Raw genomic sequence first — 72,089 nt, forward strand, 5'->3', positions numbered from 1 at the left:
TTGGGAGAAAAATTTCATCAGACCAAGATTTTGACTCTAGGAGATAAATCGTCAGACTAGGTCCATTTTGTTGTGATCTTAGGAGAAAGATTCATCCGACTAAGATTTTATCTTGGGAGAAAAATTTCATCAGACCAAGATTTTGACTCTAGGAGATAAATCGTCAGACTAGGTCCATTTGTTGTGATCTTAGGAGAAAGATTCATCCGACTAAGATTTTATCTTGGGAGAAAAATTTCATCAGACCAAGATTTTGACTCTAGGAGATAAATCGTCAGACTAGGTCCATTTTGTTGTGATCTTAGGAGAAAGATTCATCCGACTAAGATTTTATCTTGGGAGAACAATTTCATCAGACCAAGATTTTGACTCGGGAGGGAAATTCATCATACTAGGACTTTTTATCCTAGGAGAAAAATGTAAAGATCAATGATTTGAGAAACTTACCTTTGCAATCTCTTCTTTTCTTTTCTTTTTCCTTTGCGCTGCTTTGTTCTTGCTTGCTGGGGATAATACCACTGCGGGAGTCTTCTTTCTTCCCCTCCTTCAAATTCAATTTTTTTTAACACTGTTGGGGATATAAGTGTTATCTTTTTGGGATAACGTTGTTGAGGATAACGCTGCTGGGGAATTTTATCCCTTCAAATCGATGCTTCATTCTTCTGGAAGCTGTTGGGGATGACAATGGCTTTTGCTTTTTCTATACACCAATTTCATCTCTTTGGTTCTGTCTGCTGGGGATCAATTTCCTCCATTGGAAACTTATTATGTTGGGGGAAACCCTGGTTCAAAGACCACTTCCTTGGTGCTATCTTTATTCTTCCCCAAATGGGTACCTGATTTTCCAGAAAATTTTCTAACTGAAAAGAAAATTTTTTGCCCCAGTTTGACAATCTTTCTTGCGGCATGCATTTCCGACATCAATGCCATTTCCTTTACCTGTTTTAACTCAAACAAAATTTGTTAGCTTAAAGCGTGGTAGTTGGTTGTGATACTCCACTGGGATGACTTTTCCCTTTCTCCTTCCTTGCTCTGCATTCCACCAGGGACGATATTATTTGCTGGGGATAATCCTTTTCTGCTAGGGATATCCCTCTTCTTTCGTGACATGGCTTGGAGACTTGCATTTTTCCGACCTTTTAGTCTCGCATGAATTTTCCAAGTCATGCTTATTGCTCTCTTTGTTTGTCCACGGGCCTTGGCCTTGAGGTTTTAATAACCTCTGATTTTGGCAAGGATATCCCTCTTGACACTCGTTGATCTTTTTGTCAATTCCCTTTTGCTGGGGATATCTTTTTTTATTAAACACTGGCCTCGCGCTTGTTCCTTGCTGACTATACCATTTGTATGTACTAGTCAGATCTTATCTTGGAAAGCTGATGGCCTATTTTGAAGTCATTTCCCACTGGTTCTGACCAAACAGACTCTACTGGGGAAATTTCTATGAAAGGAAAAGATAAAAGGAAACAGAATAAAAGACAACGGAAAAAGATGACTCTTTAACAAAAGAAACTATAAATAAAAACCTATCAAACGCAAATACCAACTCTAATGGTCATGACATGCACATGTGGCCTATCCTTCGTCATCAATCGTCTTTCGAGATCTTCCCTTGACTTGGCGATTCCCCATCTGATTCCCAATCTTATTCGACTTGTAGTGCCCGAAGGGTTTTCACTATCAAGCCTCTCTCATTTTGGTTTTTCTCTCAGCTTGCGTCGCCTTATGGTGTCCGTAAAGATTTTCACCGATAAGACTCTCTCATTTGTATCACTTTCCAGCTGGGGATTTGGAGTGTTGCCGGTATGACTCTCTCTGCCGGAGATTAGAGTCCTTTCTGCTGTGGAACAGAATGTTATGTTCGCCGGTAAGACTCTCATTTGTCTGACTTGGCATCTTTTGCAGACTGATCAGAAGGTCTTTCTTTGGACCGTAATGTGGGTTTTTTGGATAGGCTTAGAAAGAAAGGGTATTAAAGGCTCAAAAATAAATCAATTTGGGGTTCAAAATTACAACCTTCGAAATCATATTTGTTTATAACAAGCGCAACTCTTGCCCCAGTTTCTTGCTTGGGGATTATTTATTTATTATTTTTATATTTTTTTTTAATTTTTTGTTACACTATGCACACCATGCACATTATGCACACTATGCACCCTATGACCGAGCCGTGAAGCGCCTACGTATCCTCTTTGAGGAATCAGGTCAAACGTAGTTCCCAATTCCTCTTTTTTTATTTGACTTTTTTTTGTTATCATTTTTCTCTTCTTTTTTTCGTTTTTTTTTGTTGATTTTTTTTCTTTACCTTCCAGGCTCGTATTCCCTAGTCGTTGCTATTGATTCCGAACGAGGGGTATGAAAGAAAATATAAATAAGGCTCAAAAGGGGTAACGAAGGATAAAGTGTTTAGGTAGCAGAACAAAATGCCTTCGTCATTCCAGTCTTCAAAACATGCCAAGTGCAAACAACACAATTGATCATAGATTTATAGTCTCTTCCGATGGTGCTGGACTTGACAATTATGTTAAACACTTGCTTTTTCATTTGTCATTTCTAAAGCACCGTTGGGCGACACTCTCATTCTCATGAACGACCCTCATGCCAATTTGGCGAATCTTGCATTTAACGGTTTTCTTTAAGTTTTACTTGCCCCAGTTCCACATGACTCGGGCTTCAAATAATCTCAAACTGTTCTTATTTCCCTTAAATGCTTTGATCACCTCTCCAGGGTTTTATGATTAACTTTAAAGACCAGGCCCAAACTGTGTGCACATGTCATGTCACTAGAATCGGCGTTGAATAAAAATGATAAAAGTACTAAACAAAAAGATGACTGGAAACAATAAAAGACCGGCTTTTGTATTAGACTACCGGCGAAATGGTTTGAATAATAAAACAAACAAAACAACCAGAATAAAATCCTAACACAGCCTTGACAAAACTTAAACAAATTGATATGACAAACTGGAAAGATAAGAAGGTTTGACACAAGACAATATTCGGATTACAACCCTAAGAATAATCCGGACAACAGAAATGACAACAAAATAAGACGCCACCAGCTTCTCTTTTGCTAACCAAGGAACGGAGCATCCTCCTACTTTATCAAAATTGGCATCTTAGCCACTTGAGCGTTCGCATCAATACTGCCAAGACCATTATCAGCTTTAATATCATCAACCTTAGTCAACAAGTCCCAATAGGATTCGAGTGCTTCTATTATCAAGCCCGATCCCTGCAAAGTGTGCTTCTGGGTATTGTATTTCCGGCTTACCACAAACCAACCACCTTAACTTTCTTTGTGATTCAAAGCGAAACAGGTTAGAATGGACTCCGTTGGTCCCCATTATTAACAACATTTTTTTTTCTTTTTCTTTTTTTTATTTTTTTTTTCTTCATTTTTTTCTTCCCTTTTTTCGATTTTTTTTTCATTTTTTCTCATTTTTTGTTGTGGTCGAATCTTATGGAGATTGCCTACGTATCATGACCTCGCATGAATCAGACCTTGCGTAGTTCTGACCAATAACAGATAAACAATACTAAACATTTTTTTTCAATTTAAAACAAACTGGGTTTCAAAGGTTTGAAGATGACCTACAAACTCGAAAATTAAACAACCCACATATTCTAATTAAAGATTTATAACCTCGAAATAAAAAGGCCAACTTCCTTTCCCCGTTTGACAAATGCAACCAAACGACTATTTTTTTCAAATGTGGCCCCTTCCAAATCTCACATGAATTTTGAGGCCGGGGAGGATTATTTTGACACTTCACAAACTTGTCCGTTCTTTTACGAAAATAGTCTTTCGACAACTGAAAGATAATCTAAGGCTATTTCGGCAAGAACGGTTTAAGACGCGGCCGAAGCTGGCTCGGCTTATTTTTGACAAAAAAAATCCAAACGGTATTCACCTGACCGTTGACTCTTTATTTTTTTTTATTTTTTTTTAAATTACAATAAAAATCGGGTGTTGCAAACATGGCCCTTCAGCGCCTCGGGGACGAAGATTTTTTAAGGCTGTGTGGGTCAACTGGACCAAATCTTAAAAATAACCCAAATGTGGCTGTTTATGCAAAGTCAGCCTTCCGTCGTCCCTTTCGGGAACATTCGGCTATGTCTTGATAAAACAGCGTCACCCGACTTCTTTATGACAAAATTAAAATTTGACATTTTTTTTATTGGCTATTTTTTGCAAAAGGGGAGGTTGGACATCACCCGACTTATTTATGAAAAAAAATTAAAATTTTGACATGTTTTTTTTGTATTTATTTGTTTTTGGCTATTTTAGCAAAAAGGGGGGTTGGACCCGATGAGGGTTGCCTACGTATCTCACATCCGGTGAGAATCAAATCCGCGTAGTTCGGGCCATTAACCGAACTATTTTAAAACAGGATTTTTTTTTCAGAAACAAATAACAAAACCACTTTCAAAGCACGACTATTTTCATTTTCTTATTTTGAATTTTTCAGAAACGAATAAAAAAAACTATTTTAAAAGTAAGACTCTTTTTCATTGTCATTTTCAGGGGAAGACAAACTATTTTCCTTTATATATATATATATATATATATATATATATATATATATATATTTTATTTTTTATTTTTTTGAAAAATAAGACAGAACAACGATTTTTTTTCTTTCTATTTTTTCTTTGGTTTTAATAAAACAAACTAATAAAACATTTTTTTTTCATTTTCTCAAAATTTCGGCAGAGTTTTGACAGTATTTGGGCATTGGTTTTTTTTTCAAAAATAAACAGTCAATTGCCTAACCGCTATTTCTTCTTTTTCAATTTTAAAATATTATTCATGATATTCAAAAGTCAGTCAACACACAAATCCGGATCAAATAAATGCGCAAGTAGCAACAAGTAAGATGCATCAGGATGGTCATTTTTTTTGGTACACCTGTCCTAGACAGACCCAACCCTTGTGTTGAGTCTCCAAAGTCAAATGCACGTGATGCAAACAATCGCTCCTACTAGGGATCCGGCATGAAGCTGAGTTATTCTAAGTGAAAAAACCTGAGGCATATTGATCTAGCCCTGGCTTACCCAAACGGACAGTTTGAGCCGAAGCGGGGGCAACGTACCGGGAGCACGAAAGTCTACCCGGCCTAGTTACTTGTCCCAACTTCGTCTTATTTGGTATGACTTTAACAGAAAGGTGGGCCACGCGCACGTGTGCACCATAAATTTAGAAGACTCAGAAAGAAGGGGGTTTCGTAGCAGTTGTATATATTCATAATTCAAATAATATTAAAGCGGTAAAAGTGTCATTTAGCACATTGGGCATATATAAAAAAAATCAGATAATAAATAAAGCCAACTATAACAGTTATTTTAAGCTCGAATTCTTAAACCCTGAACCAGTGGTTCTGGGTGTTAGTCCCCAGCGGGGTCGCCAGAGCTGTCACACCTCCTTTTTCCGCCCCCGCGAGGGTGCGTAGGGAGTTTTCTCCAATTAAAGGACAGTCGAAACGGGATTTGTTTGTTTGTTTCAGAGTCGCCACCTGGGAATTTTAAGGCGTCCCAAGTCACCGGTTTTAATCCCTGAATCGAGGAGAATATGACTCTGTCTATTTAACAGTCTGCGCACCAGAAATCCGGATAAGGAATTCTGTTAACCCGGGAGAAGGTGTTAGGCATTCCCGAGTTCCGTGGTTCTAGCACGGTCGCTCAACTGTTATATTCGGCTTGATTATTTTGATTTGCTAAATACATTTTTATTGCATGATTTTATTGTTACCGCTTCTATTTAGATTTAAAGACCCTTCTTTGAATCGAATCACGCGTACGTGTATCCGTTTTATATATTATATATATTTTAACGTGAAAAATCGTGTCATGCGTACGTATACACAATGATATTGATAATATAATAATTATTTTTTTTCGAAATTGTTTATTATAAGAAAAAAAAGACTAGTTCGAAATTGTGCTTAAAATAAAATTAAGAACGTTCGTCGCTCTTGTATAATTAAATATTGAACCGCACATCTCGAGTTATATGAAATTAATATTGATATTCTCCGAAGAGCCCCCTTTTTATTAAATGTTCGTTCGAAGTTGCGCGAACGCATAATCCGAATTGCTTTTAGAAATATAATCAGGTTACGCGAACGCATCCCTAATCACGCAAAATATTCTTAATAGTAGTATAGATTTTCCATAAATTGTTGAATGTTGACCGCAAATTATATTTTTTGCGTAAGAATTATATTTCTCCAAGCCATTCAAATTTAAAAGGGTAAAAATAAACGTGAGATTAATAATACCATTTTTCCGTAAATACAATATATGCATACCCAAAAAGTGAATTGCATATAAAACTAGGAAAAAGAATTAATTTGATAAACAAACTAATAGTTTTCGAAGAAATTATATCTCCTTCTCATCTACTTGTTTTTAGTCCAAAGTTATAATTATTCGGTTAATTTGCTTATGATGACAGATAAAATCAAACCAATTTTTATTCTCGGCCTACGCATGCTATTTATAGTCACTAAATGTACCTTTGGTAAGAATTATTGACATTATTTTTTATACATTATTTTTAAGAAGTGAATTAAAATAGGAGGACCCTTTGTTGGTAAGAAAGAGAATTATTCTACAAGTTGATTCAATAAAATGACATCACATGCAACGTAGTGGAACGTCCGAACCATTCATCATATTCCAAAATCATAAACGAGACGGATTATATCAATTCACATTTCTACCATGGTATTTCACATAACCGTTATTATGCCATATCTGATCGAAATACCATTAACATTATCTAGCCTTAAACAAAATCTGATATTTGACAAAATAGGCTAATAATATAATTTTTGATATTTCTACACTATTCTTTACTTAGCTAATGACATCCCAAGATAAAATTAATGGCCAACGTTCTGCCATGTTCCCTATTTTGACAATTCAAATATAATTATACTAATGAGATTTCGAAATGGATAACATTATTACAAAGCTTTTATACGAATTTCAAAATAAGACAATTAACTTATAGCCATCGTGTCGGACTCACTACTAGTTAACCAACATGAAACAAAGCTGAAATTTAAACTAACGAACTTAAATGAATAAAAGACAAAATTACAATTCGAGCTTCATTTATTTGTCATGTAGAAAGCTTTGCATGACATGAGTTTACAGATATATACCTGATATTGGAAGCAAAAGAAAATGAAGATGAGAATCAACAGCAGTAATAACAATACAGCAACAACAACCGCCCAGCAACAGTAACAACCCAGTACAGACCGGTGGAGTAGTAATCCCAAAAACAAAAGCTTTAAGCTTTAAATGAAACAACAACCATTAATATTAATTTCAAACAAAGAAAGAAAGCAGTAGATTTTTTAGCTTTTATTTTTATTTTGAAAGCTTAAATATTTTTTCGAAATTTTTCTCTCTTCTATTCTCTGTCCGTTTTTTTTTCTCTATCTGTGTGTGTATTTTTTCTCGTATCTTTTCTGTTCTCTTCTCTCTGTATATCTTATGTCTTGTGTTCAAGACTTCACATATATAACTCATCCCATAAACCTTTCAATTAATTAAAATCCATACTTTTTCTCTACCCAACCCATTATCTTTCCACTCATCCCCATTACATTAAATAAACATATCACACCACCCCATTTCATTTTGTCCCCCATGCTTCATTTAAAATAATGCAAGATTCCCCCTTTAAATTAAATCTTGTCCCCCCTTTATATTAAATAATCATATCACAACCCACCCCATTTTATTTTGTCCCCCGTGCTTCAAATAAACAATTACAAAATGTACAATTCCTAAACTACCCCTTCCGACCTTACTGAAATTACCAAACTACCCCTAAACGTACTACAAATTTACCAAACTACCCATCAGCTATAACACATCAATTAATCAAACTTAACCAAAATATAGACAATATGATCAATTTCTAACAATGTTCAAACAACAATATGAACACGGATGAACATCATAACAACAATATCACATGAACACGATTTTAACAACATTTCAACAACAAATCACATGAACACGAATTGAACAACAAAGAACAACTAAAATTTGATTGAACAATATTTTAGCAATAAACAATCCTATTTTCTGATTCAACAACAACAACAAACAAAGTATGAAGATTTCTAAATTCAATCATATTGAACTTAAAATCAACTCTAACAACATTACAACAAACAATTCTTATATTAAACTTTAAACAAGATTATGAGAACAATTCAAAAAATAATCATAAATGGTAAACAAGAAATCAAACTATACAAAATTCGGATTCAAGATCATCCAAACAAAGTATGAACATGAATGAATCTATTTTAACACAACAAACATGACGGATTAAACGATTAAATCAATATATTCCTTTAACACAACTAAATTCTTTTTAGACAAATAACAAGATCGACGAATAAACAATTATGAACTTAAGCTTGAACTTAACAATATTAACAATTTCTAACAATACATAAACACATGAAACAAATTGAAGAAATAGTTAATTAAATTTCAATTTGAATCTAACAAACATCAAACTAACAAATATTCATTTAAACAATAATACAAACATGAAATGAATATGAAAACAACTAATTAAACTTCTATTTTGAAATCTGAAAATTAATTTAACAAACAACATGAACACACTAGAAAATTATTTCAACGATGAACAACGAACAAAACAAGGATTAAATCATTTAACGATTTTGGATCCGAAAATAACGAACAAAAATTACGGACAATAAATGAGATTCAAAAACCAACTAACCGGAAATGAAATCAACGACGAACTTCAATTGTAAACAAATCTGTCCAAGCCTCGACCAAAGCTCGAACGAAGGACGACGAAGACGAAGAAGAAGTAGAAGCAGTCATGCAACTACTGCCGCGACGAGCAGCAGCAGCAGTCCGTCCAACACCTGCTGTAACGAGCAGCAGCAGCACTACGTAGGAAGAAGAAGCAACGACGGAGGAAGGAGGAGAAGCAACGGCGATAGGCGTGTTTGGATGACGGCGTGTTTGCTGAAACGCAGCTGCGCGAGCAGCAGCAGTTCGGTCATGTTTGGTTAAAACAGAAGTAGCAACAACATGGATGACGACGAAAACACGAAGAAGAAGAAGCAGCTGAACGCAACAAGGAGGAGAAGCAGCTGAACGCAGTAGGGGAAGCCATGGATGAGCTCAAACTCGACGATGACGAAGCTTGACGGAGGAGGGCAACTATGGAGTTGTTGGTGCGTGTGTGCGTGAGTGACGGGGTGAGGGGGCGTTCGTGGGGGAGGCTGGTCGATGTTGCAGGCTGGGGTTTGTGGGGGGGGGGCAGCCATGGGAGCTTGAGAAACTTGGAGAAGAAGAAGAAGATAGGAAAGGGGGGGGGTGGCGGATTGGTTAGGTTTTTTTAGGGTTTTCTTCTCTTTTTTTTTTGTTTTGTGTTGTTTGTAAGATAATAGGATGTTGGGTTATGGACTGGGTCGACCCAGTTCGAAATGGACTGGGTCGTAGGGAAGATTGGGCCATTTTTTGGGCCTATGGCTTGAAATCGAAGAAGAGGCCCAATTCCGACTTTCTTTATATTTTCGCTCTCTTTTCTTCTTTTATTTCTCTAAAACTAAATTATAAAAATACTTAAACTATTATTAAGAACTAAATTAAGTTATAAAAGTGCAAATTAACTCCAAATAACAATTAACGCACAATTAAGTAATAATTAAGCATAAAATTGTATATTTGGACATTAAATGCTAAAAATGCAAAAGATGCCTATTTTTGTAATTTTCATTTTTTGTAAACAAATTTAATTAGTACCAATTATAGAATTAAATCCTACATGCAAAATGTGACATATTTTTGTATTTTTTATTAATTTAGCAAATAAACACGCACAGACAAATACAAATAATTATTCAAAATATCACAAAATATTACAAAATTGCATACCAAAGAAAAATCATTTTATTTTTGAATTTTTTGGGAGTAATTCTCATATTGGGCAAAAATCACGTGCTTACATGCCTAATACAAATCATGTCCATAGGATTTCACTTTTAAGTTCGTTTGCTCATCAAGTAGAAACTATGTCTATAAGGTTTTACATTCTGTCATGTTTAGAAACCATGCTTATAGGTTCCAAACAATCATGTCTTAAAATTAGTTCAATAATAGATGCCATGCCTATAGGGCCTAATCCAGATTCAGTTATAACAAGTGTCATGTATATTTCCAGGCCTGCAAATTGTTAAAACCAGTATTACGCCTAGATATCATGCCTATAGGGAGGTCTACTCGTAATTTTGTTCGTAATCTGATTTAGTCTAATAAATCAACTTGATTACGCCTAGTTCATTTCTGAATTGGTTTTATTAAGTATTAAGTCTGAAACAAGTTCCTTCAAACTGTCTCCATCTTATTAGATATCATGCCTATAGGTATCCATTTCAAAACCTGTTTTGTTTCTGTATGAATATAGACATCAGTATTTTGCGTATAGGCAATCCTTTAGGGCATTTTCAAAATTGCATTCTCTGAAACTGCCTCTATAGCTTAACGTTTTCTGACCCTCACAGGCTTATAAAAAAAGAGTCCCTAGGAAACTACTAGGGTGTAACTTCTGAGTCTAAAAAAGGGTTTGTATGTTTCTACATATTCACTTAGATATCCTGCTTTAGGACATTGACTAATAAAAGACCTTAATTGTGCTTGAGTCGTGCTGCTTATGTGTTTGTTTGAGGAGGAAACTCTGAGCCTCTTAATTGCTCCCATTATGTGTGAAAGTCCTAAATGCTTTTGACTGTCGCCTTAGAATTTTTGCCTTTTAAAACCTTAGGGATACGTCTATAACCACATATAGGTAGAGGTCCTAACTCCCTCCAGGACCATTAAAAAGGGACAGGTAGCAGCACGCAATAGGAATCGTTGACTGAACACTCACTTTGCATGACCAATAAGGGGATGGGAAGGGTAGACATGGGATATGATGACTACGCGCTAATGTCACATGTAGCCCCTTATGGAGGAGTGTTTACTGGACATTGCATGTGGTGATCCTATAGGATAACCAACCTAGGATCCCTCTTTACCAAATCCTTTCTTTATCTAAACCTTTGTTTTACAACTTGTTCAAACTTTTATCTTACTATTTGAGTTATCCAACATGCTTTACTTGCAACTTATTTGATTCAACTGTTTATATGGACTAATTTGTAAATATAAGTTCGGTCGGGACCCATAGTTGTGGACCAAGAGGGTGTCATACCTCCTTTTTCCGCACCCGAGAGGGTGCAAGGGAGTTTTTTCCAATTAAAGGACAATCGAAACGGGATTGGTTTATTTATTTCAGAGTCGCCACTTGGGAGATTTAGGGTGTCCCAAGTCACCAATTTTAATCCCGAATCGAGGAAAATAATGACTCTATATTACAGTCTGCGTACCAGAAATCCGGATAAGGAATTCTGTTAACCCGGGAGAAGGTGTTAGGCATTCCCGAGTTCCGTGGTTCTAGCACGGTCGCTCAACTGTTATATTTGGCTTATTTATCTGATTTTAAATACAATATGAACTTATGTGCAAATTTTATCTTTCAACCGCTTTTATCATTTACTGTTATTTTTATCAAGAATTGCAACGTTATAAAAATATATCTCGAACCACGTTACAATCAATGTACCCGTGGTCGTCGACACACTTTGACTCCGTTGAGATTTGGATTTGGGTCACATCAATGTGCACCCGAGTTTAAGGAAATTAAATTATTAAAGGCGCGCCTAAAGCGACTAGCGTATTTATTTTGGGTAGGACCGTGGAATTTTACTAAACGGTCCATCCCGAAGTCTAAACAATTTTTAAAGCAAATATTTACTGAGGGCCCCGCAATTTGTATTTTATTTGGCGAGGCTCATCTCATTCTTATTTTTTAAAATGAATTTGCAACGTCATGGACACGCATCTCGAACCACGTCACAATCAATGTACCCGTGATTAGAAACACATTTCGACTCCGTTGAGAATTGGATTTGGGTCACATAAATGTGCACCCGAGTTTAAGAAGGTAAGATTTATTAAGGCGCGTCCTAAAGAGTCTAACGTATTGTTATTTTAGGAAGAGGCCGTGAAGGTTCATTAAACGGCCAAATCCAAAGTCTAGTCAATGGTTATGTATTTTATTGAGGGCCCCGGCGGTTTGTGATTTATTTGGCGAGGCTCGTCTCATTTTTATTTTAAAAGGATAAACCTATAGCGACTACATTTTTCTATTAAGTTCGTCTCTAAAATAAAAGAAAAATCTCCTAATTATTTACATGCTGAAAAACGCAACTTATTAGTTATTAAGTTACGGCTAATGTGAACGGAAAATTGCGATCGCGTTTGTACAAGGAAAAACTGCTTTCATTCCACATTTTATTATTTGCTAGAACATGAGATAAATACACAATAATATCAAAACAGATTAACTATTCTTCGATTAATGTAAACTAACATTATTAGATGAAGAAGTTATACATATGCGACATCATTGCTCATTTAATCAATCAACTACATTTTTATACCAAGAGAGGGAAATTAATATTCAAACACAAATCCAACAGGAGGAATTCAACAGGAACAAAGCCTGATTAATATTTCATTTTTCTCTTCAAGCCGAGAGTGTACAAACCTGGAAACAGCAGTACAAGAACAAAAGAAGTAGGAGTCAGCAACAGTAATAACGCGGCAACAGCAGGTTCAGCAACACCGCAAAACCAGTAACAACCAGTAGAATGACCCAGTAACAGATTGAAAACTCAGCAGTGCAAAAGTACAATCACAATCAAAGCAGAAGAGAGAACAGATGCAAGAGGCAGTAGTTTCGGATTTTGAATAACACTCGAGAAAAGCAAACGGAAATTATTCGAGTGAAAATTCAAATTGCATTTCTCTTTTACTCTCAAAATATTTCAAGTATGTCCGCTCTCAAAATGTAGAAAAATGTTTTATGTTCTACCTCACGTATTAAAACTCTCTCCCCAAAAATCCTCTCAATAATATTCAAGTTCTCAAAACTCTCTCAAAAAATCCTCCCTATTTCAAGTCAAGAATGACTCTATATATAGCAAGACAAGTCTTCCATTCCCTACCCCAAAATTATTCCCCCAATGGCATGCTTTATCCCACTACTTAATGTTTTCTTTATTTTAAACTTTGTTCCCCATGCCTACATTAAATAAGTACATCCACACAATCCCATTATAATTTGTCTCCCATGCTTATATTAAATAAGTACAAGATTCCTCCCCATTATGTTTTGTCTTGTCCCCCATTATATTAAACAAGTACATCAAAAACCCCACCCCATTATATTTGTCCCCCATGCTTAACATAAAGAATCAAAATAATGTTCAATTACCAAACTACCCTTCCGACCTTATTGCAATTACACATCTACCCCCGAATGCAATGCAATTTACCGAATTACCCCTCTGCTCTAAACAATCAATTAATCATAACTCAACCAAAATATAGTCAAGATGACCAATTTCTCAACAATCTTCAACAACAATTTACATGATCATGATGAACAACACAAACTCCAAATTAATGGAAATAAATCAACCATATCGGGAACCAATCCTGGTTAATTTAGACCATTAATGGATGAACAAAGAGACAATAATACCAACAACAATATGCATGATTCAAATTAAATCAACAAATCACAAACAAACATAAACTCACATTAAATCACTGGATTTAAACATGAACTTCAAACAAAGATGAGCATGAATTAAATCTGTTTTTTAAGCAACAAACATGACGGATTCTAACGATTCAAACAACATTAACATTTTCTGAAAAATTCATAACAACATGAAACAAATTGAAGAAATGATTAATTAAATTTCAATTTGAATCTAACAAGCATTAAACTAACAAATATTCACTTAAACAACAATACAAACATGAAATAAACATGAAAAATAACTAATTAACTTCCATTTGAAATCTGAAAATTAATTCAACAAAAACACATGAACATGAACAAAACAAAAAATCAAATACCTAACCATAGACATAAACAAAACAAACATTTGCCGATTTTAGATTCGAAAATATCAAAACAAAATACGGACAAAAATAAAACTCAAGAACTACTAACCAGAGATGAACAACGACGAACTCGATTGTATGGACTGTTTCGATGACCAAAGCTTAGAACAAATGACGATGAACTTGGATGAAAAACAATCTGTCCGGAAACGAGTATCGCACCAAGATAACTTCACGCCGACCACGAACGGACGACAAACGAGAAGGCTGTTCTGTGCAGCCCTTTTCTTCTTCTTTTTTTTTCCATTGGTGAAGAAGGCAACGGGGTCGACAAAATAGAAGCAAAAAAGCGTGGTCTGGGGGTCGTCCATGGCGATGCTTTGGCTGGTCGACGAAGCAGTATCTATGGGGGTTTGGTTTGGACTCAAGCTGAAAGCAGAAGAAACAGCTACGGAGCAACTCGGACATGGCGAGCTCAAGCTTTGAAGAAGATGAAGTGCAAACAGCAATGCGACAACAACCAACGACGAAGAACTCCACAGCAGCAGCCCGCAACACGTTTGGAACGGGAAGACGAAGCAGCAGCAACTGAGAGATGAAGCAGACGAACTAACGAACACGAGCAGGCGATAGTAGCAGCAGCTCGATGGGTCTGCTTGGCTTAAGGACGTCGAGCAGCTGCTCGGAGGTGACACAGAAACTGTGCACGCGTGGGGGACTGGAGGTTGACGGTCAGTAACAGCTGGAGGTCGGAGGGTTGTTTGGACGTGATGGTGGTTGACGACGACGCAGCAGTGGCATTTGCTCGTCAATGGCAGACGCGAGGGGGAAGTTGGTTTTTCCGGCGACTGGAGAGGTCATTTGGAGGTGAGGAAGAAGATGAAGGCGTGGGGGTCGTTTGGTGTAGCTAAGGAGGGGTCGTTTGGTGTAGCTAAGGAGGGGTCGTTTGGTGTAGCTAGGGAGGGGAAGCTGGGTAGCCATGGATGCTTGGTTGGAGCTTTGGAGGAGTTTTTTGAGTTTGGGGAAGAAGAAGATATGGAAGGGGCAGATGGGTTAGTTTTAGGTTTTTAGGGTTTTTGTTTTGTTTTTTGAATGAAGAGGGGTGTTGGGTTAATGGGTTAATGGGGCGGACCGGGTCGACCCGTGTGAAGTGGACTGGGTCGTGGGCAATTGTTTGGGCCTGAGGTTGAAAATTGAAGAAGTGGCCCAATCCGATTTTTATTTGTATTTTTGTTATCTTTTCTTCTTTTATTTTCTAAAACTAAATTATAAAAATACTTAAATTATTATTAAGAACTAAATTAAGTTATAAAAGCGCAAATTAACTACCAATAACAATTAACGCACAATTAAGTAATAATTAAGCATAAAATTGTTCATTTGGACATTAAATGCTAAAAATGCAAAAGATGCATATTTTTTGTAATTTTTAATTTTTGTAAAACTAATTTAATTATTAACAATTGTAGAATTAAATCCTACATGCAAAATGAGACATATTTTTATATTTTTTATTAATTTAACAAATAAGCAAACACAAACAAATACAAATAATTATCCAAAAATATCACAAAAATACTCAAAAATTGCACACCAAGGAAAATCATTTTATTTTGCATTTTTTGGGAGTATTTCTCATATAGGGCAAAAATCACGTGCTTACAGCTGCCCCTCTTTGCCCGAAGACACGAAGGGTTTTCGTGCAAAGATAAAGCGAGCGATTTTTGCCTATCCGAGTACTCCGTGTGAAGCATTTTTTGAAAAAGATTTAACCGAACCTTTGCTTCAAAGGTTTCCTACATATCCCTGGCTAAAGGGGAATCAGGTTAATGTAGTTCGGGAAATTTTGGTAGCTGGGACTACCGTGGGATTGCAATGTTACTGCTGTTGCATGTTGTTATCACTGCTTACCGATCTCCTTATTACACCGTGCTTAAAATAAAAACAAGAAGCTAGGCTAGACTGAAATTTGTTCTTGTTGCCTTGCTTTCTTGTCGGCTTGTGTTTCCTCTGGTGCTTTTCTTTCTTGAATTTGGGCATGATACTGGCCTTTTGCTTTTCTGAATACCAGTTTTCATCATTTTGCTCGGTCCGCTAGGGACATGGCTTTCTTCATCAAGCTTTTTGGCGGTTCCTTTGGTGGGTACGACTCTCTTCATCAGACTTGTTATGCTGGGCATGATTTAATGTTCACCAGCTGCTTCTTTCAAGACGCCTCTTTTCTTCCTTTTGACTCATGCGCCTGAATTTGTGCTGGGACCTCTTGTTGCAACCTTCTGTTTCCGGTGCTGAGATTTTATTGTTTCCTGCTGGAGATTCTTGTTGTAACCCTCTGTTTTATTGTCTTCTGACTTGATCTTGAAATGTATGCCTCTGTTATTATGGGCGGGCTCCCAACTTCAACACTTGAAAAGTAAAGACTGGAATGTATTCTTCTGTTATTATGGGCGGGCGCCTGGCTTCATTATCTTGAATTTAACAACCTCTATTCTCCAGGTGGGATCCTACAACCAAAACAAACAAAACAAACGAGAATTTCCTAACCCAGTTTGCACTGGGAAGATTTGTGAGTCGTTAGCAAAATTGTAACCTATTTATACTACTGATGCAATGATGAGAGTAAACTAAAGACTAGGCTAGGATGTGCATCTCCTACGAGTAAAACCAAAACTCTTGCTAGCAAATGTGTCTGCTAAAAAAACCTCAATGACTCAAACTAGAAAGTGCTTCTTCTATGGTTGAATCGGAATGAGCTAAACTAGGAAGTGCGTCTCCTAAGGGTGAAAACTTCAAAGAACTAGACTAGGAATTGTGTTTCCTATGGTCGAACTCAAAATGAATCAAACTACGAAGTGCATCTCCTAAGGGTGAAATCTCAATTCCGGAAGTGCGTCTCCTGAAATAAAGTATAACCTGAAAAAGCCAAACTAGGAAGTGCATCTCCTAAAGTAAAAGTATAACCTGAAAAAGCCAAACTAGGAAGTGCGTCTCCTAAAGTAAACTTAATTCAGGAAGTGCGTTTCCTATGCACGAAATTAAACTTAGGAAGTGCGTCTCCTAGGGGTTAAATAGTCTTAGGAAGTGCGTCTCCTATGGGTGAAACCTTAATGATTTTGAACTAGGAAGTGCGTCTCCTATGAATGAAAATAATTTAGGAAATGCGTCTCCTATGCGTGAAATCTTAATTTAGGAAGTGCGTCTCCTATGGGATAAAAGTAAACTTAGGAAGTGCGTCTCCTATGGGCAAAACTAAACTTTAAGGAAGTGCGTCTCCTATTGGGTACAATAAACTTAGGAAGTGCGTCTCCTGTGGGTACAATAAACTTAGGAAGTGCGTCTCCTATTGGTAGAACTGAACTTGGGAAGTGCGTCTCCTATGGTAAAACTGAACTTAGGAAGTGCGTCTCCTATTGGTAGAACTGAACTTAGGAAGTGCGTCTCCTATGGTAAAACTGAACTTTAGGAAGTGCGTCTCCTATGGTAAAACTGAACTTAGGAAGTGCGTCTCCTATTGGGTACAATAAACTTAGGAAGTGCGTCTCCTATTGGTGAAACTATTCTTAGGAAGTGCGTCTCCTATTGGTAAAACTTGGCTTAGGAAGTGCGTCTCCTACTGGTGAAACTATTCTTAGGAAGTGCGTCTCCTATAGGTGAAACTATTCTTAGGAAGTGCGTCTCCTCTTGGTGAAACTTATCTTAGGACTAACTTAGGATGTGCGTCTCCTCTTGGTGAAACTATTCTTAGGAAGTGCGTCTCCTCTTGGTGAAACTATTCTTAGGAAGTGCGTCTCCTTAGGATGTGCGTCTCCTATTGGTGAAACTTAGCTTAGGAAGTGCGTCTCCTATTGGTGAAACTTAGCTTAGGAAGTGCGTCTCCTATTGGTGAAACTATTCTTAGGAAGTGCGTCTCCTATTGATGAAACTATTCTTAGGATGTGCGTCTCCTATTGGTGAAACTGACTTAGGATGTGCGTCTCCTCTTGGTGAAACTTACTTAGGAAGTGCGTCTCCTCTTGGTGAAACTTAACTTAGGATGTGCGTCTCCTGTTGGTGAAACTAACTTAGGATGTGCGTCTCCTGTTGGTGAAACTAACTTAGGATGTGCGTCTCCTCTTGGTGAAACTATTTTTAGGAAGTGCGTCTCCTTAGGACGTGCGTCTCCTATTGGTGAAATATTCCCTTGTTATACAGGTGGGCGCCTAATGGTAAAGACATGAAATGTATTCCCTTGTTATACAGGTGGGTGCCTGAAATATGAAATGCACAGACAAAAAGTATTCCTCTCGTTATTCAGGTGGGCGCCTGTCTATACTAAGACATAAAAGTATTCCTCTCGTTATTCAGGTGGGCGCCTGTCTTCGAGAAAATTTTCACAATGAGAAAATTTTCTGCCCCGGTTTGATGATTTTCTTTATGGCCTGTCTTTCCGCCATCAATAACGTTCATTTTCCCTGTTTCTAAATCAAAGAAAAATTTGTTAGTTTAAAAACATGGTAAGCGGTCATGCCACTCTTGTTGGGGATGGTTTCCTCTTTCTCCTTTCCCAGCTTTGTGTTCCATTATGCTATCAAACTTGCTGGGGATGATATTAATTGCTGACACTGGCCCATCCCTTTTATCAATCTCATCTTGATGGGGATACCCTTCTTGACACGGGTTTTGCGCCTGTTCCTTGTACCACTTGGATGTACTAGTTGATGGCCTATTTTGAAGTCATTTCCCACTGGTTCCGACCAAACAGACTCTACTAGGGAATTTTCCTATGAAAGGAAAAAAATAAAAAGAAACAAAATAAAAGACAAAGGAAAAGATGACTCTTTAACAAAAGAAACTATAAATAAAAATCTATCAAACGCAGATACCGACTCTAATGGCCATGACATGCGTATGTGGCCTATCCTCTGCCGTCAATCGTCTCTCAAGACCTTCCCTTGACGATTCCCCATCTGATTCCCAATCTTATTCGACTTGTAGTGCCCGAAGGGTTTTCACTATCAAGCCTCTCTCATTTTGGTTTTCTCTCAGCTTTCATCGCCTTATGGTGCCTGTGAAGGTTTTCACCGATAAGACTCTCTCATTTGTATCACTTTCCAGCTGGGGATTTGGAGTGTCGCCGGTATGACTCTTTCTGTTGGAGATTAGAGTCCTTTCTGCTGTGGAACAGAATGTTATGTTCGCCGGTAAGACTCTCATTTGTCTGACTTGGCATCTTTTGAAGACTGGTCAGAAGGTCTTTCTTTGGACCGTAATGTGGGTTTTGGATAGGCTAGAAAGAAAGGGTATAAAAGGCTAAAAAAAATACATTAATTTTGGGTTATTAGTTACAACCTTCGGAATTAGATTTATTCACAATAAACGCAACCTTTGCCCCAGTTTCTTGCTTGGGGATATCCTAACTGATTTTTTTTCATTTTTCAAAACTATGACCGAGCCGTGAAGCGCCTACGTATCCTCTTTGAGGAATCAGGTCAAACGTAGTTCCCAATTCCTCTTTTTTTCATTTGACTTTTTTTTTCATTCTTCTTTTCTTTTCTTTTCTTTTCTCTTTTTTTCGTTTTTGTTGTTTTCTTTCTTTCTCTTTTTTTTCGTTGCTACTGATTCCGAACGAGGGGTATGAAAGAAAATAAATAAGGCTCAAAAAGGGGTAACGAAGGATAAAGTGTTTAGGTAGCAGAATAAAATGCCTTCGTCATTCCAGTCTTCAAAACATGCCAAGTGCAAACAACACAATTAAACAATAGATTTATAGTCTCTTCCGATGGTGCTGGACTTGACAATTATATTCAACATCTGTTTGTTCATTTGTCACTTCTAAAGCACCGTTGGGCGACACTCTCTTTCTCATTATTATGAACGACCCTCATGCCAATTTGGCGAATCTTGCTTTTAACGGTTTTCTTTGTGTTTAACTTGCCCCAGTTCCACATGACTCGGGCATCAAATAATCCCAAACCGTTCTTATTTCCTTTAAATTCATTGATCAGCTTCCCAGGGTTTTATGATTAACTTTTAAGATTAGGCCCAAAGTGTGTGCGCATGTCATGTCACTAGAATCGGCGTTGAATAAAAATGATAAAAGGACTAAACAAAAGAAAACTGGAAATAATAGAAGACCGGATTTTGCATTATATTACCGGTGAAATGGTTTGAAAAAACAAAAACAAACCGGAATAAAATCCTAAACAACCTGGACAAAACTTAAACAGAACGCTATGACAAAACGGAAAGATAAGCGGCAAGATATTGACACAAAACAATCCGAATTACAATCCTAATTATCCGAACAACAGAAACGACAACAGAATAAGCCACCACAAGCTTTTCTCTTGTTAACCAAGGAACAGAGCGTCCTTCCACTTTATCAAGACTGACATCTTAGCCACTGAGCTTTGCATCGATACTACCAGGACCATTACCCGCTTCAATATCATCAACATCGGTCAACAAGTTCTCAAGAGGATTCGCGTGCCCTCTGTCACTGTCATCGATCACAATTGCCCCTTCCTGAATCATTCTTTCTATTTCCTTTTTCAAAGAACGACAGTCTTCAATGCTATGTCCTTGGACATTAGAGTGATACATGCATCGTACAGCAGGATCGAATCCTTTTGCATATGGGTCTGGAGTATAGCCAAGGAGCGGCTCAATCAGTCCTGAAAGCTTTAGCTTTTCAAACAAACTTGCGTAGGACTCCCCAATTGGCGTGAAATTGTTTCCTTGCCTTTGTTTTCCCCCATGCCCCTGTTTTCTAGGGTCGTTGGGTGCTTGGAAACGTTGTGAAGGCAAGAATGCATTACGTGGTGCTGGATCTCGCCAGCGGGGGTGACCTGATGGTTGACCCTGCGACCGGACCTTGTTCGGAGGATAATATTGAGGCGGATTATATGGAGCTCGGGGGCAGGCTTGGGCATGATGGTCTGAAAAGAGTGGCTCTGATGGTGGATAGTAGGGTTGTGGAAGGTTGTATGGAGTGTGGGGCCTGGGCTGGTAGTGAGGGGAAGGACCTCTGAATTTGGACCCAGTACCTGCTTCGACTGATGCGACCTCGAGCACACCTCCCGCGCCGCTCTGAATAACCTGGGTCGTTGCCTTGAGCGCTGAGTAATTTAGGATTTTGTCAGACCTTAGACCCTCCTCTATCATGACCCCTATCTTTACCACCTCATTGAAGGATTTCCCAACCATTGTCACCAAGTGACCAAAGTAAGTTGGATCCAATGTTTGCAAGAAGTAGTCCACCATTTCTCCCTCTTTCATGGGAGGATCAACTCTGGCCGCTTGTTCTCTCCATCGGAAACCAAACTCACGAAAACTTTCCCCAGGCTTCTTTCCAGTCCTCAGCAATGTGAGACGGTCAGGGACTATCTCGAGATTGTATTGAAAATGACCTGCGAAAGCCTGCGCCAGATCATCCCAAGTGTACCATCTGCTGGAATCCTGCCTGGTATACCATTCTAGTGCCGATCCACTCAGACTTTGGCCGAAATAAGCTATCAGCAGCTCATCTTTGCCACCTGCCCCTCTCATTTTGCTACAGAATCCCCGCAAATGTGCCATGGGATCACCGTGCCCTTCATATAAATCAAACTTAGGCATTTTGAACCCAGCCGGGAGTTGGACGTCCGGGAAAGGGCATAGATCTTTGTAAGCTACGCTGACTTGGTTGCCCAAACCATGCAGGTTCCTGAAGGACTGCTCCAGGCTTTTGAACTTTCTCAATACCTTATCCTGTTCAGGGGCTTTAACCGGCTTTTCAATCTCTGTCGGTATCTCCAAGTGCGGATTGTAGGCCTGTGGTTCGGGGGCATGGAGTGTAGGCTCAGGGGGATAGTATTGCGTATCATGAGCCTGAAACAATGGCTCACTGGTCGTTCTTTGCAAGGTAGTTGATGGGGGTCCTACAAAAGTGGGAATATTTGGCGTTGGGAGAGGATGATGGGGTGGTGGAGCTTGGGAATCATGAGGGCTTCTTTCTTGATGATAACGGGGATTTGGGAGGCTTGTGGAAGGGCCGGAATGAGGGTATTCTGGCATGCGCCCCAGTGGCTCAGGGCTCTTTTGTGCTTTGGCTAAAGCTAGCTGCATTGCATTCATCTCTAGTCACATCCTTTCAATCTTTTCCATCGCTTCTTTTAACAACTGGCTCATCGGCCTTTCTTCCTCGTTACTATTCTCTGAAGTAGTCATGCTTACTGCTACCGGTCCTTTGGATCTGGTTTGGTAAGGGTGTGTTGCCAGAATTCTTTAACAACTAACTGTTTGAGATTCGGAAAACAACAAACTTGTTAGCGTTTAGAGTTTAACAGATTTGATAACAACACATTGAGGATACAATGCCCCTAGGCAGTTAACCGTTTCTAACATGCTTTGCTTCAAACAACATGCGTCATCCCGGCTTGCTTATTTGCCCCTTTGAAGTACTTTGGGAACCCCTGTATTTTATTCTATTTTGTATTTTCTTTTTCCTTCGATTTTCATTTTTTCTTTTCTCTTTTTTCTCTTTTTTCAAAATTTTTTTTTGTTGTGGTCGAATCTTGTGGAGATTGCCTACGTATCATGACCCTGCATGAATCAGACCTTGCGTAGTTCGTGCCAAATTAAAGGTAGCAACAATGAGACATTTTTTTTTGAATTATCAGTTTTCAAAAACAAACTGGGTTTCAAAGATTTAAAGATGACCTACAAACTTAAAAATCAAACAACCCGCATATTCCAGTCAAAATACTTGCAAACTTCAAAAACAAATGGCCAACTTCCTTCCTCCATTTGCTAAATTTAACCAAATGGTTGTTTTTGCAAACGTGGCCCCTTCCAACTTTCACATGAATTTTGAGGCCGAGGAGGATTATTTTATGACACTTTACAAACTTGTCCGTTCTTTTACGAAAATAACATTTCGACAACTGAAAGATACTCTAAGGCTATTTCGGCAAGAACGGTTTTAAGACGCGGCCGAAGCTGGCTCGGCTTATTATGAAAAAATTCATACGGTATTCACCTGACCGCCGACTCTTTGTTTTTTTTTTCTTTTCAAATTACAATAAAAACCTAGTGTTGCAAACACGGCCCTTCAGCGCCTCGGGGACGAAGATTTATAAGGCTGTGAGGGTCAACTGGACCAAATCTTAAAAATGACCCGAATGTGGCTATTTATGCAAAGTCAGCCTTCCGGCGTCCCTTTTGGGAACATTCGGCTATTTATGACAAAACAGCATCACCCGACTTCTTTATGACTCTTTTTATCATTTTTCGAATTTAGAAAAGTTAATATTTCAAACACGGCCTCTCCTTGTCTCGGGGATGAGGATTTTTAAGGCTGTGCGGATACTGGAAAAAATGACCCGAAGGTGGCTGTTTACGCAAAGTCAGCCTTCCGGCGTCCCTTTCGGGAACATTCGTCTATTTATGACAAAACAGCATCACCTGACTTCATTATGATAAAATTAAACTTTGACACACATTTTTTTTATTATTATTATTTATTTGTTTTTGGCTTTTAGCAAAAGGTGGGGTTGGACCCGATGAGGGTTGCCTACGTATCTTACATCCGGTGAGAATCAAACCCGCGTAGTTCGGGCCTCGTGAATAAGTAAATGAACTAACATTTTTTTTAATTGGAATTTGTGAAAGAACTGCTTCAAAAGAAGAAAGGAAGTATATATATTTTTTGATTGCTTTCTTTTTGAAAGAAAGACTTGTAAAAATTCCTTTTCTATTGATTTGCACTTTGAGAATTTCAAAAGTAAAAGGAGGATATGTTTTCCTGAATTTTCATTTGTTTTTTTTATTCTAAAGAAAAAGAAAATATATTGGGAATTTTACTTTTAATAAAAGAAATGCTTCTAAAAAATATTTTTTTGAATTTTGAATTTTCTTTTCAATTTTGAAAGAAGAATCAAAATATTTTCGGATTTTTTTTTTTAAAAAAAATGTTTTTATTATTTTTTGTTTTATCAACAATGGAAAATAAAGATATTTATATTATTTTTGCAAGACATGTCTTTTTGAAATTTTACTTTGAATTTTCTTGGCAAGACAAATACTCTTTGCAACAAATAAAGATATATATATCTTTTGGAAATAAAAAAACTTTTCGGATTTATATATATATATATTTGCGACAAATAATGAAAGACTTTTTTTTTCATTTTCATTTTCATGGCAAGACAAACTATTTTCCTTTTCTATTTTTTTTTTTTGAAAAACAAGACAGAACCATGACTCTTTTTTTTTTCTATTATTCCTTTGCTTTTAATAAAACAAACTAATAAGACATTCCTTTTCTCATTTTCTCAAAATTTCGGCAGAGTTTTTGACAGTATTTGGGTATTGGTTTTTTTTCAAAAATAAACAACCAATTCCCTAACCGCTATATCTTCTTTTCAATTTCAAAACATTATTCCTGATATTCACAAGTCAGTCAACACACAAGTCCGAATCAAATAAATGCGCAAGTAGTAGCAAGTAAGATGCATCAGGATGGTCATTTTCATTTTTGGTACACCTGTCCTAGACAGACCCAACCTCTGTGTTGAGCCTCCAAAGTCAAATGCACGTGATGCAAACAAACGTTCCTACTAGGGATCCGGCATGAAGTCACGTAATTCTAAGTTCATAACCTGGGTATATGTTCTAGACAGTGTACCCGAGCGGACAACTCGAGTCGAGGAGGGGCAACTTACCGGGAACCAAAAGGTCGTCCGGCTTCGTAACTTATCCGTCCTCTTTCTTATTTTGAGTATTGACACTAACAGAATAGGGAGCCTCGACCAGCGAGCTTCTCCCCGGAGGTAAGAAGAGAAGGGTTTCGGCACAGTTTATATACAGTTCAAATAATATCGAAGCGGTAAAAGCAACATTTAGCACATTAGGCTCAAATATGTAAAAATCAGATAGAACCAAATATAACAATTTATCTAAGCTCGAATTCTAACCCTGAACCAGTGGTTCTGGGTCGAAAATAGTCCCCAGTGGAGTCGCCAGAGCTGTCACACCTCCTTTTTCCGCACCCGAGAGGGTGCAAGGGAGTTTTTCCAATTAAAGGACAATCGAAACGGGATTGGTTTATTTATTTCAGAGTCGCCACTTGGGAGATTTAGGGTGTCCCAAGTCACCAATTTTAATCCCGAATCGAGGAAAAGAATGACTCTATATTACAGTCTGCGTACCAGAAATTCGGATAAGGAATTCTGTTAACCCGGGAGAAGGTGTTAGGCATTCCCGAGTTCCGTGGTTCTAGCACGGTCGCTCAACTGTTATATTTGGCTTATTTATCTGATTTTAAATACAATATGAACTTATGTGCAAATTTTATCTTTCAACCGCTTTTATCATTTACTGTTATTTTTATCAAGAATTGCAACGTTATAAAAATATATCTCGAACCACGTTACAATCAATGTACCAGTACATCGTCGACACACTTTGACTCCATTGAGATTTGGATTTGGGTCACATCAATGTGCACCCGAGTTTAAGGAAATTAAATTATTAAAGGCGCGCCTAAAGCGACTAGCGTATTTATTTTGGGTAGGATCGTGGAATTTTACTAAACGGTCCATCCCGAAGTATAAACAATTTTTAAAGCAAATATTTACTGAGGGCCCCGCAATTTGTATTTTATTTGGCGAGGCTCATCTCATTCTTATTTTTTAAAATGAATTTGCAACGTCATGGACACGCACCTCGAACCACGTCACAATCAATGTACCCGTGATTAGAAACACATTTCGACTCCGTTGAGAATTGGATTTGGGTCACATAAATGTGCACCCGAGTTTAAGAAGGTAAGATTTATTAAGGCGCGTCCTAAAGAGTCTAACGTATTGTTATTTTAGGAAGAGGCCGTGAAGGTTCATTAAACGGCCAAATCCAAAGTCTAGTCAATGGTTATGTATTTTATTGAGGGCCCCGGCGGTTTGTGATTTATTTGGCGAGGCTCGTCTCATTTTTATTTTAAAAGGATAAACCTATAGCGACTACATTTTTCTATTAAGTTCGTCTCTAAAATAAAAGAAAAATCTCCTAATTATTTACATGCTGAAAAACGCAACTTATTAGTTATTAAGTTACGGCTAATGTGAACGGAAAATTGCGATCGCGTTTGTACAAGGAAAAACTGCTTTCATTCCACATTTTATTATTTGCTAGAACATGAGATAAATACACAATAATATCAAAACAGATTAACTATTCTTCGATTAATGTAAACTAACATTATTAGATGAAGAAGTTATACATATGCGACATCATTGCTCATTTAATCAATCAACTACATTTTTATACCAAGAGAGGGAAATTAATATTCAAACACAAATCCAACAGGAGGAATTCAACAGGAACAAAGCCTGATTAATATTTCATTTTTCTCTAAGAGTGTACAAATGTGTACCTGGAAACAGCAGTACAAGAACAAAAGAAGTAGGAGTCAGCAACAGTAATAACGCGGCAACAGCAGGTTCAGCAACACCGCAAAACCAGTAACAACCAGTAGAATGACCCAGTAACAGATTGAAAACTCAGCAGTGCAAAAGTACAATCACAATCAAAGCAGAAGAGAGAACAGATGCAAGAGGCAGTAGTTTCGGATTTTGAATAACACTCGAGAAAAGCAAACGGAAATTATTCGAGTGAAAATTCAAATTGCATTTCTCTTTTACTCTCAAAATATTTCAAGTATGTCCGCTCTCAAAATGTAGAAAAATATTTTATGTTCTACCTCACGTATTAAAACTCTCTCCCCAAAAATCCTCTCAATAATATTCAAGTTCTAAAAACTCTCTCAAAAAATCCTCCAAATGTTCTAGTTCTCCTCCCTTTTTAATGTCAAGAATGACTCTATATATAGCAAGACAAGTCTTCCATTCCCTACCCCAAAATTATTCCCCCAATGGCATGCTTTATCCCACTACTTAATATTTTCTTTATTTTAAACTTTGTTCCCCATGCCTACATTAAATAAGTACATCCACACAATCCCATTATAATTTGTCTCCCATGCTTATATTAAATAAGTACAAGATTCCTCCCATTATGTTTTGTCTTGTCCCCCATTATATTAAACAAGTACATCAAAAACCCCACCCCATTATATTTGTCCCCCATACTTAACATAAAGAATCAAAATAATGTTCAATTACCAAACTACCCTTCCGACCTTATTGCAATTACACATCTACCCCCGAATGCAATGCAATTTACCAAATTACCCCTCTGCTCTAAACAATCAATTAATCATAACTCAACCAAAATATAGTCAAGATGACCAATTTCTCAACAATCTTCAACAACAATTTACATGATCATGATGAACAACACAAACTCCAAATTAATGGAAATAAATCAACCATATCGGGAACCAATCCTGGTTAATTTAGACCATTAATGGATGAACAAAGAGACAATAATACCAACAACAATATGCATGATTCAAATTAAATCAACAAATCACAAACAAACATAAACTCACATTAAATCACTGGATTTAAACATGAACTTCAAACAAAGATGAGCATGAATTAAATCTATTTTTTAAGCAACAAACATGACGGATTCTAATGATTCAAACAACATTAACATTTTCTGGAAAATTCATAACAACATGAAACAAATTGAAGAAATGATTAATTAAATTTCAATTTGAATCTAACAAGCATTAAACTAACAAATATTCACTTAAACAACAATACAAACATGAAATAAACATGAAAAATAACTAATTAACTTCCATTTGAAATCTGAAAATTAATTCAACAAAAACACATGAACATGAACAAAACAAAAAATCAAATACCTAACCATAGACATGAACAAAACAAACATTTGCCGATTTTAGATTCGAAAATATCAAAACAAAATACGGACAAAAATAAAACTCAAGAACTACTAACCAGAGATGAACAACGACGAACTCAATTGTATGGACTGTTTCGATGACCAAAGCTTAGAACAAATGACGATGAACTTGGATGAAAAACAATCTGTCCGGAAACGAGTATCGCACCAAGATAACTTCACGCCGACCACGAACGGACGACAAACGAGAAGGCTGTTCTGTGCAGCCCTTTTCTTCTTCTTTTTTTTTCCATTGGTGAAGAAGGCAACGGGGTCGACAAAATAGAAGCAAAAAAGCGTGGTCTGGGGGTCGTCCATGGCGATGCTTTGGCTGGTCGATGAAGCAGTATCTATGGGGGTTTGGTTTGGACTCAAGCTGAAAGCAGAAGAAACAGCTACGGAGCAACTCAGACATGGCGAGCTCAAGCTTTGAAGAAGATGAAGTGCAAACAGCAACGCGACAACAACCAACGACGAAGAACTCCACAGCAGCAGCCCGCAACACGTTTGGAACGGGAAGACGAAGCAGCAGCAACTGAGAGATGAAGCAGACGAACTAACGAACACGAGCAGGCGATAGTAGCAGCAGCTCGATGGGTCTGCTTGGCTTAAGGACGTCGAGCAGTTGCTCGGAGGTGACACAGAAACTGTGCACGCGTGGGGGACTGGAGGTTGACCGTCAGTAACAGCTGGAGGTCGGAGGGTTGTTTGGACGTGATGGTGGTTGACGATGATGCAGCAGTGGCAAGTTGCTCGTCAATGGCAAACGCGAGGGGGAAGTTGGTTTTTCCGGCGACTGGAGAGGTCATTTGGAGGTGAGGAAGAAGATGAAGGCATGGGGGTCGTTTGGTGTAGCTAAGGAGGGGTCGTTTGGTGTAGCTAAGGAGGGGTCGTTTGGTGTAGCTAGGGAGGGGAAGCTGGGCAGCCATGGATGCTTGGTTGGAGCTTTGGAGGAGTTTTTTGAGTTTGGGGAAGAAGAAGATAGGGAAGGGGCGGATGGGTTAGTTTTAGGTTTTTAGGGTTTTTGTTTTTTTTTTTGTTTTTTTCTTTTGTTTTGTTTTTTGAATGAAGAGGGGTGTTAGGTTAATGGGTTAATGGGGTGGACCGGGTCGACCCTTGTGAAGTGGACTGGGTCGTGGGCAATTGTTTGGGCCTGAGGTTGAAAATTGAAGAAGTGGCCCAATCCGATTTTTATTTGTATTTTTGTTATCTTTTCTTCTTTTATTTTCTAAAACTAAATTATAAAAATACTTAAATTATTATTAAGAACTAAATTAAGTTATAAAAGCGCAAATTAACTACCAATAATAATTAACGCACAATTAAGTAATAATTAAGCATAAAATTGTATATTTGGACATTAAATGCTAAAAATGCAAAAGGTGCCTATTTTTGTAATTTTTAATTTTTGTAAAACTAATTTAATTATTAACAATTGTAGAATTAAATCCTACATGCAAAATGAGACATATTTTTATATTTTTTATTAATTTAACAAATAAGCAAACACAAACAAATACAAATAATTATCCAAAAATATCACAAAAATACTCAAAAATTGCACACCGAGGAAAATCATTTTATTTTGCATTTTTTGGGAGTATTTCTCATATAGGGCAAAAATCACGTGCTTACAGAGGGGTGCCTAACACCTTCCCCTCGAGGTTACTTCGAGCCCTTACCCTAATCTCTGGTAATGCAAACCAACCCAAGAGTTAATCGCTCTAGGTGCCCTAACGCACTATAATCCGTTAGGTGGCGACTCTTCAAATACCCAATTCCCTAAAGAAAATGAGTCATTACACCCCGTGAATATCGAAACCCGGACTTCTCCCCGTCAAAAAGGGAGGGAAAAAGGGGGCGCGACAGAAACTCTGAAGAATGCTTTATTTTTTGGTGTTTAGCATATGATAAATCTTCTCATTAATTGGATTGATAATGTTGTATTTTATAATTGATTTAAGTGAGTTATATTAGGAGTGTATCCCGTTAAATTAGCATCTTTCCGTTATTAAACAACTTGAGAGACCTATTATTATGTTGTATTCATGAATGCATGGTAGGAATACATGTGAATACAGCAGCTGACAGCTGGACTGTCCTATTTTTAGCCGATTTTTGTTACTGTATTCATGAACACAGTAACTCGAATACATCGAATACAGTACCATAACAACTGAAAGGTAGCTACGAAAAATAATTATGTATATGGTAGTTATAGGAAGTTAATAGCCACTAAACAATAGTCATTTCTGAAAATTCCTCTTAAAAAATATGACTCGGACGTGCACACATGAATTTCTTTTACAGGATTAAGTTATTTATCAAAATTTATCCGATTATTATATTTTTGCTTTTCAATATTTTTCTATCGATTGGTAGAGTTGATGCTATTACTACTCTACTTATTTGTTGAGTTATTTATCAAAATTTATCCGATTATCATACTTTCGCTCTTCACGAGATTTCTCTATCAGATTGGTAGAGTTGGTGATACATTTACTCTACCTATCTGTTAAGTTGTTCATCGAAGTCTACGTGATTGACATACTTTTTTGGGTTATTTTCACAAAGTGTTCTTTGAATTTACAACTTCAATTTCTATCAAACTACCCTAAATATACTCCAAATAATCTAAAATTTGAAATAAATCTTTCGAATATCAACACAAACAATCATCAATTAACAATTTAGTCAAATAATACCAAATTTAAAAAACTCACTTTGTCATATTCAACACTTTTTAAGGTCCAACAGCGGTGCTTTAAAATATTTTTAGCAAATTACCAAAATCTGTGTTTGAACTAAAAATTTAAATATAAATTATCGATATTCAAACGATTTTAACTATAATCGATCATTAACTTCTATTTTTGTAACGACCCGACCATCGTTTCATGAGTTACCACTCCATTTTCCCCATTTCTGCTTCTTTATGATTTGTTTATCCGTGTTATGTGGTATCGGGTTAGTCGGTTCGAATCCGAAATGGTTTTGGAAAGTAATGAGACACTTAGTCTCTTTTGAGTAAGCTTAGGTTGGAAAAGTCAATCGGATGTTGACTTATGTGAAAAAGGGCTCGGATGTGGATTCTGATGGTTCGAATAGCTTGGGGAGATGATTTAGGACTTAAGAGTGTGATCGGAATGTGTTTTGGAGGTTTGTAGTAGATTTAGGTTTGAATTGGCGAAAATGGATTTTTGGTGTTTTCTGGTCGATAGGTGAGATTTTGATATCGGGGGCGGAATGTAATTCCAGAAGTTGCAGTAGGTCCGTTGTATTATTTGGGATGTGTGTGCAAAATTTCAGGTCATTCGGACGGGGTTTGATAGACTTTTTTTATCAAAAGCGGAATTTGGAAGAGTATTGGAACCTTAGGCTTGAATTCGCTGTTGTTTGAGGTATTTTGAAGATTGGTATAAATTTGGATAGTGGTATATGGCTTGTTCGTACTTTTGGTTGAGGTCCCGGGGGCCGTGGGGTGATTTCAGGTAGTTTATGGGTGATTTTGAGTTGGGTTTGGCAGCTGAAGTTTTTCTGTAGCTGTCATAACCACACCTGCGGCTTGGGGACCACAAAAGCGGAAGGCTAGCCGCAGATGTGGAAATTGGCATGAGGGGCTAAAGCACGGGTGCAGATGGGTGGTCGCACCTGCGAGACCGCAGGTGCGGAATATGAGGCGCAGATGCAAAAGTTGGGTTTTAAGTGAATTCCGCAGATGCGATGCTTTGGCCGCAGATGCGGTACCGCATGTGTGGTGTAGGGACCGCATGTGCGAAAAGCCTGGGTCAGAAAGTATAAAAGATTTCCTTTGCGATTTAGCCATTTTTTCTCAATATTTCATTCGGGGTGAAGCTTTTGGGAGAAATTTCAAGGGAGATTTTGAAAGGGATTCATTGAGGTAAGTCCTTGGTTCCTAAGCTCGTTATTATGGTGATTTTTATCATTGTTAGCATGAAATTTAAGGAAAAATCAGTGGTAAATTTGGGGGTTAGGGCTTGGTTAATGGAGAGCTTTGAGTGGTGATTTGAGGGGTCATTTGAGGTCCGATTTTGGTACTTTTGGTATGAATGAACTCGTGGCGGAATAAGGATTCGATTGATGTAAAATTTATCGAATTCCGAGACGTGGGCCTGGGGGTCGGATTTAGTCATTTTCGGGTTTTGTATGTAATTTGGTTAATTTCGTATGGGTTTCACTCTTTAGCGTATATTGATGGTTATGAACTGATTTTGGTTAGATTCGAGGTATTCGGAGGCCGATTCGAGAGGAAAAGGCATTACAACTAGAGTTTTGTCTTGGCTTGAGGTAAGCAACGCTTCCAACCTTGGTTCTGCGGGTTCAAAACCCCGAACGATGTGTTCTATAATTATTATGATGGTGACGCTATGCCAAGTGACGGGCGTAAGAGCGCGCACCGTGAGAAATGCGGCCCGGATCATTCCAGAGCGCCACTTAGTGGGTATTTGTTATCGTTATCCGTGTTGTGATTATGTGATCTAGCTGTTGAGTTGTAAATCATGTTGATTATCATGTTAAGGCTTCACGCCGATATTATTGATACCCAAGAGGTCATCTTCTTGCTGTCATACCATTCATTTTACTGAAAAATCTGTACTCAGTCCTTATCATGCATATCATATCATGTACAGTCTCTATTGTTACTATTTCCATATTTTATTATTGTCCGGGCTAGTATCATGACTTTTGGAGCCCGTGTGTGACTTGTGAGCTATGACTGAGTGAGGTCGAGAGCCTGATATTGAGTGGCAGTATGGGATCGGGCTGCACGCCGCAACAAGATATTGATCATTCCTTCTGGCATTGATATAGCGCTTAGGCTCAGAGAAGTCCCTCCGGAGTCTTTACACCCCCAATGAGCGCAATAGATGATTATATTGAGGGATGGATCTTCCCTGAATATGGATCTTGTCCTAAGTACTATACCAGGAGATGGATCTTCTCCGAGAGGCTAGATCGGCTCATGTCCTCGGTACTGAATGACTGTGGTAAGTGATATATATTCCGGGATGGATCTTCTCTGGGCCAGATGACCATATACAGTACCGAGTGGTTGAACACTTGTGAGTGGAGGTTGTGGAACATTAATCATGTTAGTTGTGCATTGGTACATATATGAAATCTCTGAGTTTTGAACTCTTTACTGATCAATTGCATCTATTACTATTCTGTTAATTGCTAATTGCATGTTGAGGTTTGGTCCGTCACTACCTGTCAGTTCACAAGTTGGACTTGTTACTTACTGAGTTGGTATACTCACGTTACCCCTTGCATCTTGTGTGCAGATCCAGGTGTATCTGGTCATGGTAGAGGTTGTTGATCTTCCTTGTGCGGACTTCCACCAGAGATTGCAAGGTAGCTGCTTGGCGATCGCAATTCCGCCTTCTCCTTCCCTATCTTCCTCTAGCTTTACTTATTGGATGTATTCAGACTATTCTAGACTTTTATTTCAGACAGTTGTATTAGTTTGCTTATGACTAGTGACACCCGAGGTCGGGGTTGTATTTCTTTCTGCTGTTTTGATAATTCTATCTTTTATTATTGGATTTCTGTTTAAAAATTGATGTTTTCTAAAGTTAATAATTTGGGTAAAATGAAAAATTGGAATAAGTGACTGGCCTAGTTCCACGATAGGCGTCATCACAACCGGGTCGAAATTTGGGTCGTGACAATCTTTCACCATCAAACAAAAATTCAACCTTTAAAAATTGAAGAATTATGACGTTCAAGTCAAAAGCATGAATATTTTGCTAAGACCGACCAAAGTGGATACATTCCGCCAAGATAAATTACTTTGGGGCCACTTCGTGCAAATTTTTGAATTATCTGTACCTACATGACGTTGGTATTGTTACTCGGTCACGTAGTCACGCATGTTAGAAAATATTAAACATATACACAAAAATAATAGTGTAATAAAACTGCGATCAAGTATCAACACATAATTAATGCACTATAAATCTTTAATGCTTTAACCAAAGAAATCAAGACATCTTAAAAGCTAAACTAGTTCATAAATACGTTCCATTTTCCATGAAATTTTGAGCATTTTTCAAGAGACTTCGGTTCAAACACATCTCATTTGTAAAGAAAAAAAAATTCCAGTCAGTCTACAAAATGATTAATTATTTATGACAATGTGGTTCCAAACTCAGATAAACTATATTTTAATTAACTCATCAAGCACAAACAAGTAAATTAGAAGGGAAATAGAGGAAAAAGAGTTACCTAATAACGTTTTTCAATGGATGCTTATCACTGAACTCCTTTCCTTTGTTACCCATTTTGAAAGATGGTGATTGAATTTTACAGAGGGGAGAAGAAAGAATATGTAGTGATTGGGATTTTAAGAAGAATTAAAGGGAAAGGAGGGGTTAAAAAAAAGGTTAAAGGTAAGAGCAGTAGGCTACTAAAAGAAGGCTAAGAAAAAAGTTAAAGAAGTAAGAGATACGGGGGAAAAATGGATTCTAGAAAAGACAAAAAATAAGAGGGAAAAAAGATGAGGAAAAGGAAAAGAAAAGGTTGGAACACAAGATAAAAGGAACAAAGAAATGGGAGACTTTTCAAACATATACTAATACTCAAGAAAAGTTACACCCTGGCCCCTATCAACATTTTCTTTTTCTTCATACACCTTTTTATCTATTTTTAATTGCAATACAAAGCTTTCATGTGACCTCACATGATTTTTTTATCAATAATACTAAACAAGTTACAAGATTCAACTATTTCTTTACGTTTCGTTCAAAGTCATTCAATTTAAATGTGGGAACTAACGTAGAAATTTCAAAAATTACTTCCTAGATTGAACAAGTCTACTATCTTGATTTGTATACATTCGGATTAAGTTTTAGACATCAGATGACATGCACATATGACTCTCTTTGGACTGGATTTATCCAGACTGTCTTATCAAAGCAATTAAGCAAAATCAAGCATTTTAAGGCACTTATATACGAGTCAAGAAGTGAGTCTAGTTGTCATAACAAAGGTACTTATTGTTCTCAAGGCACAACAACGTAAAAAAAAATTGCCTCCAATTAGCACAACGATACAAGATTCTCTATTCCTTTAGGAAAAGAAAAACTAATTACACCTCGTTCAAGAAAAACTCTTGAAATAGAACCTCGGTTCGTAAAAAAAATCAAGGGAGAAGTGTTACAGTACCTGAAAAAATAAACTAAAGGATAAAAACAAAAATAAAACATATATTTTTTGGATTTTATAGTTTTTATGATTTTTTTTGTATTTTTCAATAAACTATCGCGAACTAATATAATTACTAAACTACTACATGTCAATTAGAATGTAAAGTTATGATTATAGGCCAAAATATCTAAGAAACGAAGAAATAAATCAAATAAAGCCAACTGGCCAAAAAATAAAAGTTTAGCAAAAACAAACAAATAAGAGTTTCCTTACCCCAGACTTAAGAAATTGCATTGCTCCAATGCAAAGCAATAAGAACATAGGTATAAAAGGGGCTTCCTGAGGCCTAGGCCTAGTCATCGACACCATCAGTAATGTCGAAAACTCCTCATCATCAGGAACATAATTCACATCTTCTTCATGTGGCATTCCACCCCCCTAAGCGTCATGATCTAAAATTCCATCGGAGTTGTAATGATGCCTAATACTGCTTGCTAGGAAAGTCAACAATAGATATGCGGAAATAAAATTTATCAATGATAAAAAATAATTTCAAACAGCGGACTAGCATAATAAATCAAGTCATAACGCCAAAACAACTGAAACCAACCCAAAATCTTGTGTTACTGAATACATGAGCTCTATGAAGTACTAAATTCAAAGTCTAAACAAAATATAATATTCTCCAAATGACTAAATAATTCCTACTATTAATAAGAGGGAGTTTGAGGAGCTTAGGGTCGTCCTGGTTGCTGACCAAAAGGACATCTTTGACATTTTATTTAATTTATTCTTAGTTCAAGCTTAGGTGGTGTTGTACAGTATTAAGTAGGAGTTGGACTCTTAAACATGAATTGACATAAATACCCAAGAGCACTGTCACTTGAAGCCGTGAAGGGCCTATCCGGTAACTTTTGCCCCTGTTCTTCTGATTATTCTATTATGTTTCTTACCACTTGTTTGTAAATAAAATGAAGTTTAAGGACTTTTACGTGCCTATGTGTAATGTCATGCAACATACAAATAATTTCTTAACAAAAAATGTGTAAGGGCTTATTTAACTGATCTTGAGTGGGCCATCATATTTATTGCTCCAACTCTGCATTGAAATCGGGATTGGTCCATATTCCAGTTACTATTCAAATTATCTCAATTCCCTGATTAAATATAATAATATACTCTACTAAAACTAAACAGGAGACTTTAAGTAATACATAACGAGTAGGAGTAACTTAAATGAAATACTTGGATACAATATTATATCCATTGTATTGGTTAAAAATAGGCTACTTCTTATTAACTTTACTCATGATTTTTTTATTGAGAAAGCGCCCAAAGTAAATTAAAATTTGCTGACATACAAATATTTTGTGACTTATAAAAGTACCAATGTAACATTGGTGAAAAAACATGTCGACTCCATTTTTAAAAAAAAATTAAGAAAACTTTCTAAACTGCTTATTTAATTAAATTGGCTAAAATATAGTAACAATTTTCAAGAAAATAGAAACATAACAAATTTTGTAAGAAAATACCTGTCGAACTATCTTTTGATTTTTAAAATGTTAAGAAAACATTCTAAATTTCCAGGAGTACTTATAGTGAAAGAAAATATTAACTAATAATTTTTTACACTTAGCAGAGTCATGAAAATAACTGATTTAATGTTCTTTATTTGAGAGGATGTTTTTTAATCAGCAATTGCTAGCTAGCACAAATTGCAGAAGTAAAAACAGCTTGGATCAAGTAATTAGGGATATTTTTGAGCTTGTGGCGGGTCAATTGGTTTTTAGCTTTTTACAAACTTGCTTTTAGTTTTATGAGATTTATTTTGTACGTAAGAGATCTAAAAATTAAATAGCACCACAATAATTACACGTGTCAATACTAATCATAACCAAAATGTATAAGTTCGCCAAAATGAAAATATGGCATATGAAAAAAGTTTAATTACAAGGTACAACCACATAATTTTTAATTCTATACTCCAGTAATGATTTGAATCATTACTTTAACGTTATGACTCATCTTGTAGTGTGACTTGAATATGCATCGAAACTTTCATTTTTAGAACAATATGGAAAATTCACCACTATAGCCCAACTTTTTTTAACATCATCCAACTGTATGAAAGATGGCAGCAATTAGTTTTGTCTGTGCATACTTCGACTAAAGTTAATACCTTTCACAGCCAATGATTTTAATTTGTACTCAAACTTTAACATTATTCATTACTCCTTTAGTAGTGTAAATGAGCATCTTTCGGTCACAGATTCAGTATTACATTATAGGAACAAGCACATAGTGGAATAACTCATCAGGCAAAATGGCCCTCGCTCTAAACTAAACAAAGAACAAACAAATCTTTAAAGAACCTATTTTGTAAACTTAATAAAGAACATAAATATCTTGGTAAAAAACCTATCCCTTTGCACGTATGCCCCGTTTTTCATATTCCACAATCAATCGCAATTATTTGCGGACAAACACATAAAATAGTGGACCAATAATTTATCCAATTTAAATAATTCTTACGCAACAGTGATTCCAAAAATAAAAAAAAAATTAAGAAAGCAAAACTCACATTCTAATTATACAACCAAGCACATAAATTAAGCAAGAAGGGAGAAGATCGGAAGGGACAAAGAAAACTGAAAGAGGAGTTGAACAATAATGAGAATCTGGAGGAAGGAGCTAAGCAGAAAAGTTAAAGAAAATACATATAATTTGCAACTAAAATTTGTGTTACTATCATACTATTGATATAAACGATATAAGCGACTGACTTTGCAGATTAATGCAGTACTACTCACATGATTAAAAAAAGCTGTCTTATTGTGTTGGGCCCGGGCTCAGCAAGGGCCTACAACCACTAGTAGTAATAATAAATAAAAGAGGGGACTTCAAGGCTTGCAAATAGAAATCATCAAGCAAATCCGGATAAACAGCTCACTATGCACCTCACTATGCACCACGGCTATCAGCAACAGCTAGATATGCACACGAAGTGTATGTACCATATGTATTCAATAAATAGCACGCTTGACCTCGGAGAAAGCAGTGGCGAGATTGACAAATTCGGATGCTCACTTTCAACAACCAATAATACCAATAACATTAGAATAATGGCATATAGGAAAAACAGCTCAAATAATAACATGCTCAACTCTAATACGATAAGAGGAGAACTAGGTATGCTTTTCAGGAATATCAGTCAATGCATCAACTTTTTCACAAAAATCATTTAGATAAAGATTTATCAAGGTAAACCATGATTTCAAGCTCTAAACATCAAATAGAGACATTAATAGCAATTAGCATGAGAAAATACAACTCTATGCATGTATGTCAAATATACATTCCAAATCAACAATATTACAGTTTAATCAAGTATACACAATCTCAGCATATTTATAGTACATGGTACAAGGGCTTAATCATACTCTCAGCACTATCATAGTGCCTGGCACAATGCCCCTGAATCATATTCTCAGTACTCTCATGGTGTCTGGTACAATGCCCTGAATTATCACACACACACACACACACACACACACACAGAGCACTGCACGAGTGCTTGCATAAGCTCCTTACAAAGCACATATTGTGTGCTTGCACTCACAGAGCCCAAAGTAATATGGGTTATTACCTAACACCGAAAATGCAGATCATAGCCAAGTGATAATCAAATCAAAGTTAACGATCAATTTTACTCAGCCTAATTTGAGGCCTTGATGCAAGTGTCACCACATAATCAATATCAACAAGGCTTTATGGCACAAGATCAGTCATCAATCCGCTCAATATAGCTCTATGGACCAAAATCAATTTTCAATCTCCTCAAGTCTCAATATGCCAATATCTCACAATACCATAATTGTCACGACCCAAACTGAAGGGCCATGACTAGCACCCGACCACACTTGCCGAGCACCAACGTACATTTCATCTAACCTTCATTATTATCTTTTAAGGCTGACGAGATCAATATAAATGGTAGACCTAGATCATGGACAACCAGCAATAAAATATGACGGCATGAACATACATAGCAGGGGATGACCAGACAATCAAGAAACTACGTATAAGATATGAGCTACCTCGCTACTATGAAAGACTATACAACAAAAACTAGCCGACAAGGCATACCAAACTATACATGAGACGACACCTGTCTATGAGCCTCTAACAGAACATAAGTGTTGCAACATAGCCGGAACAGGGCCCCGACATACCCATAATGTCTATAACAAAAATTGCATACCAAGACCAAGGCAAGTCCGGAGAAGGGATCTCGCCAATCACCGCTGAACTGGACAGTCTACTGTGGTGGGGGAGCTGCACCTGCCTGTCTATCAGGACCTGCAGCACGACATGCAGCGTCCACAAATAAAAGGACGTCAGTACGAATAAAGTACTGAGTATGTAAGGCAAGGAACCATAAATGCGATCAGTAATGTAAGCAAGGATAGAGAATATACAACCTGTAACATCTTAGTACCTCTGAGGGCTACTTACATGAAATGCATGATACATATATATAAATACATAAACCTTTAAAGCATTCGCCTCTGTGGGCATCATCATCATCATATCGTACCCGGCCATAATAGGCTCGGTAGAATCGTACCCGGCCACGTGGAGCTCGGTAAAACCCAACTGATCAGTGGTTGCACAATAGGTGCCGTACCCGGCCAACTATAGCGTGGCTCGGTAGAGTAAAATAGATACATATATATAATGCATGCTCGACTCATGGAATCACATTCTAAACCTTTCGGAGTGACGTAAGGTCGGTATCCTCTGTACACGTTATTAGGACTAAGTCTTCACTATGAACCTTATAAGATTCAGGAAGTATGAACAACATTGATAACATAAGAATAAGAGAAGCAACATTAACATCAATCGTTCCATAAGAGGGAAAACAATGTAAGTACTGCTAGCTTCTAAGAGTAGAGTATCTTTGGAAGCTCGTTCATTACATTATGTACAATCGGAGTCGTGCAAAAGAAGGAAAGGGATAGCCTCACATACCTTGTATATACTTTCCCAATCTCAAGCTATGCAATTGTCAAAACTCCTTAGTCTACAATAAGAGAAACGATACTATCGTTATCATTTAAGCGTCATAACTATTATATATCGACCACAACCTATTTTACGATGAAACGGACAGCACCTCCCCTATATATATGACCTCACACCATTCAAAATAGTCACCAAACAGCCCAAACAACATCAATAATAAACATATTGAGCCTCCCAATATAGTCCACACACAGCCTAATCACTCCATACATACGACGACCACCATAGTCGTGTCAAACAATCTGGAAATGTTACGAATAACTATCAGCCCATAACCCTACATATATATGGTGTTTCCCCACACCCTTCCTCCTCCAAAACTCCACAAGATAGTAGTAAAATACGCAGCCCAACAACAACGCAAAACAGTCCACAAAACAATAACATTACTACCAAACCTTTCGATATATATCTCACAAGTTCTAGCTTCAATGGCTTAGCCGCAACTTGGATAATCTTAAATACATATAGAGTAAGAGGTTCCTTACCTTTATACAGAAAGAACAACTCCAATTTGACCTTAAATTTCCAAGAAATATCCCTCCAATGCTGCCACAACAACAAAACAATGAAACTAGCTATCAATTAGTGTTTTTCGGCACTAGAATCACTTTAGAAGGCTTGAAATCACCTAGGATTGATATTAAGAACATGAGGGAGTATTTACAGAACATAAACCCTTTAAAACAACCTCCCACACGAGCTGGAACGACACAAAAATGAGCAACAACAAGAAGAACAAGAGACTTACTAGCGCCACGGAATTCCCGACACTTGATTTGTGTTGTTTGCCCTTTTTTTGGGTCTTGAATCTTGAGAGAACCTTGAGAGGATGTTCCTAGGGTTCTAAGGTCTGAAAATAGTGAAAAGAAATGACTTAAAACGGGTTGTAGTCATCCTATATAGGTCCAAATATCTTAAACCGACTTAGTGGGCCCCATAGAGAGGTGCTTGGCGCAGTCTCGCGAAAACGCGAATATCTCTCTACTCCGAGATCGTATCGATGAACGGTTTAATGCGTTGGAAACTAGACTCATAGATCTTTAATTTTGTGGGTAGATCACCCCGTAATTCCTTGTAAATTATGAGAAAAGATTAGAAACATTTGACCTAATGTTTAAGTAAAATTATGAACCTAAGTTGCGACAACTTTTGTCGACTTTTGTTTCATAACTCGTTTGACTTCAAGACTTATGATACGGATATTATATGATTAAAATACCTTAATAAATGACCTCTTGAGTGTATTAAGCACCGCTAGATTACCTGAAAATACGAGTTACAACATCCTTGATTCGTTTAACTTCTAATACTGGTTAATCACCCTTATACACTCTTGTATCACTTAAGACCAATAGGATTGACTTCTTATCATCTCAAAGATAATTCCTTCTTGGATTTATGTTAACTAATATATGGAATGAACTAACACATGTGGATATGGGTTGTAACACCCTCCCCCTTAGGAACATTCGTCCTCGAATGTAAGGGTTTATGGGGAGTTTAAATCATCGTGGATTCCAATGGAAATTTCCGATCAATTTTCCCCTATAAAATGGCCACTAGCAAAACTTGCAAGTAATTAAGCCCAACATATGGTTTCACAAGGCTACACAAAGCATTATGCGTATTTACATTATCTACATATCACCATTTTGTATTAAGGAGGAGTATTCTCAAATTATTGCTTACCTCATAGAGCCGTTTCTTCTTCCAATGTATCCTGTCTTCCACCAGCATCCTTGTTATCTTCATTCTGGAATAAGTAAGGGTATTTTGACTTCATCTCCTTTTCTGCTTCCCATGTCATTTCTTCCATATTTTTGTTCCTCCACAATACTTTGACGGAAGCTACATCTTTTGTTCTCAGCTTGCGGACTTGCCGATCTAATATCGCCACTGGCACTTCTTCATATGATAGGTCCTCTGTAACTTGTACATCTTTGATAGGGATGACTCGAGAAGGGTCTCCAATACATTTTCTCAACATAGATACATGGAATACCGGGTGGACAAATTCCAATTCTGATGGCAATTCTAACTCATAAGCAACCTGTCCAATCCGTCGAAGAATTTTATACGGCCCGATATACCTTGGACTCAGCTTACCTTTCTTCCCAAAACGCATAATACCCTTCATTGGTGAGATCCTCAGGAAAACCCAATCACCAACCTCAAACTCTAGATCACGACGTCGGACATCAGAATAAGATTTTTGCCTGCTTTGTGCCATCCTCAATCGCTCCTGTATCACTTTCACCTTCTCAATAGCTTGGTGAATCAAATCTGGCCCATATAATTTTGTTTCACCGACTTCGAACCATCCAACTGGTGATCTACATCTCCTCCCGTATAGTGCCTCGTATGGGGCCATTTTAATACTGGAATGATAGCTATTGTTATAGGCGAATTCTATGAGTGGAAGATGATCATCCCAATTCCCCTTAAAATCTAGAACACATGCTCGTAGCATATCCTCCAGTGTCTGAATGGTACGTTCAGCCTGTCCGTCAGTCTAATGCTGTATTTTGTCCCGGGCCCGGGCCTTAGTGGGCCTAACGGGCCGGGCCTCGCGGTCCCGGGCTTCGTGGTCCCGGGCTCTGGCGGTCCCGGGCCTGGCGGTCCCGGTCTTCGTGGGCCTAATGGGTGGAACCGGCCCGTGACGGGCCTAAGCCCACATGGTCCTGTGCTTAACGGGCCGGGCTCGTGGGCTTCGCGGGCCTAGCGGGCTTTTTTTTTTTTTAAGACAATTTCTTGTAGTATCATGGCTATATTAATATGTAGTATATATGTATATCTAATTATTAAAGTGCTTGACGAAAAAGAAAATAACAAAACAATAGTAAAACACTAAATTGTCATGCATAAATATCACTTCTTGAAGTATATTATATTGTATCTTATGTATATATATTCTCTTATATATTTTCTTTTAGTATATGTATTGTATCTTATGTATATATATTCGCATAATAATATATTTTCTTGTAGTATATATATTGTATATTATGTATATATTGTAGCATAATATATTTTCTTGTAGTATATTATATTGTATCTTATGTATATATATTCTCTTATATATTTTCTTGTAGTATATATATTGTATCTTATGTATATATTGTAGCTTATAAATATATTTTCTTGTAGTATATATATTGTATATTATGTATATATTGTAGCATAATATATTTGCTTGTAGTATATTATATTGTATCTTATGTATATATATTCTCTTATATATTTGCTTGTAGTATATTATATTGTATCTTATGTATATATATTCTCTTATATATTTTCTTGTAGTATATATATTGTATCTTATGTATATATTGTAGCTTATAAATATATTTTCTTGTAGTATATATATTGTATATTATGTATATATTGTAGCATAATATATTTTCTTGTAGTATATTATATTGTATCTTATGTATATATATTCTCTTATATATTTTCTTGTAGTATATATATTGTATATTATGTATATATTGTAGCATAATATATTGTCTTGTAGTATATATATTGTATCTTATGTCCCGGGCTCGTGGGCTCAACCATGGCGAATTCTATGAGTGGAAGATGATCATCCCAATTCCCCTTAAAATCTAGAACACATGCTCGTAGCATATCTTCCAGTGTCTGAATGGTACGTTCAGCCTGTCCGTCAGTCTGCGGATGAAATGCAGTGCTGAGATTTACTTGTGTGCCTAAACCCTTCTGGAAAGACCTCCAAAAGTTAGCCGTAAATTGAGCTCCTCGGTCTGATATAATAGATATGGGCACACCATGAAGCCTAACAATCTCCTTGATATACAACTTCGCATAATCTTCAGCCGTGTAAGTTGTCTTCACTGGCAGAAAATGGGCACATTTTGTAAGTCGATCAATTATCACCCAGATGGAGTCAAACTTATGATAAGAGCGAGGTAATCCAATAATGAAGTCCATATTAATCACCTCCCACTTCCAGGTCGGAATCTCTATATTTTGAAGCAATCCACCGGGTTTCTGATGTTCTATCTTTACTTGTTGACAATTGGGACACTGGGCTACAAATTCTGCAATAGACTTCTTCATATTATCCCACCAATACTGCTCCTTGACATCATGATACATCTTTGTCGAGCCGGGATGGATGGAATATCGGGATTGATGAATCTCATTCATAATCTTCTCTCGCAACCCTGCCACATTAGGCACACACAATCGGCTCTGGTATCTCAGTGCCCCATCTTTTCCGATCCTAAAAGCCATACTTTTACACTGTTGAATGCTTTCTCTTAATCGTACTAAGATAGGATCTTCATATTGTCGTGCTTTTACCTCGGCTACCAAAGATGATTCTGATGTATTCTGTACAGTAACACCTCCGTCATCAGAATCTAACAATCTGATTCTCATATTGGCTAGCTGATGAAGCTCTTTAATCAACCCCCATCTACCTGCCTCAATATGTACTAAGCTTCCCATTGATTTACGGCTGAGAGCGTCTGCCACAACATTGGCTTTACCGGGATGATACAATATCTCGACGTCGTAGTCTTTCAATAATTCAAGCCACCTACGCTGCCTCAAATTCAACTCTTTCTGCTTGAAGATGTATTGTAAACTCTTGTGATCTGTGTAGATGTCAACATGGACGCCGTATAAGTAGTGCCGCCATATCTTCAAAGCATATATTACTGCAGCCAATTCCAAATCATGGGTTGGATAATTCTTTTCATGCTTCTTCAATTGTCTTGATGCATAAGCAATCACATTCCCATGCTGCATCAATACGCACCCCAAACCTATACCTGAGGCATCACAATATACCACATAACCTTCTGTTCCTTCAGGAAGAGTGAGCACTGGTGCAGATGTCAATCGATTCTTCAGCTCCTGAAAACTACGTTCACAAGTGTCAGACCACTGGAATTTGGTAGCTTTTTGTGTTAACTTAGTCAATGGTGATGATATAGAGGAAAATCCTTCTACAAACCGCCTATAATATCCTGCTAGCCCTAGGAAGCTGCGGACTTCTGATGGTGTTGTAGGTCTCGGCCAATTCTTTACTGCATCGATCTTCTGAGTGTCGACACTAATACCCTCATCAGATATCACATGGCCAAGGAATGCTACTGAGTTCAGCCAGAATTCACATTTGGAGAGCTTAGCATATAACTTACGATCCTGAAGCGTCTGTAATACTATCCGCAAGTGGCCCGCATGTTCCGCCTCCGAACGAGAATACACTAGAATGTCATCAATGAATACAATCACGAACACATCAAGATAGGGCCTGAATATAGTATTCATGAGATCCATAAAAGCTGCTGGGGCATTTGTTAGCCCGAACGACATCACCAAGAACTCAAAGTGCCCATATCTTGTCCGGAAGGCTGTCTTTGGAATATCTTTCTCCCTAACCCTCACCTGATGATACCCTGAACGTAAATCAATCTTAGAGAAATACTTGGCACCCTGGAGTTGGTCAAACAGGTCATCAATTCTTGGAAGTGGATACTTGTTCTTTATAGTAGACTTATTCAACTGTCGATAGTCGATACACATCCGTAACGACCCATCTTTCTTCCGCACGAATAGGACTGGTGCACCCCAAGGTGAAGTGCTAGGCCTAATAAAGCCCTTATCCAGCAAGTCCTTCAACTGCACCTTCAACTCTCGCAACTCTGCCGGGGCCATTCTGTATGGAGGAATAGAGATCGGTTGAGTGTCAGGCAACACATCAATGCTAAACTCAATCTCCCTTTCAGGAGGAAGGCCCGGGAGTTCATCTGGGAAAACATCTGGGAATTCGTTAACCACAGGGATTGATTGTAAAGTAGGCGGTTTCGCCTCCGCATCCCTAACGCGAACGAGATGATAAATGTAACCTTTTGAGATCATTTTCCTTGCCTTAAGATAGGAAATAAACCTACCTTTCGGTGTAGCAATGTTCCCTTTCCATTCAATGACGGGTTCACCCGGAAATTGGAACCTAACCATCTTCGTACGACAGTCAACATTTGCATAGCATGAGGCCAACCAGTCCATTCCCATTATCACATCAAAATCAACCATTTCTAACTCAAATAAATTTGCCGAGGTTTGACGACTACAAATCATCACAGTGCAACCTCTATATACCCTTCTAGCAATCACAGAATCTCCTATCGGAGTAGATACCGCAAGGGGTTTACTTATCAATTCAGGTTCAATGCCAAACTTATTAGCCACAAAGGGTGTAACATATGATAATGTAGATCCCGGATCAATCAGCGCATATACATCATAAGAAAACACAGATATAATACCTGTAACAACATCTGGAGACGACTCGAGATCCTGTCGACCTACTAGAGCATAGGTTCGATTTTGAGCACCACTCGAACTCGGCACTGCACCTCTACCCCTACCACGACCTGTCGACTGCTGAAAACCCCGTGCTGGAGGTCGAACTGATGAGGAAGAACCAGACACAGATCCAGTCGGCTGAGCCATACCATCACCTCCTCTATTAGGACAATCCCGCATCATATGGCCAGGCTGCCCGCACGAATAGCATGCATCAGAACCTCGACGACACAGTCCAAAGTGGGCCTTGCCGCACTGATCACAATGTGGTGTTGGGGGTCTCATCTGACTAGTATCCCTGTGATGTTGCGAGCCAGATGCCCGCGAACTCTGACCTGGACCAGAATAGGATCGATCATATCGAGGCCTCTGAAACTGTGGAGGAGCACTAGCTACAGGTGGCGCCGAACTCCTCGAAAACTGTGGCCTGATGCGGCCTCTGAAGTCATCAGAATACCCTGCAAATCTCGCCCTCTTATGCTGGCCTCTATCCTGCTCCCTAACTGCCCTCTGCTGGCGCTTACGATCCTCTAGGGTCTGGGCATAAGCTTGAATACGGGAAATATCCATGCCCTCCACCAAGGAGGCTGTCGTACACTCATTTATTAGATGTGGTCCCAACCCATTCACGAACATATGCACCCTATCACTCATCTCGGCCACCATATGGGGAGCATACCTTGCCAAAGAATCAAACTGCATACTGTACTCTCGCACACTCATATTACCTTGTCTAAGGTTCAAGAACTTATCAGCTCTAGCTCGTCGTATCTCAACTGGCAAGTAGTGACGAAGAAAGGCCTCAGAAAATTCCTTCCACACAGCTGGAGGAGGGTTCGGACCCCTGGATCTCTCCCAACTATCATACCAGAGAACCGCTAAATCCCGTAGCCGATAAGAAGCCAACTCTACTGCCTCTGTATCACTAACATGCATAACCCGAAGTGTACGATGAACCTGGTCAATAAAAGTCTGTGGGTCCTCCTTGGGGTCTGATCCGGTAAACACTAGAGGGTCTAAATTAATAAAATCACGAACTCTTGTACTAACTGGTTTCTCAGCAGCACCTGTATTCTGCCTCTGAGCCTGAGCAGCTACCAAGCTAGTCAATAACTGCAAAGCACTCTGCATATCCTTGTCTGGAGTGCCAGACGGAGGAACTGGAGGCGCTGGGTGCCTTCTAATACCCTCTGGAGGAGATGGAGTAGATGAGGTATGAGAGGGCATCTCACTTTGAGCCTCACTTTGTCCTGCTCTGACTTGGGGCACCTGACTGGTACCCTCTCCTACTGCTGTATCAAGCCGTCTACTAATCGTTTGCTTCCTAGTCGAAGGCATCACTGAAAAAAACAAGGTGAATATTAGAGACGAACACTTACGACTCAACTCTACGCACGATCTAGATTCAGGAAGAAGGTAACAACCCTAGATGTCATGTAGCCTCCTGATTATAAATGTGGCGCGCTACACATCCATAATCAAGACTCTACTAGACACGGCTCATAGACAACCCCTAGGACAGACTTGCTCTGATACCAAGTTTGTCACGACCCAAACTGAAGGGCCATGACTAGCACCCGACCACACTTGCCGAGCACCAACGTACATTTCATCTAACCTTCATTATTATCTTTTAAGGCTGACGAGATCAATATAAATGGTAGACCTAGATCATGGACAACCAGCAATAAAATATGACGGCATGAACATACATAGCAGGGGATGACCAGACAATCAAGAAACTACGTATAAGATATGAGCTACCTCGCTACTATGAAAGACTATACAACAAAAACTAGCCGACAAGGCATACCAAACTATACATGAGACGACACCTGTCTATGAGCCTCTAACAGAACATAAGTGTTGCAACATAGCCGGAACAGGGCCCCGACATACCCATAATGTCTATAACAAAAATTGCATACCAAGACCAAGGCAAGTCCGGAGAAGGGATCTCGCCAATCACCGCTGAACTGGACAGTCTACTGTGGTGGGGGAGCTGCACCTGCCTGTCTATCAGGACCTGCAGCACGACATGCAGCGTCCACAAATAAAAGGACGTCAGTACGAATAAAGTACTGAGTATGTAAGGCAAGGAACCATAAATGCGATCAGTAATGTAAGCAAGGATAGAGAATATACAACCTGTAACATCTTAGTACCTCTGAGGGCTACTTACATGAAATGCATGATACATATATATAAATACATAAACCTTTAAAGCATTCGCCTCTGTGGGCATCATCATCATCATATCGTACCCGGCCATAATAGGCTCGGTAGAATCGTACCCGGCCACGTGGAGCTCGGTAAAACCCAACTGATCAGTGGTTGCACAATAGGTGCCGTACCCGGCCAACTATAGCGTGGCTCGGTAGAGTAAAATAGATACATATATATAATGCATGCTCGACTCATGGAATCACATTCTAAACCTTTCGGAGTGACGTAAGGTCGGTATCCTCTGTACACGTTATTAGGACTAAGTCTTCACTATGAACCTTATAAGATTCAGGAAGTATGAACAACATTGATAACATAAGAATAAGAGAAGCAACATTAACATCAATCGTTCCATAAGAGGGAAAACAATGTAAGTACTGCTAGCTTCTAAGAGTAGAGTATCTTTGGAAGCTCGTTCATTACATTATGTACAATCGGAGTCGTGCAAAAGAAGGAAAGGGATAGCCTCACATACCTTGTATATACTTTCCCAATCTCAAGCTATGCAATTGTCAAAACTCCTTAGTCTACAATAAGAGAAACGATACTATCGTTATCATTTAAGCGTCATAACTATTATATATCGACCACAACCTATTTTACGATGAAACGGACAGCACCTCCCCTATATATATGACCTCACACCATTCAAAATAGTCACCAAACAGCCCAAACAACATCAATAATAAACATATTGAGCCTCCCAATATAGTCCACACACAGCCTAATCACTCCATACATACGACGACCACCATAGTCGTGTCAAACAATCTGGAAATGTTACGAATAACTATCAGCCCATAACCCTACATATATATGGTGTTTCCCCACACCCTTCCTCCTCCAAAACTCCACAAGATAGTAGTAAAATACGCAGCCCAACAACAACGCAAAACAGTCCACAAAACAATAACATTACTACCAAACCTTTCGATATATATCTCACAAGTTCTAGCTTCAATGGCTTAGCCGCAACTTGGATAATCTTAAATACATATAGAGTAAGAGGTTACTTACCTTTATACATAAAGAACAACTCCAATTTTACCTTAAATTTCCAAGAAATATCCCTCCAATGCTGCCACAACAACAAAACAATGAAACTAGCTATCAATTAGTGTTTTTCGGCACTAGAATCACTTTAGAAGGCTTGAAATCACCTAGGATTGATATTAAGAACATGAGGGAGTATTTACAGAACATAAACCCTTTAAAACAACCTCCCACACGAGCTGGAACGACACAAAAATGAGCAACAACAAGAAGAACAAGAGACTTACTAGCGCCACGGAATTCCCGACACTTGATTTGTGTTGTTTGCCCTTTTTTTGGGTCTTGAATCTTGAGAGAACCTTGAGAGGATGTTCCTAGGGTTCTAAGGTCTGAAAATAGTGAAAAGAAATGACTTAAAACGGGTTGTAGTCATCCTATATAGGTCCAAATATCTTAAACCGACTTAGTGGGCCCCATAGAGAGGTGCTTGGCGCAGTCTCGCGAAAACGCGAATATCTCTCTACTCCGAGATCGTATCGATGAACGGTTTAATGCGTTGGAAACTAGACTCATAGATCTTTAATTTTTGGGTAGATCACCCCGTAATTCCTTGTAAATTATGAGAAAAGATTAGAAACATTTGACCTAATGTTTAAGTAAAATTATGAACCTAAGTTGCGACAACTTTTGTCGACTTTTGTTTCATAACTCGTTTGACTTCAAGACTTATGATACGGATATTATATGATTAAAATACCTTAATAAATGACCTCTTGAGTGTATTAAGCACCGCTAGATTACCTGAAAATACGAGTTACAACATCCTTGATTCGTTTAACTTCTAATACTGGTTAATCACCCTTATACACTCTTGTATCACTTAAGACCAATAGGATTGACTTCTTATCATCTCAAAGATAATTCCTTCTTGGATTTATGTTAACTAATATATGGAATGAACTAACACATGTGGATATGGGTTGTAACAATAATTAAAATACCGCACGAAATATACCAACGTACCACAACTTCACTCAAATGCATGCCACACAAACAAGGTCGCTAACAATATGTGAGATAACATATAAAAAATGCACAGAGAAAGAGACATAATACACGAATATAATATTATGATTACGGCTATGGAAAATAGCTCAACATAGCAAAAATAGCCCTATCACGTCTCAAACAGATAAGTAGATAACCTATATATGATTACTATCATGGATAGTAGCTCACGTAGTCATACAAGTGAAGAAAGTATGGTATCAAAGAAGCATGATCGTAAAACAAGACATATAATAACCTAAGATCTACCTAGATCATGAATAACTACGGTGCACGCATATACGCTCGTCACCTCGCATATACATTACCCCAACATATAACAAGTATCATAACCAACGGAAAATATCCTCAATCTAATCCTAGGAAAGATACTTACCTTATTCGGTCTAGTCCTTAACCTCAAATCATGTCAAAACCTTGCTCTAGCCCTCCAGTTATGTAAATCTAGGCCAAACATTATTCAAGTATGTCAACAAATGCTAGAAATCTCAATCCATAAAGCTTCGATTTTTGAAGAAATCCCAAAATGACAATAAAAGTCAACCCGGGCACGTGTGGCTAAAATCCAAAACCAATACCAAAATTCGATGACCCATAACCTGCCGAATCCAAATACATAATTATTTTTCCAAATGGAGTCCAAATTAAGTCTCAAATTTTCAAATATACTCTATTAAAGTGGAGACAAGAATCCATTTTTTTTAAATTCCAAAATTTTAGGTGTATAAATCTATGGAGAATCAATATATAAAACCAAATCCAAGTGAAAATTTCTTACCTTCAGTGTAGTAGTGAAATTGATCTTCAAAATCTCCTCTTCTCGAAGTCTAGGGTTCAAAATATAACTGAATGAGAAAAATCCCGAAAATGGCAACATATATACTCTGCCTAGTAGTACTACTTGCGAATGCGGCCTAAGCCTTACGTTCGCGAAGCATAAATCAACCTTACCCAGAAATACCATATTGCGAATGCAGGAACACCATCGCGAACACGATGGCCAACTGACATCCACCCATGTACGCGAGCATTCCATTGCAAACGTGAACGAAGAGACTCCTAACTGGCTACTTCATCTTTGCGAACGCATCCCCTCACTCGCGAATGTAGAGCATTTGTGCTCAACTACACTCGAACACGACTGCTATCTCGTGGACATGAAGAAAAGAAATCCAATGACCAAAATCACACTATGCAAATATAACCCACTGATTGCGAAAGTGAAGCACATGTGAAACAATAAAAGATCGGGTATGCAAATCAAAGGAAAATGGTTCGAAACCACCCCGAATTACACCTGAGCCCCTCAGAACCCCATCTAATCATAAAAATAAGTCCAAATACATTATCTAAACTTATTCAAAATCTAAAAACACTAGAAATTACATCAAGACCAAGAATCGAAGATCAAAATCCTTCTCTTAACTTTCAAATTTTCAAGCTTCGCCGAACTCGTCCGAATCACACATACATACTCTGGATCACAATCAAACTTTGCACATAAGTTTTAATAAACTAAATGAACCTAATCAAGGTCTCAAAACCAAAATAAGAGTTCAATAACTCCATGTCACACCTCCTTTTTTACTTACACCCCGTAAAGGGTATAAATATAAGGGAGTTATTCCAATTAAAGGACAATCGAAACGAGATCGTTTATTTATTAAAAATCAGAGTCGCCACCTGGGATAATTTAGGGTGTCCCAAGTCACCGGTTTAAATCCCGAACCGAGGCAATTGACTCTATTTACGGCCCGCAAACACAGAAATCCGAGTAAGGAATTCTGTTAACCCGGGAGAAGGTGTTAGGCATTCCCGAGTTCCGTGGTTCCAGCACGGTCGCTTTGATCATACTTGGCTTATTAAAATTGTTTAATTACTAACTTTAGATCCTATGTGCATTTACCCTTTACCGCTTTTAAATCACTTGATTATTCGTAGTTAAAGAATTGAGTTACGCGTACGTATACCCTTTTACGCGAACGTGTCCATAATTAATAACGTTTTGTTTATTTATTAAAAACGTTTAGCCAAAATGTATACTCCGATTTATTTTTAAAGAAATCGTAACCGTGTCACGCGAACGTGTCCACAACCACGATAGTATTTTAAACGGCCTTAAAGGTTTCTCTACAAATATTCAACTTTGTGATGGCCATGAACTATATCCCATTCTAATATGGTACGCCTCACATCCAAATGTATAAATTATTTATTTGAAATTATGGGGCCTTAAACTATTATTATTATTATTATTATTATTATTATTATTATTATTATTATTTAAGATGACATGCTTCAATTATAAAGGAGTTATTCTGAAATCACGTACTTTTGAGCTATTGCCTGTGCGGATATCATTTCATTGGATTTCAGGCCTTTGGACCGTGCCTATTGCGAACGAGATTGGCAGCAGTGGTCAAATGAGAACTGGGCTCAACTCGGTCCAAGGAATGACCTGCACACACCCACTCAGAAATGGGCTATGAGTCCAGGCCCAGGTGGGCTGCAATGTGCTATATGTATCAGCAATGTAGCACTGACGGAGAGATCTGAGCTCCAGACTAAGCCCATAGATAGAGGAGAGCCAAACGCCATAGCCCAATGCCAAATCAGGCTCAAGCCAATGTGTTGGTCAGAATTATATTCCTTTAGTCATTTCCACAAGATAAAACAACAAGATGTAAAGAACTAAACTAATCTGAGACTTATCAAGTTCAAAAATTAGACCCTATATCTATTTGAAAGCCTTTGTGAATTTATTCATGAGTCAAGTAAGGCTAGGTAACAAACTGAAGTACTGAGCTTATTCAAAAAGCTAATGGATGGGCAACAGAATACAAACCAGATTTGTTGAGGAAGAACAAATAAAAGAACTAATTTGAGGGATGCTTAAACACTACTAAAGAAAACATCTCCAAAGTTTAACGAACTTCAGCTAAATCAGGCCAAACGAGAGTCCAAACGTCATTCAAAAGAAAAACCACATATTCAGGCCTTGTAATGAAATACCAGACTAACACATGAACGAAATATACAGAGTAAAGCTAAACACATGGACAAAATACAACACATTCGAACCATTACTCGACAGTAGAAAGCTAGCTTTTGCCATTTCTCTTCAATTTGGTTACATTGCTTCACATTTGCACTTCATATGTTAATCTAGAGTAGATACATATCTGGGAATAAGGAGAAACAACAGAAGAGAAGAAATTAGTAGCCAACAACAGCAGAGAAGCAATAGAACAGTGATGGAGTCAGCCAATTAAACCCAAGGCATTCACGCTGAAACCCAAACTAGACAGTACTCCACACTAACAAACTCAAACCCAGCTTTCAAACCCAAAAATGAGGTGCAACAGTCCCAAAAACCAATTTTAGTCGAACAACAACCCAACAGAAATCAAAACCAAACTTTAAAGACTCGAACTCAATCCATTTCAACCCCAAATAAAGCAAAGTTGCCTCAGGAAGTGAAAGCCTCAGGGTTTCAAAGCAGAAAGTTCAATGGAACAATGTGTTTTTTCAAAATTTTCCGTTTTGATTTTTCTGAGTTTTTCTTCTTTTCAGCTCTTTTTTTGTGTGCCTTGAAAAGCAAGAAAAGCTGCCTTTATAGGCAAGTTATTAGGGCAGACTTGGTTTGCACTTTGCCCCCTTTGCAATTTTCATTATAGCTCAGATACCCTTATAAAAAAATAGAAAATCAGAACCAACCACTTCTCCAGCTTCCTAGTCTGTTATAGCAAGATTCCCTTAGGCCAATTACCTAAACTACCCCTCGTACCCTGATTGTTTACTCTAGGAAACCAATCTAGCAGAACCCCTGTTGATACTTAGACAGACTGAATGGGCCATGGGTCCATTTGGCCCAACTGTTTAACCCCAAATGAACCGAAATAGACCCAAAACCCATCCCTCAATACCAAAGATCTATTCGGCCCAACTAGCAGTTATCTGATTACCAAATAACACAGAACGATTAAACTTTAGCCTAAATGGTTTACTAACTAAACTTAACCAAACTAACAATTTTAAAACTAACCTAACAAGACTCCGATTACTCATGCATGAATGAATAGATTCCGGAACAAATGAAGAATGATTCGAGAAGAGGAGAAGAAACAGAAAATTTAAAAACAAACGAGGGACAGATTAAACCAAAAGAAAGAAAGAAAAAATACCTGAGAAAAGTTCGAAAAATAAAAGGGGAGCCTGGGTCTTCAGATCCTCGGATTTTCTGGCCAAATCTGATGTTAATTGTGTGCTCTTACAAAGAACACACGAATAAAATCGGATTCGGCACGAAATTTTGCCAAAACTTGACTTGGGATTTTTGGGGTTCGTTTCTGATCTACGATTCGAGGAACTGGGGCAACATTCGAGGGTAATGGCGTATGGATTTGGAAAGAGGGGAGTGAGGAGGCTATAGGGTGTGATTTTGGTGGTGTTTGGAGGTGGCACCGCCACCGAAGGCCGGGGATTTGGGGGCGGCTTAGCTAGGGTTTCGGGGTGTTTCTGGTAAGGGTGGTGAGCCGAAGGGATTCTGAGGGGGGGGGGGAAGGGTTTTCGGACAGTTAAATACCCCTGGGGCTCCAGTCCTGAGCCGTTTGATCAAGGGAAGATCAACGGCTCGGATTAATACTTATTGAAACGATGTCGTTTAGTGGGGGGGGGGAAATCGGACCGGGTTAGGGTGGTTTGGGCCGGGTATTAGGTAATTTTCATTTGGGCTAGGGACAATTAAATGGGTTTTAGCCCAGATTTGGATTTCTTTCATTTCTTTCTTTTTCTTCTTTTTTTCAATTTCAAAATTCTTTTCTATTCAAAATTAAAATAAAACCTAAATTATTAATAATAATTTTTAAACTAAATTAACCTACCCAATTATATTAATCACTCATCATGGTATTTACAATAATTAATTAAATCCTAAATTTAAAGAAAACTATACAATTCAAAATTAAAAAGTAAAAATGCAAAATGAATTATTTTTTGTGATTTTCATTTTCTATAAAACAAACTAATTTACTAATTAATATAAACATATAAAATTAAATCCTAAATGCAGATGCAACATATTTTTCGTATTTTTCATGAATTAATTAAAATAAACGTGCACAGATAAATGCAAATAATTAACAGGAAATGCCACAAAATCCAACAAAATTGCAGACACTGAAAGAAATTATTTTGTTTTGAATTTGTTGGAGTAATTCATATAGGGCAAAAATCACGTGCTCACAGCTGCCACTCTTTGCCTAGAAACATGAAGAGCTTTCGTGCAAAGATAAGTGGGCGGATACGAGCGATTTTTGCCCGTTTGAATACTCCGTGGGAAGCATTTTTGAAAGATTTGACTGCACACTGCTTCCGAGGTTGCCTACATATCCTTGGCTAAAAAAGAATCAGGTCAGTGTAGTTCGGGAATGTCTGGTAGCTGGGACTATCATGGAGCTGTGATTTCACTGTTGTTGTTGTAGCTGCTGCTCACTGAACCCCTTATTACACCATGTCAAAAATAAAAGAAACTAGACTAGACAATGATCTATGCTTTACAAAATCCTATCTAGATCTTCAAACTTGATCTTGTGTTTCTTGTTGCCTTGTTGTCTTGTATTCTCTTGGTAAAATTCCTTTGTTGTCGTCTTGAATTGTAAACTGAGATGCTTCCCTTTCTCCAGGGGGATGCCTGACTGCTGAACTTGATATGTATTCTCATGCTATCCAGGCGGGCTCCTGACTTCAAAACGTGAATGTATTCCTACGCTATCTAGGCGGGCTCCTGACTGCTAATTTGAAAGTATTCCCTGCTTTCCAGGCGGGCTCCTGACTGCTAATTTGAAAGTACTCCCTGCTCTCCAAGCGGGCTCCTGACTTCAACAAAGAATTCAACAGCTAAAATTTAAATTGTACTCCCTTGTTCTCCAGGCGGGCTCCTGATTGCTACGCTTGAAAGTATTCCCTGCTTTCCAGGCGGGCTCCTGACTTTAACTTGAAAGTACTCCCTGCTCTCTAGGCGGGTTCCTGACTTCAAAATAGACAAAACAAAGAGTTTGAACGCTAAAACTTAAATTGTACTCCCTTGTTCTCCAGGCGGGCTCCTGATTGCTATGCTTGAAAGTATTCCCTGCTTTTCAGGTGAGCTCCTGACTTCAACTTGAAAGTACTCCCTGCTCTCCAGGCGGGTTGCTGACTTCAAAATAGACAAAACAAAGAGTTTGAACGCTAAAACTTAAATTGTACTCCCTTATTCTCCAGGCGGGCTCCTGACTGCTACGCTTGAAAGTATTCCTTGCTTTCCAGGCGGGCTCCTTACTTCAACTTGAAAGTACTCCCTGCTCTCCAGACGGGTTCCTGACTTCAAAATAGACAAAACAAAGAGTTTGAACGCTAAAACTTAAATTGTACTCCCTTGTTCTCCAGGTGGGCTTCTGACTGCTACGCTTGAAAGTATTCCCTGCTCTCCAGGCGGGCTCCTGACTTCAACTTGAAATGTATTCCCTGCTCTCCAGGCGGACTTCTGACTGCATGCATTTGAAAGTATTCCCTGCTCTCCAAGAGGGCTCCTGACTTCAACAAAATAGACAAAACAAAGAAAATTTTCTGCCCCGGTTTGGTGGCTGGGCACAGATGTAAGTGTAAAATGGATCATATTACCCAATATTACTAAGAATTTGAAAGCTAGGTCCCATTATGCAGGGGGTCTTGACAACTCTTAACTAAACGACAATTTTAAATTTACGTTATATCTTTTACAGGTGTGACTTCTGCTAAATCTTGCCATCTAAGAGAATCTTTAAACTACTCACCATTATCCAGGAGGGTCCTGAAAATCAAAAGTCAAGTTTTCGCTTAAGAGTGACAACTTTCATGACTGAATTGTACTATCCTACAACAGAACTTACGCTAAATGTTGTTATCTAATTGAAATCTTAAACTAAGTCCCATTATTCAGGAGGGCCCTGAAAACTCCTAATTGAATCCTATTTCGAACATGCAAACTTCTAAGCTAGCTTATATTCTTTTGGGATACATTTATGCTAGATTGTGCTATTTTTAAACTAGGTCTCATTTCCCAGGAGGGTCCTGAGAGTTTACGGTCAAACCTGTTTTGATGTTTGCTCTTTCCCCTATGGAGAGTTTCTCCGAAACAAACGAATTTTCTGCCCCTGTTTCAATCAAAGAAAATTTTGTTAGTTTAAAGTGGTGGTTAGCTGATGGCATTCTTGTTGAAGATCTTTCCACTGCATTGTTTTGTTCTGAATGGCTTTCCCGAACTAGCCCTGAACCACTTTGACTTTCTGAGTGACTTTCAAATCCCATAACCTTTGACGAACCGAGTGTTCTATACCCATGTTGCTATCTCCACCCCTGACCCCTCTATCCGAACCTTTGCCTCTCCCATGACATTACCGGACCATTCCACCGATAAAACTTCCGGTGATTCCTTGTACCTCACCTTACATCATGCTGTCGTTTGTATGCTCTGACCACATCGTGAATTGAAATTTTTGGGAGTTGGTAGTGAGATTTGAAATTCTTTTCCACTTATTTGGGACAAGACTGACATTAAAACATCTTAGATAAATAAACCCAAAAGAAAATGCAATGCAATGACTTTGCGGGTTAAGGATAAGAAGAATCCGAAACCGGATGACTGCTACAAAGGGAAAAAGAAAAAGAAACTTATCTGAGTGGAACAGCTGGTACCAATGATCATGACATACATTTTGGATTAATCGGCCCAATCTTTCCATCCGATCCACTTTCAGTTGCCGTACTTCGTCGCCTCAGCATTTCCATGACCTGATTACTTTACCCAAACCTTGACCTCGTTCATCCTGCGGTGCCTTAAAACAGTTTTTCACCAACAGACCTTTCTCACTTGTTGACTTTTTAACTCACTTTCGCCTCAAGGTGCCCGTGAGGGTTTTTACCAATAAGTCCCTCTCATTTTAATTTCTCTCAACTCCCATCGCCTTAAGGTGCCTGTGAAGGTTTTCACCAATAAGACTCTCTCATTTTTATTTTTCCTGCTTGAACCAGAGTGTTGCCCCTGACATGAATTACCTTTACCTGCTCGACTTGACATTTCTCAAAGACTGATCAGAAGGTCTTTCTTTGGGCCGTAATGTGGGATTTTGGACAGGGTTAGAAAGAAAGAGCATAAAAGGCTCAAAATAATTCAAATGGGTTAAAATTACAACTTTCGGAATCAGATTTCTCACAACGACCACGACTTCTGCCCCGGTTTTCTTGCTTGGGGACTTTTGGATTTTTATTTTGATGAGACCGAACCGTGAGGCTGCCTACGTATCCTTAAAAGGAATCAGGTCGAACGTAGTTCGAGACATAGAAATTACTTTGTTGTTATGATTTTCTCTTTTCTCCTTCTTTTCTTTCTCTTTTGCTTTTCTTCCTTTTCTTTTTATTGTTTTTCTTCTTCTTTTCTCTTTTCCTCTTTCTTCTCTTCTTCTTTTTTTCTTCTTTTTTTTTCTTTTTTTCATTCTTTTCTCTTTCCTTTCTTTCTCTTTTTCTTTTCTTCCTTTTCTTATCTTTCACGCTTGTGTTGCTGATATTCACTACTGATTCCGAAGGAGGGGTAAGAAAGAAAATAAATAAGGCTCAAAAGGGGTGACGAGGGATAAAGTGTTTAGATAGCAGAACAAAACGCCTTCATCATTTCAATCTTCAAAATATGCTAAATACAAACAAGTGCAATCAAACAAAGAAATCATACATAGTATCTCTTGACTGTATCGGAATTGATAGCCATTTCCACACATTTCCCTTCCACATCTGTCAAATATAACGCGTCATTGGAAAACACTCTATTTACGACAAATGGCCCCTGCCAGTTTGGGGCAAACTTTCCTTTGCTTCAACCTGATGAGGCAAGATACGTCTCAACACTAACTGACCTACTTCGAACTTCCGTGGACGTACCTTCTTGTTATATGCTCTCGCCATTCTCTGTTGGTACAATTGACCGTGACATACTGCTACCAATCTTTTTTCATCAATCAGACTTAATTGCTCCAAGCGGGTTTTGACCCATTCAACATTATCAATCTCTGCCTCAGCGACAATCCGAAGGGATGGGATTTCGATTTCTACGGGTATTACTGCCTCCGTGCCATACACCAACAAATAAGGAGTGGCCCTTACTAAAGTGCGAACAGTAGTGCGATAACCCAACAATGCGAAAGGTAATTTCTCATGCCATTGTCTGGACCCTTCCACCATTTTCCGCAATATCTTCTTTATGTTCTTAATGGCTGCCTCGACTGCTCCATTCGCTTTAGGGCGATATGGGGTGGAATTGCGATGTATAATCTTAAACTGTTGACAGGTCTCCGTCATCAGATGACTGTTGAGATTAGCACCATTGTCCGTGATGATTACCTTCGGAATCCCAAACCGACAGATGATATTTGAATGCACAAAATCGACCACTGCTTTCTTGGTCACAGATTTGAAAGTTTTCGCTTCAACCCACTTGGTGAAATAATCAATGGCTACCAGAATAAACCTGTGTCCGTTTGATGCTGCTGGCTCGATTGATGACACTTGCGCACAAAACTGATGCAATCTCGCTCCATAGTGAGCCAGTAATAACATGCTCGGAGAATCTTCTTTGCCAACGTACCCACTCATATGCGGTCCAAAAACTTCGGAGTGTACCTCAGTCATGATAACTGTGGCCTGATTGGCATCTATGTATCTTAGCAATCCAAGATCTGGAGTTCTTTTGTATAACATCCCTCCACTAAAGAAAAATCCACTTGCCAATCGTCGAATTGTTCTTTTCTGATCGCCCGTGGCCTATATCAGATATACCCCCATCCTGATGTATTCTTTTATATCATGGAACCATGGCTCCCCATCAAGTTCTTCTTCTACCATATTACAGTAAGCATGCTGATCACGGACCTGAATCTGCAAAGGGTCCACATAAGCCTTATCTGGATGATGTAACATTGACGCTAGAGTAGCCAAAGCATCGACAACTTCATTATGGATCCTTGGGATATACCTGAATTCTATTGACTGAAACCGCTGGCAAAGATCATGCAAACATTGTCTGTATGGTATAAGTTTCAAATCTCGTGTTTTCCATTCTCCCTGAATTTGGTGCACCAGGAGGTCCGAGTCACCCAAGACCAAAACTTCCTGGACACCCATATCCATAGCTAACCTCAAACCCAGAATGCATGCCTTATACTCAGCCATGTTGTTGGTGCAGTAAAAACGAAGCTGAGCCGTAACAGAGTAGTGCTGCCCTGTTTCAGAAATAAGTACTGCTCGTATCCCCACGCCCTTCATGTTTGCAGCCCCATCAAAGAAAAGTTTCCATCCTGGCTTCTCAACTTGCTCCAACTCATAAACGTACGTCACCTCTTCATTGGGAAAATAAGTTTTCAAAGGTTCATAATCTTCATCAACCGGGTTCTCGGCCAAATGGTCCGCCAAGGCCTATGCCTTCATTGCAGTTCGAGTCACATAGACAATGTCGAACTCTGTGAGCAGGATCTGCCACTTTGCAAGCCTCCCTGTGGGCATAGGCTTCTGAAAGATATACTTCAATGGATCCAAGAGAGATATGAGGTAAGTAGTATACGATGACAAATAATGTTTCAGCTTCTGTGCCACCCAAGTTAGGGCGCAACATGTCCTCTCAAGATGAGTATACTTAACCTCGTACGACGTGAATTTCTTGATGAGGTAACAGATGGCCTGCTCCTTCCTGCCAGTGATATCATGTTGACCTAATACACAACCGAATGAATTGTCCAAAACCGTCAAATATAGAATTAAAGGTCGCCCTAGTTCTTGCGGGACCAGCACGGGTGGATTTGACAAATACCCCTTTATCTTGTCAAATACTTCCTAACATTCATCTATCCATTTGACCGCAGTGTGTTTCTTTAACAGTTTGAAGATAGGCTCGCAAGTTGTCATGAGCTGAGCGATGAACCTGCTGATATAATTCAATCTCCCTAACAAACCCATCACCTCGGTCTTGTTCCTCGGAGGTGGCAATTCCTGGATGACTTTTACTTTCGATGGATCCAGTTCAATGCCCCGGCGGCTGACTACGAACCCCAACAACTTTCCAGACGGCACCCCAAAAGCACACTTTGCAGGATTAAGCTTGAGATTGTACCTGCGAAGCCTTCAGAAGAACTTCTTCAGATCCCTGACATGGTCAGACTGCTTTCTAGACTTTACGATCATATCATCCACGTACACCACGATTTCCTGGTGTATTATATCATGGAATATTGTTGTCATTGCCCTCATGTAGGTTGCCCCAGCATTCTTCAAGCCAAATGGCATGACCCGATATTAATATATTCCCCACGGCGTGATGAATGCCGTCTTTTCTGCATCTTCCTCATCCATTAAGATCTGATGATAACCCGCGTAACAATCCACAAAAAACCAATCTCATGTTTGGCACAATTATCAATCAAGATATAGATATTCGGCAACGGGAAATTGTCTTTTGGACTCGTCTTGTTGAGATCCCGATAATCAACGCACACCCTGGTCTTGCCATCCTTCTTTGGCACAAACACAACATTGGCTAACCAAGTGGGATACCGGGTGACACGAATGACTCTGACATCGAACTGCTTGGTGACCTCTTCTTTGATCTTTACACTCATATCCGTTTTGAACTTTCTCAGCTTCTGTTTGACAGGAGGGAATGCCGGGTCAGTGGGCAACTAGTGAACCACTAAATCAGTGCTTAGACTTGGCATGTCCTCATAGGACCATGCAAAAACATCTTTGTATTCGAACAGTGCTTTAATTATCTCCTCCCTGAGTTGAAGTTCCAGATGTACACTTATTTTAGTTTCACTGACATTATCTTGGTCCCCTAGATTAACTGCTTCTGTATCGTTCAAATTAGGTTTGGGATTTTCCTCAAAATTACTTAGTTCCTTACTAATTTCTTCATAGGCCTTATCGTCATCAAATTCCAACTCGTCATCGCACTCAATTTCTTGTATTATTATTTCAGAGTTAGATTGGCTTTTAAAACTGGGCCGAAGATTCCTCATGCATGTCATGTCATTGATATCAGCATAAAAAAACTGTACAAAAGAAGAAAACAAAAACAAAATTAGAAGAAATGAAGGAAAAGGAACAATTGCATTTCATTGAATTTAAAGATAACAGGGCTTTAACACATCCAACTGGACGGAACATAATATTTGAATTACAGACCCTGGAATAATCCAGACAACTAAAATAAAATCAAAACCCATTACCAAGACTCCCTCCGGGCAGGAAGAGGAGTAGCTTCCCAATTGTTGACTTTTGCACGTGGTCCCACGAATTGCACATCTGCCTTGCTGGACCCTTCCCCAGCCTCAACCATGTTAACCTCAGCGAATAACCTTTCGAACCCCTTCTCCAACTCTCCATCGGCACCAATCAGCGATCTAGGAACCTTTGACAACAGTTGCTTTCTGCTACCCGGCCTGACGAATGATCTGGACAGACGCGGGATTGGCTTTGGCAATACCCATGCTTTCTGTTTCATTTTCCTGGCTCTTCTCACATCAGCAACTGTAGGCTTGAACCCTAGGCCAAAAGTATCCAGATTCCTTGGAAGAGAAACTGGCTGCATAATACCTTGCAGAGATGCACCCAAACCCTTGCCTGGTACGAAACCATTTTTCAACATTTCAACGGCTACCATGACTAATGCAGTAGCTACCTTTGGAGTTGGAACGTACTTCCCTTATGGAATTTTCTCTACCGATGCTGTGTCGAAAACCTGATAAATCCATGGCCCCTTATCATCTTCAACCTCTATGAGCGGAACAATGGCATCATTGGGCACACACAAATTATCTTCGCTGTGTATGACAATTTCCTATCGATCCCATTCAAACTTGACAATTTGATGCAGAGTAGACGGGACCGCTTTGGCAGTATGAATCCAAGGTCGTCCCAACAGCAGATTGTATGAAACAGCCACATATAGCACCTGGAATTCCATAGTAAATTCAACTGGCCCTATTGTGAGCTCAAGCACTATGTCCCCGACTGAATCTTTCCCTCTACCGTCGAATCCAATACTGTTCTTGTGAATTCTTTCATACTCCACTTGTAGCTTGTTCAATGTGGAGAGAGGACAAATTTTCACGCTAGACCCATTGTCAACCAGTACCCGAGTAACCACAGAATCTTCGCATTTCACCGTCAGATAGAGGGCTCTATTATGCTCGGTACCCTCCACGGGCAACTCATCATCAGAAAAAGTGACTCTGTTTACCTCAAATATCTTATTAGCTATCTTTTCCAAGTGGTTTACTGAGATTTTATCAGGAACGTGAGCCTCGTTCAAGATCTTCATCAAAGCACGACGGTGTTCGTCTGAATGGATCAATAATGACAAGAGCGAGATCTGAGCTGGTGTCTTCCTTAACTGTTCTACAATGGAATAGTCCTGCACTTTCATCTTTCTCAGAAATTCTTCTGCTTCTTCCTCAATTACTGCTTTCTTCACCAACACTGGATTATCTTTTGAGGTCTTAGCTTTTCTCAGCTTTTCGGGGGCAAAACATCTACCCGATCGAGTCAATCCATGGGTCTCACACACTTCTTCTCTAACCTCTTTTCCCTTGTAAGTCACTGTCACTCGTTCATAATTCCATGGGATTGCCTTGCTGTTAACTATCGGTAATTGAGTTACCGGTTTGATAACGACCGGATTTGTGGGGGCGCCCTTCACAATTACCACAGGCTTATTCGTCACTCCTGGCACAACCACTTTTGCTTTTTCATGTTTTCCTGCAACGTCACTTGAGGACCCCTTCTTGACCTCTACGGATGGTTCATTATTTGCCTTGTTCAACTTGATCACAGACTTCTCACTTGTTGATTTTTCAAATGGCCTAGCTTCACTAGCCCGAATTATCATGACGGTTTGCGAAGTCTTCTTAGGCTCCCCTCCCTTATGCACTATCTCAATCATATTTGTTTCGTGATGGGTTGGCAAGGGATTCTGATTGATATTGGGCGCCTTCGGAGTTTGGACCTCAATCCGATTGGTGTCAATGAGCACTTGAATAGCTATTTTCAATTTCCAGCATTTCTCTGTATCATGTCCTGGGGCCCCTGAACAATACGCACAACTCACCGAACGGTCAAGATTTCTGGGAGGGGGATTCGGCAATTTAGCCTCGATCGGATTCAACATACCCAACTGTCTCAGTCTGTGGAATAGACTAGCATATGATTCTCCCAGTGGAGTGAAAGTCTTTTGCTTCTGCAACCTCTCATTCTTAAAGGCTTGGTTGGGTCGAAAACCCGTTCCAGGAGGATTTCTGTAGGCTTTTAAGGGTGGATAGTTATTTTGTGGAGCTTGGTATAGGTTTTGTGGAGCTGGTACACGCCATTGTGCATGAGCGGGAGGTTGGATATAGGTTTGTGCATGATGTATAGAAAAATAGGGATCTAGAGGTGGGTAATAGTGTTGTGGTAGGTTATATGGAGTGTGGGGGTAAGTTTGGGGATAGGTTCGCGACTGGTTGTAGTAACGGGGAAGGTTCCTCGATCCAACCCAAGATCCCGACTCAATTGTCGCAAGATCCTCCTCCTTCTTCTTCTCGAGCACACCCCCAGTACCGTCTTGAATGTCTTGAGTGGTCTCTTTGATTGCTGAATAACTCATGATCTTGTTGGACTTGAGTCCCTCTTCAACTATGCCTCCCATTTTCACGACTTCATTAAAGGACTTACCTACTGCTGACACCAAGTGACCGAAATAAGTGGGTTCCAAAGCCTGCAAGAAATAATCAACCATCTCGCTTTCTTTCATCGGAGGGTCAACCCTCGCTGCTTGCTCTCTCCAACGGAATCCATATTCCCTGAAGCTCTCACCGGGCTTCTTCTCAAGCTTTGTCAATGACATACGATCTGAGATAATTTTGAGGTTGTACTGAAAATGGCAGGCAAAGGCTTGGGCCAAATCGTCCCATGTGTACCACCTATTGTGATCTTGTCTGGTATACCATTCTAAAGCCGATCCACTCAAACTTTGGCTGAAATATGCCATCAACAATTCATCTCTTCCACCTGCTCCTCTCATCTTGCTATAGAATCCTCTTATGTGTACTACCCGGTCACCATGCCCATTGTACAGATCAAACTTGGACATTTTGAATCCTGCTGGCAACTGAACATCTGGGAACAGACATAAATCCTTATATGCCACACTTACTTGACCTCCCAACCCCCTTATATCTTGGAATGATTGTTCTAAGCTTTTGACCTTTCTGATCATCTCTTCATGCTTGAGATTTTTGGGCGGTTTTTCGGTTTTTGTCGGGATATCAAGATGAGGGGTGTAAGGATATGGTTCTGGAACTTTGAAGGTGGGTTCAGGGGGATAGTACTGGTTGTCGTGAGTTTGGAATAGGGGTTCACTGGAAGATCGATGTAACATAGCAGGTGGAGGTGCCACAAAAATAGGTGTAATTAGTGGAGGAGGGTATGAGACTTGTTTATGTAGTGGAGCTTGAGAAGTATGGGAAGTGGCGCCATGGCATTGTTGGTAGAGGGGAAAGGCTGGAGATGAGTTCACAGTGGGAGGCTCCGGAGGTTGGGCTGATGGTGGGATATAAGCAGGGTTGGCGGGATAAATTGGAGGTGGATGCCCCTTCGCCCAGGCTTGGTACATTTCAGCCATCTACTACTTCAGCTTATATATTTCTTCCCTCATCGCAGTAACGTCCATTTCTTCCACCTCTTTCGATGGGTCGACAATACTTGTTTCCGATTCTTGGTTGGCCATATTCAGCCTATCTTTCGATCGGGTGTTGTATGAGTGAGTTGCCAGAATGCCGATCAACTAACCACCTGCCTGGGCTCAATACATCAAACAACAATCTTGTTAGCGGTTAGGCTTTAACAGATTAGAAACCGCACATTGGGCATAAATGCACCTAAGCAGCTAACCGTCTCCTTTATGTATTTGATCGGTTGCATGCGTCATCCCGGCCTTTTCTTACTTTCAATTGCAAACTTCCCCACTTTTCTTTTCTTTTCTTTCCCTTCCTCTGTTCTCTATTTGTTTTTATTCTCTTTTGATTTCTTATTTCCTCTATTTTCTTTCTTGTTTTTCCGCTCTTTTCTTTTCTTTACTCTCTTGTTTTTCCTCTTATTTTCTTTCTTTACTCTCTTGGTTTTCCGCTCTTTATTTCTCTCTTTTATTTGGTTACGGTCGAATCTTATGGAGATTACCTACGTATCATGACCCCGCATGAATCAGACCAAGCGTAGTTCTTGGAGATAAGTGTGAAATAAAGTAAAAAATATTTTGGGATTTTCAGTTTCCATATATATAAAAACGCTATTACAAAGACTGAAACTAACAGACTCGAAAGAAACTAACAGCCTCTGATGAAAGAACGAGATACAGACTCAAAAAACAAACAATCCACATACTCTGATAACAGAAATACAGACACTAAAACAACTGGCAGACTTTAACGGACAGAAAATACAGACTCAAGAAATCACGAATACATCAATACCTCAATTGTCCCCGGGACCCGTGGGGCGTCATTCGGTCTTGCTGCGGGCCGACTCGCTAAATCCCCCTGAATGTGGTAGAGATCTTCCATTACCCAGCGAACAAATATCATCGCAGTAGCGAAGAACATAGATCTCGTCATATCCTCACAACTACTGCACTTCATTGCGATATAGTTGGCGACCCTTTTGACTCTCTCTCTTATGATGCCCTTCTCTTGCAACAAACGCCCAATTTGTTCGGTTCTGGCTTCTAAAGTTCGTTCGGCTACCTGGTTCTGCTCTTGGAGTTGTTGCAAGTCCCCTTCTAGCCGTGCCATTAAGGCGTAACAATGTTCTCTTTCAACCTTAAATTTTTTGGCTTGCTTAGCAATTTCACCCTCGAGGTTGCCAATTGCCTTTTCCCAACCTGTGACCTCTTTTTCATATTTTTCCTTCATCTATTGAACGAAGGCTGCCCGCCCTTCAGCGCTTTTAGCCAATCTCGCCCGTGCTTTTGCTAGTTCAGGCTCAGCTTTTTGCAGGTCATCTTCATAGTCACGTACCTTTTGAGTAAGGTTGTAAATGAGCCTTTTGTCTTTCCTGCTTCGGCCTGGGTTCTCGGCTTCAATTTTCAACTGTCGAACCTAAGCTCTAAGGGCCTCGTTTTCTCATACCAATCTTCTCCTTTCACCTTCGGCCTCTTGTGCCTGCAAATCATTGTTGAAGGTGACATTTCTCAACTCTTCTCGTAGACCATGGATGATGGCCTTATATTCCTTTTCCTTCTCCCTACAAGCTAACCTCTCTTGAATTTTATCATCAAAGGCTCAAACATAAGGCCTCTTGGCGGGCCTTTCGGGCTCTGGCTCATCGTTTACATAAGACATTCTCTCAAAACAAGTAGCATAATTTGGATCTACTTCCCCCTTGGCGATGTCTGGTACCTGGGTGCCATTTTTTTAGATACCGACAGCTATTCCAATCCTGCTGAATTATAACCTCGGGCAATGCAGCTTCTGGATGTAACTCCATGACCTGGGTGCTTAGATCTTCATCTTCAGGCACAATCTGATACCTTCCTAATTGCCTCAAGACCCTCTGCGGTGCATATGGCTGAATACTCCTTACGCCCATTATCCTCAAGTATCCTTTGGTAGCAGTCATATAGATGGCTTCTGTCCTCGGGAGCCATCCTATAGTACACTCGACCTGACCTGCGTTAAGAACTTTCAAATGAGAAACCCATGCTTCAAATCTTTCTGGTATGTTGTAATCTTTTATCCTCTCCTCATAACTGATGATGAAGTTATTTGTGCTTGAACCGTAACTCATGAATATGGGATGATGGCGAAGGTGCTCGATCAACCACATTTGCAGAATGATGCTGCAACCTTCAAAAAATTGAGCCCCTGCTTTGCATAAAGTCAATGCGCGATAGATATCTGCTAGCACCAACGGGGCAAGTGTATGATCTTCCTTGGTAGTGAGGATTTGTGCAATTCTAGCCATACGAATATCCTCCGTTCCTTTCTCATTTGGAAAAACCATGATCCCCAAGAATGCCACAATAAATGCAAACCGACGATGAATTTGCCAAAGGCCCTTGTTTTGTTTGTTGTTCAGACCCTTTTTATGCGTTTCAAAACCAGCAGAATGCCCGAACCTGAAGTATAAGAAATGGAAAACACAACACTCGATGCTCACACGTTCCTTATTCGTCTATTTACTAATATTTAGGAGGTCAAAGAACTTGTGCACCGATGGAGACCTTGGAAATATAAGTTGTTGCTTCCTCAAATCCTGTCCGAATTCAATGTACCCGACTATCTCCTCCAAAGTAGGGGTGATCTCGAAATCCGAGAAATGAAAGACATTGTGGACAGGATCCCAGAAAATTACCAAAGCGTTGATCAAATTTTCCCGTGGTTTAATCTTAAAGATGTCTATAAGAGCACCCAAGTGATTTTTCACCCATTTCTGACCATCTTCGTCTGGATCATTCCACCACATACGCAAGTGTAGCCGAGCCTGTTCCCTGACCACTTCTGGCGGTTCCTGGATGGTATTCATTTGTTCCTGTGGAAGATTAAGGTTAGGGCTGACTCGAGTTGACCCTTTTGTAAACAGTTTTTTAAGAAGAAAAATGAAAAAGAAAAGAAAAGAAGAAAAGAACTACAATTTCTTCCCCTATATGCCAACTTTAGCCAAATGGCTGTTTTTGCAAATGTGGCCCCTTCCCAATTTCGTGCGAATTTTGAGGCCAGGGGGAATTATTTTATGACCCCTCACAAACTTGTCCATTCTTTTATGAAAATAGCCTTTCGACAACTGAAAAATACTCGGAGGCCATCTTGACAAGAACGGTTTAAGACATTGCCGAAATTGGATCGACTTATTTTGACCAAAATCAAGATTGCGTTCATTCGTCCACCGACTCTCTTTTCTTGTTTTTCTTTTCTTCTTTTTTTTTTTCAAAATAAGGACGAACCTTATGTAGGTTGCCTACGTATCTCACATCCAGTGAGAATCAGACATGCGTAGTTCGGTCAGTTTTGACACATTTGAAAGAACACAGTGTTTGACTCTTTTGAAATAACTCTTTTTTGAAAAATTTGGGCAGAGTTTCAGGACGCTTTTCAAATACCGGGTTGTTTAGAACCGGTTTTTATTTCCTTCCTTATATCACCCATGGTTTTCCCTTTCTTTTCGCTTTATTTTCCTTGGCCGGTCAGCATGCAAGCCAAAATAAATGTTCACATAGCACGCAAAATGCATTAGGAAGGTCTGTTATTTCGGGCATACCTGTCCTAGACGGACCCAACCCCTGTGTTGAGTCCCCTAAGTCAAATACATATGATGCAAACAAACGTTCCTACTAGGAATCCGACATGAGGCTGTGTTTTTTTAGGTTTAAATCCTGGGGTTTTGGTCTAGACTTGGGGTACCCGAGCGGACAACTGGGGCCGAGGAGGGGGCGACATACCGGGAGCACTGAAGTCTACCCGGCCTTGTCGCTTGCCCAGCCTCGTTCTATTTGGTATCATTTCTACAAAAAAAGTGGGGTACGCGAACGTATGCACCATTTCCAGAAGACTCAGATGGGTGGTGTAAGAAGACGGTTATATACAATTCAGATAATATTAAAGCGGTAAAAAAATAGCATTTAGCACAAAAGATTCACAGAATACAGTAATATTAACAATAAATAAAGCCAAGTAAAAATCATGTTAACAAGCTCGAATTCTTGAACCCTGAACCAGAGGTTCTGGGTTCGATCCCCAGTAGAGTCTCCAGAGCTGTCACACCTCCTTTTTTACTTACACTCCATAAAGGGTATAAATATAAGGGAGTTTTTCCAATTAAAGGACAATCGAAACGGAATCGTTTATTTATTAAAAATCAGAGTCGCCACCTGGGATAATTTAGGGTGTCCCAAGTCACCGGTTTAAAAAATCCCGAACCAAGGAAATTGACTCTATTTACGGCCCTCAAACATAGAAATCCAGGTAAGGAATTCTGTTAACCCAGGAGAAGGTGTTAGGCATTCCCGAGTTCCGTGGTTCCAACACGGTCGCTTTGAACATACTTGGCTTATTAAAATTGTTTAATTACTAACTTTAGATCCTATGTGCATTTACCGTTTACCGCTTTTAAATCACTTGATTATTCGTAGTTAAAGAATTGAGTTACGCGTACGTATACTCTTTTCCTTTGGCGCGTCAAAAATTATGTCACGCGAACATGTCCATAATTAATAACGCTTCGTTTATTTATTAAGAACGTTTAGCCGAAACGTATACTCCGATTTATTTTTAAAGAAATCGTAACCGTGTCACGCGAACGTGTCCACAACCACGATAGTATTTTAAACGGCCCTAAAGGTTTTTCTACAAATATTCAACTTTGTGAAGGCCATGAACTATATCCCATTCTAATATGGTACGCCTCACATCCAAATGTATAAATTCTTTATTTGAAATTATGGGGCCTTAAACTATTATTATTACTCCCTCCGTTTCAATTTATGTGAACCTATTTCCTTTTTAGTCCGTGCCAAAAAGAATGACCTCTTTCCTTATTTAGAAACAATTTACCTTTACACAATGATTTATAGATACACAAAATATATGTGCCTCATTTTACACCACAAGATTAAAAGTCTTCTCTCTTTTCTTAAACTCCGTGCCTAGTCAAATGGGTTCACATAAATTGAAACGGAGGGCGTATATAAGATGACATACTTCGATTATAAAGGAGTTATTCTAAAATCACATACTTTTTAGTTATTGCCTGTGCGGATATCATTTTATTGGCTTTCAGGCCTTTGGACCGTGCTTATTGCGAACGAGATTGGCAGCAGCGGTCAAATGAGAACTGGGCTCAACTTGGTCCAAGGAATGACCTGCACGAACCCACTCAGAAATGGGCTATGAGTCTAGGCCCAGGTGGGCTGCAACGTGCTATATGTATCAGCAACGCAGCACTAACGGAGAGATCTGGGCTCCAGACTAAGCCCATAGATAGAGGAGAGCCAAACTCCATAGCCCAATGCCAAATCGGGCTCAAGCCAATGCGTTGGTCAGAACTATATCCTTTAGTCATTTCCACAAGATAAAACAACAAGATGTAAAGAACTAAACTAATTTGAGAATTATCAAGTTCAAAAATTAGACCCTATATCTATTTGAAAGCCTTTGTGAATTTATTCATAAGTCAAGTAAGGCTAGGTAACAAACTGAAGTACTGAGCTTATTCAAAAAGCTAATGGATGGGCAACAGAATACAAACCA

General features: G+C 38.8%; 2 long non-coding RNA genes across 2 annotated transcripts; both read right to left on the reverse strand.

The window, feature by feature from the left end:
• Positions 1 to 38,988: 38,988 nt before the first annotated feature.
• LOC138872445 (uncharacterized) lies at positions 38,989 to 40,254 on the reverse strand. The gene is made up of 3 exons (XR_011400822.1): positions 40,197 to 40,254; positions 40,078 to 40,129; positions 38,989 to 39,402 (listed from the first exon to the last, which is right to left on the reverse strand). It is a non-coding gene; the product is annotated as an uncharacterized lncRNA (long non-coding RNA).
• A 7,828-nt stretch (positions 40,255 to 48,082) lies between these two features.
• On the reverse strand, positions 48,083 to 49,348 carry LOC138872446 (uncharacterized). The gene is made up of 3 exons (XR_011400823.1): positions 49,291 to 49,348; positions 49,172 to 49,223; positions 48,083 to 48,496 (listed from the first exon to the last, which is right to left on the reverse strand). It is a non-coding gene; the product is annotated as an uncharacterized lncRNA (long non-coding RNA).
• Between the last annotated feature and the right edge of the window lie 22,741 nt (positions 49,349 to 72,089).

The sequence above is a fragment of the Nicotiana sylvestris genome, chromosome 7, assembly GCF_000393655.2.
Source record: "Nicotiana sylvestris chromosome 7, ASM39365v2, whole genome shotgun sequence".
Lineage (NCBI taxonomy): Eukaryota > Viridiplantae > Streptophyta > Magnoliopsida > Solanales > Solanaceae > Nicotiana > Nicotiana sylvestris.